This window comes from Maylandia zebra, linkage group LG9 (genome assembly GCF_041146795.1).
Source record: "Maylandia zebra isolate NMK-2024a linkage group LG9, Mzebra_GT3a, whole genome shotgun sequence".
In the NCBI taxonomy this organism is placed as follows: Eukaryota; Metazoa; Chordata; class Actinopteri; order Cichliformes; family Cichlidae; genus Maylandia; species Maylandia zebra.
The window spans coordinates 28,943,967-29,016,055 of NC_135175.1; the positions used below are offsets into that span (position 1 = coordinate 28,943,967).

The window sequence follows — 72,089 nt, forward strand, 5'->3', positions numbered from 1 at the left end:
AAACACAAAGTGAAAACAGCCTTCCCAGAGAGTCCCACATTTGGGATTTAAACCTTTCAGTATACTTTTTTTATAGCCATGTAGACAACTAATGTTATTTAACTGGATGCGTAGGGACACTTGTGACTGAGTAATGTAAACCTATCCCTAAAAAATAATAACCAGCATGGTAGAATAAACAAGTGACTTACCATTTACAGGAGTGGTGGCTGGCCCAATGCGATTCTGGGCGCTGGCTCCTCCAGACAGGGTTCGGTTTAGTCCCGACACAGTCCAGCTAAAATCCCTAAATCCTCTGCGTGACAAATCTCCACCCAAAGGGTGATGAGATAGCGTCCGTGGTCTGAAGTGCCTCCAGCGGCAAGATTTAATGTTCAAAAGAATCTGGCTGAGGTCCTTCGGTTTTAATGACGACAGGGGTGATGAAGATGGGGGAAGGTGGAAGGAGCTGGCTGGGTCCGAGGTATTGGTTTCTGAGGTACTGGCGTTGGAGATGTGGAGCGGAGAGCTTGGAAGTGGTGAGGCGAGTGGTTCGGGCTCTGGGTCAGAGTCCAGGCTCTGGCAGATGTTGTCTACATCTGTGTGCGCTCTGTCCAACAAGATCCTAAAACATCAACATGTTACGTGAGCTTTTTACTACCAGTCATTAAAGGTCTGTTTACATGAAAAACATGCTTTAGTCATTAACAGCACAACATCAAGGTCCTACGATAATGACTGCACTGAGTGAAGCATTTCCCTGTGAAACAATAAAAATGTTCACTGGAGAGGACCTCATATAGTGGGCTATTTCATGAGAAAAACAGAATACTTTTGTAATGACATAAGTCTAGCTTATTACTTCATAGGTTCAGCTGGGTAATATTTAGCAAAAAATGAGACAACTGCTGTTAGAAGTACAGCCTTATCACTCAAACTGCAAGGCCATGTTCTAGCCCTAGTAAAAAACATACAGAGACATTTTAAGATGTTATAATATTTAAAATTGTGCTTGAAATGTCAGAAAACAACCCAAAACATAATGCACTGAAGCACAGTACTACAATTTATACGTATGTCTTACAGGTTTTAGTTAAGAGTTTATTTTTTTAAATAACACTTTATTTGAAGTTTAAGACCAACTTGCAGTTAAAATACACATTAAAACTGAACATAATCAAATCAGTTCTTTGTGTTTTTAATGTATAGTTAAAAAGTGAATGAAAACATTTGAGACCATTCCAACTTTAAAACAATTTAACACCTTTAAAGAGTGTTTGTTACAAAATATCTTCTTAAAAAAAACAAAACTTTATCAACCTACACACATCCTCTTAAACAAAACAAGGCAAACAACTGAACCGTCACTGACATTACAAACCCCACAGCCACACTATTGTTAACCCACTTTCCATGCTTCCTAACACGATCAAGTATTACCATAGTACATTATACTGAAAAGATGTTTCAATTCAGAGCTAGAGGAATCCTTCAATCTCCCTTGGGGAAGTTGATAAGGTCACTGCAGACACAAACAGAACATTGCTTATCTCATGTGTGCCCGGGGAGCAGATACTGTGTGACCCTCGTTTGGTCTCTTTCACACCTGGCACTGAGGAAGCTGCTACCCAGCTCGGTGTATTTAACTGTCTGTGTAAATACTGAGGAGATATCAGAAAAGGCTGCAGGGCACATTTAAGTTTTGTTTTTTAAACTAAACACATGCTACAGTGACAGGTAAATCCTAAAATGGGACTGTCATGTTCATTTCACCTGCCAGCTTGATATTTATAATAAAATGTGCCTGCCAAACGGTCGCTGGTAACCTGCCAAAGAGTTGGAATGGTAAACAACCTTGGCAGTGACAGCTAACACTTGGCTCAATTTCCTCTGCTCCATTTGATACTGGCAACATTCCTAAACACATTTCATATTTAATTTCTCCAGAATTTGGAGAAGTTGGTACATCATGAAAACCATGAATAGTAATACCTTCGTGTCACCCTTATTGTTCTTCATGTCAGCAACAAGGGATGAAGTGCTTCGCAAAAATAATTAAAGAAATAACACTGTTTTTTCTTTTTTGTTAGAGTGGGGTGGGGCGGGTTGATTTACCCAAATGATCAACACATGCATGACCCTCAAAGGCTCTGTAACAAACAGCCAGACTGAACTCACCTGCCGCCTCTGGCCACACGGCGCCTTGACAAACCTATGCAGCGCCTTGGGATGTTCAGCGAGGTCAGACAGTAGCGGAAGCGTGGATCGCCGAGCCCACCATCTGATGGGCTTACCCAGGGCCAGCTGCCACTCTCGTCTGGACGATACTGAGGGAAGATAAAGGGGAAAAAAAACAAAAAACGATTAGATCTGAGAACAAACAGAAGTTGAAAATAAAACAGGTGATTTCATTATTGCATTGTTCTGTCCAGTAGAGTGTGGAAGAAAGAGCAGCCAGACTGGCCAGCCTGCTGTTGGCACTATAAATAGAAGCACGGGAGTCACAGGAGGGCACTCACAGCGTAGTACTGACAGCCGGCCTTCCTCCTGAACGCATAGCAGCCATCTGGGTCATTCTCTTCTTCTGCCTCTGAGGAACCTGAATGAATCTACACGACACAAAAAATGTAAGTAAAGGAAAAGCTAGGAACTTCAATTCATGCCCTCCTAAAGGGAAAATAAGAAATGTATTCCTAGCCAAACATGGTTTTTACAGATGGAGCACACAATATCACTGCTTTCAACTTCTGTTCCATGTTTGTTCATGTATAATATTAGTCTCTGTAAAAATCCCACTGAAATTGCATCACAACCGAAGGGCTGGAACCAAATGTTACCTGTGAGAATGGTTCTTCATCTGAGCTGGGGAAATCATACTGGTTAAGGTCCTTGGGATTGAACACAGGGGGCCCTGAATGTTGAGGCGCTGACATAGGCAGGATTTTGGGTTTCTTTTCATATTTCCTTTTGGTTCGAACTGCCTCCGTCTTCTCAGGCTGTGAAGAAGGAAAGGAAAGGAAAACATGTTTATACTGCAGTCTGTGTAATCAAGAACACTTTTTCATACGCGACACAATACTGCTGGCGGCAATTGAGTGTTGGTGGTCTATGCACAGGCACCTAGAGTGTGTGCAGAAACAACAGCAAGTAAAGAGAGGCATTGATATGCAGATGGTGGCACGTGCCAGATGCCGCTGCCTAGCCAGATGGCTGTCCTCCCCCTCCCTCCTAAATCTACCCCGTGCCACCTTTCACCCCCAAACTTCCCCAGTGGGACAACCCCTCCCTGTCTGAACACGATCCAACTTCTGCTAGGATTAGTAGGATTTCATTCAGTCCTTACACTCTGGGGACAAAGCAAACAGAGAGGCAGGGAGGCTACAGTGAAGAACGGCTGTGCCTAATCACTGTAAAAAATAAGGGTTGGAGTGACGAGGGAGGAGGGGTAGAGTTAAACTGAAAATGAACGTGTGTAAATAAAAGCAAAAGGTCAGCCAGCTGGTAAAGGGGAAGAGGAGGAGGCAGAAGATAAAAGAAGGGGAAATGGGTGTCTCATTGCAGGGCAAGGGGAGAGCTGGTGGACACTGGAGCTAATGAAGTTCCGATGACACCGAGGTCACAACTGTGCAAAGTAATTAAGTGCTATAATATGTAAACAAAGGGACGTTTAGCTTTATATCATTACATTTAACGGATAAACAGGATATTTATTGTGGTAAAACACTGTCCAACATTTGCTCCTGTGTGTTGTTAAGAACTGTTATACTATAATAAACTTAAGTACAAATTTGCAGTTTCTTATCCATAAGGGAAATTATTTTTAATAATTTAGACCTAGTTGTCATTTCAAACCATGCACCCTTTCAGAATGAAAATGCCAAGGTCTGATATGACTCAGTGTGCCAATACAGAGTACAGCATTAAGCAGCTTGAGTGAATTGACTCAACTAAAGGACGAATTCAAAGTCAATACAATTTCCCGTAGTTTGCTCATCATTCTGTATCCACACACACACACACACACACGATGAACATGTCCTTACTTTCTTGTAGTCCTTCATGTCCAAGTGGTCCTGATGTCTGTACTGGTTACTGCTGGACAGGGGAATGATGGGGATGGTGTAAACAGGCTTCACCAGAGCCCGCTGTGCCAGTGCTTCTGCCATCACCTCACTACCAAAGTCTGGCAACACATTCCTGGTGGACACAGAGAGAAAGGCAAAATATGAGGAAAATCAAAGCAAAGAAGTTAACATTTTTAGTAGGGGTGCAACGATACACTAAATTCACGGTTCGGTTCGATACTTTGGTGTCACGGTTCGATATTTTTTCGATACAAAAAATGTTGATGCCTTTTTAATTTGTAATTTATTAAAATTATAAATATATATTTTAACTCAAAAGTACAGTTTTTTAATTTAATGTTACTGAAACAACAATAATAAAAAAATTAATCTGATCGAGAAAAAAATCGCTAGCTCCGGGACGTCGGGCTAGCGATATTGCAAGCCCTGTATCTGATTGAGGAATCACTCATCTTTGGAAAAGAGAGTTTATTACAGAGAAATGGCTCTTTCCAAAATAAAAACTATACTATACGCTTCTTCTGGGCTATATTCTCAGCAGCATATTAAACCTATCAGGTCCCCATAAGGAGAATCAGCCTAGGCAGAGTAGTCGAACGCAGATCCACTGAGCTCTCAACACAGACAGCATCATCAGAAGAAAAGTTGATAAAATAAATAAAAACAATTTGTATTGTTCGATACATATGCATACCGAACCAAAAGCACTGTATCAAACGGTTCAATATCGATACGAGTATTGTTGCACCCCTAATTTTTAGTATTACAACTGCACTCCTGCCAACTTCAGCTTTATCAGCTCACACAGTAAGTATGAACAATTATTGGTAAAACAAAGCTCAATCGGATATTTGACAAAAGCCCAGCTATAGCTGATCCAGTTTACTACACAATAAATCAGCAGCAGTGTATGAGTTGCCAGAAGGAGATAATGCATCAATAAAAAAGCTGGAAGTGTACAGGATACAAAGTAATAGTGCACTCAACTCCAGATCTGTGAAGATGGACAGAGTGCCCGGTTTTTACTGGCGATGACTTCTCTTTTTTTGCTGCATATTTGTTATAGAGGACGTTAACAGAAAAGTAATGGAGGGTTGGCTGCCTTAGAAATATAGAATGCTTCCGAGTTTCACAGTGAGGAGCAGAGTTTGTTTACTTAAGACTGGTATCGGATCAGAAATGAATAGTTGAATCAGTGCATCCCAACATGTCAGTTCAACAATAACATTAGACATAATAATACGAAATATTACACACTTAGGTTCAAGTTGTTTTTATTCGCTTCAGTTTTAAATATTGTAGATGACATACTGTCATGAAAACCGCTCGGGCTCTAACAGATGCATCTCCCACATAGTTTTAGTTGACTATATTAAGCTTGGAAATTTGTGTAAACTACTTCAATTTATCACTAACATTACCATGAATAATGTATAACTGCTAACATCATGCAACCACAGTTGAAACACAAAAGAACCTAAACTTCAATGCACAGTAAGGGCTTGAGACACACAAATGACAGACTGCACCCACCAGACATTACACCTGAGCCCCTCTACAGCAGCATAGCATCATAAAGTGACCGGGAAAAACTACCTACTGGGAACAGAGTGGTCCAGTCTGAGAGTGAGCACTAGCTGTGATGCGCAGGCAGAAACCAGGCCGGGATAACAAGAGGAAATTGAAATGTCACTACAAATCAAAAGCACTTCAAGGAGAAGGGTCCAATTTAAGCTCACGCTGACAGCTACTTTCAGAGTAAATTCATTCCATTCGGATGTCATGTTTAGATGGATTGCAAAGGCTCCACTGGGGGGTGGAGGGAGGACAATCCAAAATGGAGTTTGGAAAACACAAAGTTTATATTTTATAATACAGAGATACCCTGCCTCTCGCCCTATGACAGCTGGGATAGGCTCCAGCGCCCCCCGCGACCCTGAAAAGGATAAGCGGAAGCGAATGGATGGATGGAATACAGAGATAGAGTCCACTATACTGCTTAAAAGACTGGGGAAAGCAAAGCCTTGACCAGGACCCAGACATCACTGAGCTAATGTGGTCCAAACACTACTGAATAAACAAGGTGAACTTTGCATGGAAAAGTGCATTTAACTGTGACCCCAATTAACAGGAGCAGTGAAGCCTGGCCTTACAGAAAATATGTGGTTGACTTTTGTATGATCAGTCATGCAGACAAGCATTGTGCTGAATTTCAGACTTGGCAAGTAAACAACAGGCTAATCAAATATGAAGGTTCACCACATACACTGTCCAAAACACCACGCTGTTATCATCTCAGCTTCTTAAGATGTTATCAGAAAGCATTCCCAAAACAGGACAAGGGCACAGCCGTTAGCTATTACCCTGAATGACCCGCTTTTGAAAATGTCATCCAATCAGATAAGTGGGGCATGTGGTTTGAGAGTACAAGTGAAAAGGTCTCCTTTATAGCAACTACTTGTCTGACAAGGTGCAGTTTAGTCAACTTTCTTACCTCTTTTCCACAATTTCCAGTGTGAGGTGCAACAGTTCCCTCTTGCTCTTCTCTCTTCTTTTGATCATCTCTAAGATGGTGACAGCTCGACTCAAGTCCCTGCGCAGCTTCAGCATCTTCTCATATGAGGCCTCATCATTCTTTCGATTCTGAAAACAGAGCAGTGATGATTCAGTGTCAGAAATCTCAATTCCAATATTTTGCTTGTGAATACTGTATCAATACAGAAGCGTAGCTGCAATAGACAAAAGGTGATTAATCACAATGTTACTGCAATAGTCAGCAAATCACACAATCTAAAAAAAATCTTTTTTAAACAGCAAAATAATGTCATATTGTGAGTTAAATATTGTGATAATCTCATTCCGTGAGGTGTCTGGTGGATGTCACCTTAAATTAGTTTCCATTTTAACTGAAAATCTTTAAAAAGGTTAAGGTATGGAAATATTCAACTGCTCATCTTTCATCTTAGGGGAACACTACTGTAGGGACAAAATATTTATCTGCCTCATCTGAACCACTTTAAAGCCAATATGTTTGGACTAGGGGTGCAACGATATTCGTATCGATATTGAACCGTTCGATACAGTGCTTTCGGTTCGGTACGCATATGTATCGAACAATACAACATTTGTAATTTATTTTATCAATTTTCCTTCTGACGATGCTGTCTGTGTTGAGCGCTCAGTGAATCTGTGTTCGACTACTCTGCCTAGGCTGCACTGTCGAGCGCAGATCCACTGAGCGCTCAACACAGACAGCATAGTCAGAAGGAAGAGCGCAGGGCAAGCTAGCGAGACAGAAGTTAAGCTCTCCTTGCAACAGGCAAATTGAACGTCATTCAGATCTGGCGTTTGGAATTATTTTGGTTTTCATGTGACGTATGACCCTGAAGGTAAGCGAGTCATGGACTAAAGTAAAACAGTATGTTGAATGTGCCATGCAATGCTCAATTACATTGGTGTGAACTAGTGTGTTAGCGCAGTTAGCTCGTTAACGTGTTGGCCGTCTAGCCCCATGCACGGAGTGATCGGCGGTAGCTCGTTAACGGAGATTTGCCGTGTTGTGGCGTTAAGGTCATTTCAACGAGATTAACCTGAAAGCACTAGCGGGAACACAACGAATATGACTGCACATTTACGCTGACATCATCCTAGTGCAAAGACAAGTGGAAGCAGACAAAAAAAAGCAAGCATGCTACTAACTTTAGCCGAGTCATTTAGACAGCTGTTAGCACATGATTCTCCTTATGCTGCTGAGAATATAGCCCAGAAGAAGCGGATAGTATAGCTTTTATTTTGGAAAGAGCCATTTCTCTGTAATAAACTCTCTTTTCCAAAGATGAGTGATTCCTCAATCAGATACAGGGCTTGCAATATCGCTAGCCCGACGTCCCGGAGCTAGCGATTTTTTCAGTCGGGCTACCAAAATCTATCTCTTCCCTGCCCGTCGGGCTATTGTAGGAAAAATATATGTCAATGCTTTTGCATTCTTTCGGAAATGTAGCTGGGTAATTATGTCATTGGCATCGGTGAGCCACTGTCAATATGTGACATATTGAAGTCGCGTTTGAATTTGCGCTTGTTTTTTTGCTTTCACTTTGCAATCGCGTGAACTGTGTATAGAGAGCGACAGCACTGATCTGTGAGTGATGATAATTTGTGCACCAATTCCTCTGACATCGTCTTATTAATCGTTAGCTTACTACGCAAACATGACAAGTGAAATCTCCCGCAGCAAGCTTAAACATGTGAGAGGTTGATCGCGCAGAGAATCGCTGAGCTTATGTGAGTACGTGTGTAAAAGCAGCAGGATATATATTTTAGTTCTGCTGAGCCAAATAAGACAGGTCAGGGTGAAGAAGTGACAGCCAAAGAAAAGCTTACCACAAAACGGAGAAGTTATGACAAATCAGACTATAAGGCAAAAAGAAAGTGCAGCTTTATGGTTTCATGGACAAAAGAATTTCTGTGGCTGCAATATGACGAGCTAAATAACCAGGGCTGCACATAAGTGGTCCGCAGGTGCGCATTCGCTGTCAAAATAAAAAACACGCACAAGGGTTAGGGTTAAATTTAAAAACTGTACTTTTGAGTTAAAATATATATTTATAATTTTAATAAATGACAAATTAAAAATGCATGAACATTTTTTTTGTATCGAAAAAATATCGAACCGTGACACCAAAGTATCGAACCGAACCGAACCGTGAATTTTGTGTATCGTTGCACCCCTAGTTTGGACCATACCAAAACCCATGGAAACTGCTTATATAATTACGTTGGTAAAAAGATAATACAAGGGTTCTAGGTTTTTATCTTCAAAAGTTGGATTGGTGAAGCCCCAGTAGAAATGTAGGTCAGCATAATTTATGTCCTTTAATTTGCCTTTATCTTACTCATTTTTGGCTAGAAAGTCCTACCTTCCTAGTTTGCATCTTCTCTGTCCGTCGGCGAAAGGCCACATAAGGGTCGCAGGTGCTAGAGCCATCCCTCTTCTCCTGCTTGACGCTGGGGATGAGGCAGCCACCCTTGCTGGTTTTCCTCTTCCGGCTCCAGTAGTCAAAGACCTCCTTGATCAGTTCATCGTCCTCCTTCAGCAGCAGTTTGGCTTCCTGTAGACTGACAAGCTACAGAGCAACACAGGCCAGACCAAGTTAGTGTAATGGCCTGAGCCACATCATTCTGGAAATAATTATTACACATAGCTGAGCACTTAAGTCCAGCTGGTTTAAACAAGCAGTCACTATGAACACACCAAGACACAACAAAACAAAGGCTTTAGATTTTAAGCAGTCACGCTGCCTTCAGGCACATCACATAAACTCATATTTTGTCTTTTTCAATGTCATGTGAAGTGCTTATTCGTCAATAAATAGTAACTTTTAAAGAAACCACTGACAAAGAGAATAACAGGCCTCTCAAATGACTAAAATACAAGTTAAACATAATGGAGTAATGCAAAAAGTGACTCAGAGTGTACATTTTATTCAGTGTAAAGTGAATAAAAAGACTGTGTGCATGCAAAGCAATACTTTCCCCACACAGCATATACCTGCTGTCCACTGCCTTTTTCCAGCCGGTCTATCATTTCTTCAAACTGCAGAGCAGTGATTTCCATTTTCTTCTTCAGCTTATTCACAAACGTCTCATCCTCTGAATCTAGGTCATAGTCTGGCTGCTCTGTATCCAAACTAAAAGCTGTGGGAAAAAAAGAAAAAGAAAAAAAAGAGCTGGTTACTGGAGAGACAGATGCAGCCAAGAAAATATTTCAAAGACATTGCAGGAATGAGGCTGCTGAACTAAACAAAACATCACTTTTCTGAACAATACCAGCAGAGGCTGCAGTGTGTATCAAATTGATGAATCAATATTGGATAACTATGACACATTTCAGTCAGCAAAGCCTGGGCTTACAATACAGAGACTTTATAATTCACCATCATTTTGTATTTAGCAACAGTGCCTTTCAAGCAATGTCAATAACACAACCCATAGGATATGAACTGCTGAAGCCTTTATCTTCAGCCAACTGCAGCCGAACTATGCTCAAAAAATAAACAGCATTTTATCATAACAAAGCGCTGTGCTTCAGTTTAGTTGTGTGCTTTCACCCATTCAATAAGGCAACACTTTAGAACAAATATGAGATGTGAATGTAATCTACCATTTGAACATAAATATTGCCCCTGGCTTTGTATTTTTTTGGCCCTGCCAATCTGACATTGAGATTCTGCAGAAAATAAATTCAAAGTGGCTGTCACTACTGTGGCCCTCGGGTGAAAAAATAAGATGTTTACTGAACAGCCACTATCAGAGCCACTGTAATCAACACATTAACCTGTCAAAGCCAGTGGCATTTGGAAAAGCTTGCAGTGTTACCCTCACCGCCCCTACATTTAAAATGTTAAGATGACTGCCAAATTATGGTGAAAGTATCTGCAACAGCAGTCTCAAAGTTTGACATTTCACTAATGCGAACACAGGACATTTCATGGCTACAGTAAATGCCAAACAACAAGACTTAATCTTAAAGTTTTCTTAAGGAAAAAAAGTAACAACTATGTGTGTCAATATTATGTCCACATGAAAAAGCACTAACTTTCAGAAAACCGTCCAGAAAACAAAACATACAATATAAATACACATCTCTTAGAAAAGCGCTTCTAATTACTCACAGGTTTCTCATCAAAACCACAAACACTAAAATCTCTCAATCAGCAGGATAAACACCCTGAAGCCATCCGGTGCAGCCAAACGGCAACATCACCACATGCTCACAGACCACTAACACAGCTAAGAAGATAATCCACTTGCACGCAGCCTGCTACTCACGCTGTATGTGAATAAGCTGCTTTGGCATTTTGAACTCCCCGGGGTAGAGGGACTCGTAGTGCGTGATGTTGCACTCCGCCTCGGGGACGGGGATAACCATGTTGTCCCGCTTCTCGCCATATACCTGCTGCGCTGAGATGGCCCGCTGGAGATGGTGCTCCTGAAAGAGAGAAAGAAGCTGCTGTTTAGAAAAATATGCAAAGACTTCTGCAGTGATCAGTATCTTGATTTGTCAAGAGACATTTGTACACAAAGAATTATTAAAAAAAAGAAGGAAAAAAAAGACTCCTGATCGTTTCTTAAACCATCTTGTTTACAAGTTGACAAACTAAAAAAATCTTTTAATTACTTCAATACTCATTTTACACATCACCCCCCCCCCCCCCATTTCATTCTGTTGTGCATCTGCATGTACGTACAACAGTGTGTAATGGAAACAATGACAATGAGTGATTTAGTTAAGACCAAAAGTTGTTTCATTATGAGGTGCATGATATCGTTTCGCTGTGCTTGCACAGGACTAATAACCATAAGCAGTCCAGATGTTAAAGAACGCCAAGTGCTTAAAGTATTGTACTTAACAGGATAATAAATGTGATCTGTGGCGTCAGACCTCTCACATTAAAGAGATTACAGCCTAAACCTCTCACTGGACGAGCTCCAGAGGAAGGTCTGCGAGGACAGAGCTGTGAAATGTTTCATGTACATAACATCGAGAATCCGTATGTAAAACCAAAGGATGCACGTCAGGAGTGGCTGATATTAGCCTTTTTCTGCAAATGTCTTAGGCTGGCCAATGTTTATGGTCTGGCTGGCTTTCATCAGTATATTGGCAAATAAGATGGCAGCGGCTGATGTTTATCTATTGTGTTGGCTCAATTTTGCGCTGCCTAAATGTTGTTTTCATTCTGGAGATTTCTTTAGTTCCCTGGCACAGAAGAAATAATACAAAAAACACTGGCATTGCTTATTGCTCCGACTGATTGGTTTAAAACATCTGTCACACTGTGAAATACAGAATTATGAAATTCTGAGCCAATGCAGATGTTTGAAATATTTTGGCTGATAGTAGACTGAGGTACTGTTTACATCTTGTGCCAGAAAAAAAAATCTATACTCAAATTTACACCCAAAATTAACCAGGATTTAGTTTAGTTTTTGTCTTCCTTGAAATCAACACCAGGATAGTAATGTTTTCTTAGTTGGGCTTCATTTAGTGAAGCATAAACGCCATTGTTGGTTATCAAACAGCAATAGATACCACAAGAACAATCACAGACTTCTGTTAAATAAGGAACCCCAGACTCAGCTTTGTAAATCCAGCCTTTCGTATACCTGTTTAAGAGGCAGGAAACCCCCTGCAAACCAGTTTAAAGTCTACAATCCTTTTATCACACTAACCTTTGAATGAAATAAACAAAGAAACAAAACAGAAATTTACACTTAACATATAAACATCAGCTACTGCAATCTTATTTGTCAGTGCAAAGGATGATGGCAGTTGTTCAAATACAAAATGTTCCAAAACAGGAAAGGCCTGCTACATGAATTGTCATCTCTCCATCCCTTGTGAAACCCTCACTGGCTTCATATGGTGCTGCCAACATTTCCTCTTCCTCTAGGGTGTATTCATCATCAAAGTCAGGGACAAACATGTCAGCCGCTGGGTCAAAATAAAAATCGCACTCGTTTGAACATCCTGCACCTCCTGGGTGTGAATCCTCTCCAGTTCCCTTCGCTCATTATCTTTCAGTGTTTGTGTGGCATTTCTTAGCTGTCATTTTAAACCTAATCTCAATTCATTTGTCTAGGCTTGTCTGACAGGCAAAGCATAATATTTATCATAGTTTGTTATGTCTATATAATGTATGCCAACACAGTAATGATGTCTCAGAGAAATGAGTCATCAGCAGGAGAACAGCGTAGGAGTATCAGCAAGTGCACTGCCATGTCAATGAGTTTGGAAAGGTGAGCTTCACAGTCAGCCGAGTTGGACTTTGTAGCATGTGCTTTGTGGCAAACACCTCTTTTTGAGCACCCCTCAGGTAACCCCACTATCACTCACAACAATGACTCATTATTATTTACTGCATCTCTCAGGTGGAACAAATGGAGAGAGAAGAAAAAAGTTTACAGATATTCTGTTGCCTATGTTGAGCCAGTGGATCATATTAAAATACCTGCAAAGTTTCTTCAGCAGCAAATCTGGTACTCCAACTTGGCAGCAGAAGCATAAACGTGGGCAAATGACTCAGACTGTTTGACTCTTGAACTCAGCAAGTACAAAATGTTTTCATATTACACAACTGATAGTTACCTGAAATATATGTTGTTTGGAAGAATCCCACAAAAACATGAATCTTTTTCCCCCTGTATAAAACAGTGTCTTAATTTTCCAAACAGCATACTGCTCCTCGTAGGGCTGTGCGATATGACCAAAATCTCATATCCCGATATAAGAATTCTATCATCCCGATAACGATATAAATCACAAAAATGTAACATTTTCTGTAAATTCTGTGAATCTCTGGCAGCTCGACTTGCAGGAAGTGTTTCCAGCTGCGCGTCATGTAGCTGGAGTCGAGTGTTTTAACCGATGCATGAAACGATACATTTTTAGAAATAAGTTGTAACGGCTGCCGTTTTCTTTGTGAGTATTTATTACACGGCGTGCTGCGGGGAAAAGCCTGTTCTAACGTTTGAGTCTAAGGTTTATTTTTTAGCACCTGACGGCTCTTTTTTAATTCTCATCCGTAAATTATCTTCAAAATAAACTGAATCACATGAAAGAGCAAAGTCTCAACAGGATCTTGAGCTTTATTGTGAAAGGTTTATGTGGAAACAAGCAGACACACGGTGGTTTTACCGTTGTTGTTGCTAACCACAACGCATAAAAACAGGCGCTTGTCCGTCCGTAGTGTGGTTATTAAAATATAAGAGAAAGAAAGAACTGTAATAAATTAATATAGCCACTACAGTGACCATTAAAACGATGAAAAAAATATTGCCGTAAACAGTTTATTTTGCGACACCCCGAAACAAACGATAGCGTAAAATGAAACGATAAGACGTTTTTATATCGTCATCCGATATATATCGTTGTATCGAACGGCCCTAGCTCCTCGGAGTTCAGAATCAGTGTTATTACTAAATGACAGGAGTTTAAGCAAAGCTCTCGCTTATGCACTGGCATTAAGATCTGCATGAAAGACACTGCAACTTACTAGCACTGCACGCTCACTCTGTAGCACACAATATCTGTAGGCCTTTTATTTGTGGTTGATGCAACAGACGGCCAATCAAGTCAAACCAACTCAAGATCCGTCTTGCTCTAACAAGTATTTTAACAGAGCTCCTACTCATTTTACACTTCACACACACGTTTTCTCAACTACAGTTTATTGGCTAGAATCTGAAATGTGGGTCAATGTTAAGAGATACCAACTGCGCCTGGCAAATATGACCACAAACAAGCATTCCCTGACAACGACTCAGTTTTATACACTTCCACACTTGCATGGGTGTCTGAACTGCCTTAAATAAAAATTCAAAGCCACGAGGAGCTCTGCATGGAGTAACAGGGGAACCATATCAGAGCTGTGAACTGGCATCAAAGGACACAGCATGTGCCCAGAGCTGAACCATCTGCCCCTTGTAAACCCATCAAGCACAGTCTACGCCAAGAAAAACATCTTATTGTGTCAACTGCGAAAGTGTTCACCACTGAGGATTTTAGACATCATCCACAACATCCTAAATCCCAGCATTTCCTGCTTGCCGCAGGCTCTAAAAGAGCACAAGAGAGAAATACACAACTTTTTACCAAGCACTAACTTAACCACAATCTAAAGCTTGAATAGCACTCTCAACCAAGACTCAATTTGGCACGGTTACACAAATTGAAGGGTCAGGACAAAAACAAAGAACCAGATTTGGCTGCGACTGCGAGCGTGAGCAGGCTGGGCAGGCACACTTATTAAAAATTTCACACAGCCATGTTCACTGCCCACAAACACAACTTCCTGCAAATTAGCCAACAGCTCTGTGTCATTGTACATTTAACAAGTCCTTCCTGGGTTAAACCCAAACTGCAGAAGCTGTGGTTCTCTGAGCTCAGAGACTTAAAACGTTAAAAGTTACGCTTTGCACGCACATTTACATCAGACTTCTCATATCTAAATTAAAAGCATAGTTTAAGTCTTTGAAACACCAGCCTGTATTGATAATTACAAGCAAAAATTGAAGCACAATGATGCAAGAAATCAAACCACTCCAAACTAGTATTCAACTGAAATACATTTCTTACAAAATGTACTTAACTGTTGTCTGCACTGTTACTCAGCAACTGTTACAGCTCAGAGAGTACTGCTTATCAAAGCGTTGTCTACTGACATGACATGAGCTTATGTAAACTACATGTTTGACTGGCACAGTGAAGGATGCGTTTGCTCATAAAACCGCCACAAAGACACTGCCCTCTCTGAACCCTACCGTCTGACATGCTGATGAACCCAGGAGCTTTGTGAGATAAGGAACCTGCATAAAGCGTGCACGTAAGGTGCCAATTAAACCTGAGCCTGGCCCAGACCTGCCTTTGCGAGCTTCTATAAAGGATATTGGTTCGGCAGGTTGCAGCAGGCAGCCCTGAGCCTTCTCTGACCTAAAGATATCCTGATCTTTCACAGCTGTGATCCTCACAAGCATGGTTCACAGCCTGGGATTTCCTCTGCAGAGGAGTTGAGAGTGCCGGATAAAAGGATTTTGTGAATGGCACATGAGAACAAGTGAACCAGGTTATTACGGGACCCACAGCAAAAGCCTGTGTTAGCCAAACTTTCAAGTTGATGTGCCATTATGCTGTTTGAACTTTCAACAGTTTTTGGATGCTGAAAATTACTTGTCCCTATGGTCTTGCTTCCAAAAAAGTAAAAATAAGAAACTGGGACTTTAAGTAAATTAAATTTTATGCTTTTTCTTATATCCTGCTTTGTACAATCAAGTTACAATGATGAAATGAGCATATTACAAAAAGCTAAAGGTTCAAATGATGAGTTTAGCATATTTACCAGTATCATACAAGGCCTGAAGCTCAGCCTTCACACTTATCTGAACACAATTTCTTTTCTGGCTCTGCATGATGTCAGTGAAAGCAGATCTCTCTCATATGGTCAAATCAGGGAACCAGCTTAGGGTGAGCACAGCGGCCACTCCCAACTTCAGGTCAATTCTTTTGTTTGTAAGATGCAGCCAATAAGAAGAAAGCTGGCTTAAATTTAGAGGAGCTTGCACAGTTTGCATCACACAAAGGACGAACTGAGGGGCTGCAAAGAATTAGTTTGAGCAGTGGATCATGCAAAGCTACTCTAATAGCTAATTAGTAGGCTTACTGTTCATTTTATAAGAATATGATGATTCATGATCATGTATTAGCACACTATGCTTTGTAATGTATGCATTTGACTTATTTTGGTACAGACAACGTTTTTGGTCTTGTGACACATCTAGTGCAAAGTGGGCACAAATAGTGAAAACAACTGGATACAAAGTAGCTTCTAACGGCTTTCCACCCGAGAAAACAATCTAATATTGAACCTCAGATTCTCTTGTTCTTCCCACACAAAATGTTCTGGGACTCAGTGGCAGTTATGCTTTCTGTCACGGTCACAGATGCAGATCGAGGAGAGACAAATGAAAATCTATTTTTCACAGCACCACGCGTTCCCTCCATTAAATGTTCCCAAGAAAAAAATAGATGACTCCAATAAAAGTTGCCATGGCAACAAAAGTGTGGCCTCCAGCAGGTGTTTTCAGCTCAACATGCCCAGAGGAAGGCGAGGAAGTGAGGGTGGTGCATTTCAGCAAATCCAAGAACACATATTGTGTAAAATCCACAAGTACTGCTAGTTTTCCACAGATGAGAAAAAGTGATTTATGTTGAACAACACTCAAAATTCAGTGGAGAAACAATGTCGCTCAATATCAACCCTCACAAAACATCACGCAGGTGCATAAGTACTATATGATTAGTATGGGAGAGGGGGACGTCCTTTCAATTTAAAGCTAAAGTGGTCACGAATGCAAGCCCCCTCTAAAGTATTAACATTTTAAATTTAATAAAGGTTAACTTGACACATGCCCATACCTAATACTTGTTAAATGACCCTGTAGTCGAGCTGTAATATGGTAGCTTTATGGACGTAGTGTGCACCAGACATCATTTTTGTCCATTTGGTTTTTTTGAAGGAGATCCACACGGAGCATTTTGGTGGCTGTGTTTTGTTTGGCTTTACATGTTTCTCCTGTTTGCACAGAAGCATCCAATTTCACTGTGCCACACATTTTAGTAACACTACCAGAAATCAGTGACAATTCTAGAAATCACTCAATTTAAGACCGTTAGTCGATTAAACAAACTGTTCAATACTTTGTGTGTTAATAAATACACACAAAGAGAAATCATGACTGCAAACAGTGTGAAGGATAGATGTAGCTTCCAGGACTGAAAAGCGTATACCTGACAGCCAGCAGGGGGCGACTTCTCTAGGTGAATAAGGACATTACTGTTACAGATGGGAAAACTAGCCTCAACTCCCTTCCCCTCCATCAGTAAACCATTTCCTGCTGACTTAGCATCATACTAAATAAAACATTGAGACAATTCTGTAAATTATAATTAAAGACAGGAGGATTTACTGGCTGACGTATTGTGAATCATAAATTGTGGCGTCGCAGGGACAAAGTCCACCTCTAAAGCATTTTAATTTTGTAGTCAAAAACGTGGTTTACAGATTTACCTTTTAACTTCCCCAGACGTTATGGAACAATTCAATGTGAGTGTAAAGGTAACAGCCACTGGAACACACAAACTATTTACACTATGCAGGACATGGTGCAAGCAAAGATGTCCTGTTGCATTGCAAAAATAGATTGTGTCAGAAGTTAATTGTTTGCCAGAGGTTTGAAGGTTTAAATGCTGATGAAATTAGTCCCTTGATTATATTATAACAACAACACCAACAAAAACTTCCACCTGATTTAGATTCTGGTTACACTTGCAAGCTAAAATTATGAATTAAAGAGACAAAGTGATGCACATGCATTGTGACGCAACAAACACTCACAAACTGTGCCTGCTGGTAAGTTAGAACAACATAACTCTCAGCCAACATTTGGGTATTTAGTCAATGCAACAACACCCCACTGTTCCTGGACAGGATGTGGGTCAGGGAGCTAAGCCACGCACAGGCTTGGAGTAAAACTGTCCTCTTTATCTCTTCTGTCACACTGTTATGCAATTTCTGCTGTGTATGTGCACAGCAGGTTGAGGAGGGTATGAAAGCAGGATTTCAACTTGCTTTACATCCCATCTGTGGATCATGTTTGTGTCTGCTGAGGCATCTCAGGTGGTGTATAAAAGTGAATTAGAAAAAGTCAGTGGGGCCGACCAGATGAGCAGGTAATGCATGAGCAACTTAAACTTTGTGTACTATCAGAAAAACAGCTTTCATTTCAGGTATAAACTCTAAATGAAAGGCTTTGTGGTCAAAACATATAGACCAATCTGTCTACAGGCAAATGCAAATTTGTGTATTTGGATATAATTTGAATATGTGTAATCTCAAAACACGTGAGTAAAAGCAGAACAATATACTATAGTGTTAAAAAACAAAAATCCGACTAATACCACAATACAGACATCTCAGTGGGCCAAACTCATGCAATTATGAAGGATTCAAGTAATAAATAAGTAGTTGCAATAAGACACTTTCATAAGAGTAATTTAAGCCCAATTTTCAGAAACATAACTGAAATTCTCTATCGTCACCGTTTTCTTGCCATCGACGCTTCTAACCAATAAGATACTTGGAATATGGCTCCAGAAAAGAAGACTACATCCACGTGCTGCACTACACGAATGAAACTTCCCCATGAATGGCACCGTCATGGCTACACCATGCATGTCGTAACACAGTTTACAGGAACTGAACCACGTATATGTGAAGAGGAGTGCCGTTATTAATCATAAAGCAGAGCTCTGGGACATATTTTTAAACTCCGCGTTCTCCGCGAAACAGGCAGCACACATGGCAGGGCTGTGGCTGTCAACACGAGGCGCCTAGCTGTCAACCGGGGCTGAAGGCTCAGTGTCTCCCCCTGGCATTCGCTAACGAAAAGTACACCACGTCCAAGGCCTATCCCGCTCGCCTTTACCAACGAGAAAGTCAACAAAATGGTGGAACAGATAGAGGTCACGTGACTTCTTTGTGCATTCAGGTACTGCTTAAAAGGAAATAAACGGACACAACACGGCTTACCAATAAAATATCACAATATTGCAACCTTACACAGCCACTCGTGGTGAAACGGGTTAGTAGAATTCAGTTTTCATCGAGCTCTATCGTGCGCACGAAAGAGAAAATATGGCGGCCATTTTGCACAAGCTTGCGCAGGCAACATAGCGGCGCCTCGCGCTATGAAAATGCCGCCAAAGATCCACCGCCAGTCGGGCAGCAATAAAATAACATACCGATTCCTCCTCTTTTTCCATCCCCGTTGGCATCTGCGGTACTGCCCGGTTGATTGAGGCATATTCGTGCAGGTCCGGCAAATCCTCGCAGCGGAAGACGGGCAGGGGCTTACTAGCATCCAGTGCCCGTGCCCGAAACGACAATTTACTCATTTTTATAATAAAAGATGCAGCATAAATCTATTCGATCTGCTAGGAATAACAGCAGGTCTGCCTCGAGTTCTCATGGATGAATCTGTGACGGTCTCTGAGAGTCAGCCGGTCGATTGAGGGCGGGCTTGGGTCCGTAGCAGCGCGAACAGAGCCGGGCAGGCCCGGGTCTCGATCGCTCTCTGTCGGTCTCTTTCTCTCGTAGGCACCGCTGTTCCTCCCTGGTTCAATACGCCATTGCCAACATGGCGGACATTACAAACTCATGCAGCTCACCGCTCGCTCCAAGCGGCCCAACCCCCTCGATCATACAAACAGCCATTCCCACGCAGTTTCGCACGCGTGCGCGCTCGCGAGACCCTTGGGGTACGAGAAAAGGGAGGAAGGAGGGGCTGAATCGACAGCGGGGAAAAAAAAAAACAACAACGCTGGATGCTGATGATGGGATGTGAACTTCCTAGGCTCGGGATGTTCTCATGCTGTTATACGACAGGCTGATGCTGACGTAAGAAAATATATATATTTTACATCTTCAAAAAAAAAAAAGTATATATAGATATTGTTTTTAAAAAATGTAAAAAGGACGTAACTCATTCATTATGCCGCCACATATAGACAGATCGTATTAAGGACTGACACACCACCCTAACTCAGAGGTTTTACGGGTGTTTTCTAACACAGCAAGGACGCAATTCTTCAAACTTGTATCGTGTGTTAAAATTATTATGAACAACCAGAACATGCTGTATCAATTAGTGAATTGTTTTGCAAATATCGCCACCCTGTGGTGCAAACACTACACTTTTAATTATAATTGGACTGACTTGTGTTCATGCGAATGCACAAAACGTATTAACATGGTCAGAGCCAGGAAGTAGTCCGATGTGTCGTCATCACAGCCGCAACGTTACGCCCAAATACTACAGAAAATGCTCTAGAAGGTGAAAGCAACAGGAACAAAACTGGTTTAGGTTGAGCAATAAACAAATATGTATTCTGGCCTTATTTGTGTTGTTGTATGTGAAGAGCAGTTCACCCTGGAAACTGAATATAAAATACACTTACTGTAAAGAAGTTAATGTCCATATATATAAAAATGACAGTATCTTTTATATATTATATTATTATACACTATTGATCTATTGACTGTAGTGGCCATTGAAATACGGTGAACTCACTATCATGTTCATGAAAAGTATGATTTAGATGATTTCAGTTTCATGACATTATGTGTGCCACCAGAAGATGGGCACATCCCAGTACATCAGCAGTTTCTGAACTACTCAGACCAGTCCATCTGGCACCAACATCCCAGGTTCAAAGCTACATAAACCATCTTTCTTTCCCCTTTCTGATGCTCAGTTTGAACTTCAGTAGGTTGCGTTGGCCATGTTTACATGCCTAAATGCATTGAGTTAGCACTAATGAAAAGGTATATCTAACAAAGTGATTACATCCCAATGTAAAAAAAACAACATCTGAATCCAGGAAGCACCCTTATTTATATCATTTTTCAAGTGCATCACTTTACTAAGTGACCTTTACTGTGTATTTCATATTTGACAATGTGCATCTTTTTGGTGCCAGGCCAGTAAGAATAAGAAGTACCCCAGAGCAATAACTCTTTCTAATCGGTACATACATGCCGTTTTAACCACAACAATGTTTCATGCCTTTTTTGGCAACAGAAACAAAAATACACTGGTGCATATAATGCTTTAATTTTTTAAGTGTCAATTTGCTGTGATTAACTGTAGCTTCATCTCGCCGAAGCTTCATCTTCTCATTGGTGGTTGCCAGTACAGGAAATGCTGCAGAAAAGTAAACCTACCACCCTGACTGGTTCTTCTGAGATGTAGTTTACATCTGACCAAATGTTAGATGACACATTTCTCACTTTCATTGGTGCATCATTATCAGCATCACAATTTCTCACTGCAGAGAGCTGAAATAAATCAGGGAAGCCACCAACTTCCAAACTTGTTCATTTCAGCAAATCTTTATCACAGCACATTTGCTGGTCCGTTTCATTTAATGGAACAATAATTAAATGCAATAGCTTCTTCATTCTTGACCATTAAGCCATTAGCTGCATGAATTCTTGTTTTCCATTTTTATAGTTGATCAAGAAAGTAGGCAGCCTGAATAAGGATATTTCTGGCTTTATGAACACAGCACTTTTTACTTTTAATATTACTGCTCCAAGATGATTTCTCGGCATGCAAACATGCACTATTATACACAAAGACTCAATACATTAAAAACTACAGCATTAATACAGATATTAGGAGGAGGCACAATAGATAGGGTTGAACGCACAGACCAGCTAGGGCCTTTTTGTGTTAAGTTTGCATCTTTTCCCTGTACATGCCTGGTCTCTCTCTACAGATACATTGGCTTGTTCCATTTCCTTGATTTCCTTGATCATTCCTGCACTGCAGCCTGTTTGTTCTTATTTTTATGCCTCACCCTCCTCCCCACTTTTCCCAGTTCTCACACCCCTCATTAGTACACAAGGATCTGTCTGACCTGGGGCCACTGCCAGTCCTCACCAAGGCCTTCAAATCCATAAATCTCAGACCTGCTACTAGCGAAATCGATGTTAGATTAAGCGGTAAGTCTAAATTCATCATAAATGTGAATCTATGTCTCTTTGTGTTAGCCCTGTGACAGATTGGCATCCTGTCCAGAGTTGTACCCCACCTCTTGCCCATTGACAACTGGAATAGAGATTGAAAATGTGACGTCATTCAGGGGTAACACCGCAAAGGATTCTGGGAAGTCGTGGCAAGAGGTACTAGCGCACACAGGCTTTCAATTGAAATCTGTTACACAGCGATAAAAGAAGCAAAAAAAAAAAAAATGGCAAGAAGCTGTTGTATTATTAACTGCAATAGCCGGTCGCATGTCAGCCACGGGAAGCCGACGGGTAAAGAGATCGGTTGTTATCGGATTACATCGTTGAAGAGAAATTGTTCAAGCCATGTTTCCGAAGTAACAAAGAGGCGACGGATGGCCTGGATTGCAGCCATTCAAAGACCAAATATAACGTCCCAGAACACTCCAGCTCACAGGTTAGTCTGCTCCAAGCATTCCCACAAAGGTTAGTGTTTTGTTGTAGTTAATACGTCATTTTTCTTAACATAATTGGTGATATAGTTTACAAGCAAGTCTGGTGCTGAACAGAAATTGTCGCGCTATGCTCCTTTGTTTATTGTGCATAAATAGTGAATTGTCCTGACACAATATTGTGTTTCGCTTCTGTTATTATGGTACATTGACAAAAACATATACTTTATTCACAGGATAAAACAGTTTTTTTGTATCACTAATTGCCCAGTACAATTACAGTATACAATATTATTGTCACTGCTGCATTTCTGTAATGCGTACCAGAAATTATTTCCACTACTAATTAATTACAGTTTAGCTCAAAGTTCCCATTAATAAACTGTTAACGAATGTGTATTTATGAAGACGATTTGTGAGACTGGTAAACTTACATTTGTTCGTACGATGGTCTTTCGTTCTACACGGTGCATTTCAAGTTCCTGTACCCATCCGTCGGTAAACTGTACCTGGGCTTGTTGCAGTGACCTGAAGTTACTAAACTTCATGAGTGTATGCACTCACTCCAAGAACCGTATAATTAGCGTGGTGAAAGTTGGGCAGCACGCGAACGTATTTTGTCCACTCTGTGTGCTCGTACGGGTCTAACCCTTTCACTCCTTTGATTTTTTTTCCTCGTATCTTTCTTTGACTTTTCATCAAGTCTGTCTTTGTACGGACCGGCATTGTTCTCCTTCGTTTTGTACATACCTTTTTTGGGGAGCAAAGACAAAGCAAGAAGGTATTGGAACCGGAGAATGAACGTTTTGCGGTGCTGCAAATGCTTGCATTTGACGCGGTACTTGGATTGTTTTGCCACGAGTTCCCAGCATGCAATGCGCAAAAGTCACATGGTCTATCAATCTCTATCCGGTCGTTAAGTCTGACGTCACTAGCCGTGTCTGGGCCTAAACTCCGCTGCAGGTCCATATATCAAACGATCACTATGGCATTACTGAGAGTTGAAAAACTGTCTAAAGTCTTTCATCTTTAATAAAATGATCAGCGTTCTGCTCTACCAGGTGTAACAATTGAGTTTAACATCCAGGCATCCATGAAAACGGAATTTATGACATTTAACGGAGTTAGAAGTTAGCAGGGAGTTAGCTCGCTAGCTTCTATCTAAATACAATATAGCATGTCCTGACTGCGGGGTTTTGGAAACAAATTAAAACGTACAGCTCTGTTATCACTTCCAGCATAAATGAAGACAGAAAACTAAAAAGCAGTGACGTTTGTAGGGTTACTGAAGTTTGGCTAGCTGGTATATAATGATGTGCTACGTGACCGCTAGCGACACAGCTATGTTAGCATAATATAAACAAGCTAACTTTTTTCCCACTCGATAAAAGTTAACGTGAGTGTTCTCGGTGGTCAGGAACAAATGTAATCGCATGGCAGGATGGTGTAAAAGGACCAAACTTCAGCCAGGAGAACAACTGAGATAATCCATCCACAATACGAGGTTAGTCATTCATATACTGCTGCATGGGCTGGGCTGTAGTTACATCCTAAGGTTTTAAAAACTGAGCTTAAATAAATGATTAGCGGTAATAAAAGCGAGGGAGGTCAACAGTGATCACTGACTGTTTTAGGAGCTTTTTGAGATTAAATCGAAGAAAATACAAAACATTAAACATGTTAACAACATAAAAGCCATATTAAACGCAGACTACTTTAGGCCCGGAAGTAGGATTCGTCGCGTCATCACTGAACAACCGGATAGGCCCCAGCCCTACTACGATCCTGAATTGGATAAGTGGAAGAAAACCATGGAAACCAGCTACCCTCCCGTTGCAGTCTTCATCAAAATCACTGAAAATAAGAAGAAACGCAAATAACCTGAAGAGATGGGTGAAAATTTTTGTGGCGATGAATACAAGATCCAGGCGAAGATTTTGGTCACAATAATCGTCATCCATTTGGGAGACATAGGCTGACATCTGTAGACCATAATGGAGGCCTGTGAAACAAAATGAGTCAAAAAAGAAGAAGTGCTTATAAACATCATTATTACTGGAAGTTATTACTGGAAACAAATATAAATTCTAAGCCCAGAAGACATCTCGGCATCTGCTGTGAGGTTATTTTCTCTATAGGACTCTTTAACTCTGTATGCAGGTTTACAATGGAGAAAACGTCGACAATTTCTACATCTGCTATCTACGTATACACTAACGCTGCCAAGTAAATGTTTGTACGAATGAATTTTCCCATATCCATTGGCTTTGGACTGTTTTGAAGCACACACAGCAAGTTTTGCTCCTGCAATAGAGTACACAGTAGAGTAAGCCATATATGGTGGAACAGATGGGTAAACAGAACAGGACACGACAGCAAAAAAGCTGTAAGGTATCGTTTTAGCAAATGACAAGCAATTGGGCACCGCTTCGACCCCCCCAAAAATGAGTTTTCGAAGGCTTTTTAATTCGTTCAGTTCTCAAGACCAGACACAGCTGCTTGCACAAAGAAGAGCGATAGAGATGCTAGCTTAACGCTAGCTTAGCCCAGTTACCCTGACCCTGCGCCATTTACTAGCCAGCTAACAGTTTGCGGACAGCCACCAACAGTTTCATTTGAGCTCGCAAGTGACTTTAAAGCCACAACTTTCGCTTCCCAAGGATACAACACGGGGAAAACAAGCTTGAGCTTGACTCGCAACTTACCCGGTGCCAGCAAACCCACAGGGGAGGAGGAGGATGGTGATGGTGGCAGTTGTTCTTCTGGCTGTCATGCTAGCCTAATGCTAACGCTTGTTAGCTCCCTTCTAGGACGCCTCAGAGAGAAAAAAAAAAAGAAGGATATTCAGTTTCTTTTTATGTATATGCAAATGCCGTTGATGCAAAAAGAGAGGTCATTGGAAGCCAAAGCAAGGGTAAAGGAGGAGCTGTCCTGTCGCTGACGAAAAACTTGGTTAGTTAGCTCAGGTTACTTCGATCCAAAAAAAAAAACAACCCAAAAACGATCCAAAGTGACCACCAAACCACTTTACAGGCGGATTGTGATTGGACGGTAAAAGCCACCAATCACCTGTGGAGAACTCGGGGAGGATGAGCTCACTAGTAACCCCGCCCACCCACGAATAACAACAACATAAGTAACAATAATAATAATAATAGGAAAAATGTTGTCATGCATTAATGCGAATTTATTACGGTAGTGTGCAAATAATAGGATTTAAATAGGCTTTTAAACACAGACGGAGTCAAAGGGCAAAACTTATTAGAGCCACTTACTGAACAGCAAATAATCAGATACATTTTTTTTTCATAACATAGCTGCAGTATTTGTTACATAACTGTCTCCTGGGCTGGTCACCTCCCTCCACCGCCCTCTGCCCCTCCACTAGTTTTGTCGCAGGGCAGGGCTGCTCCTGCTTCCTTTTTCCTTCCTTTTCTGATGCTCTGGTATCTGCACTGCACATTTTTCATGATCAGACACCGTCCAAAGAGAATGCTGCATAGTATAGTGGAAGCATATGGAGTCATTTTCTGTGCTGCTTCAACACCACCACCACTGCTGCTGCTGCCGCCGCCGCTTCCCACCTCCCACTACCCCCACTAGCTGTTAAAGCTGCATGCACGCCTGCCCAGTGACTCTGGGAGTGGAGGGGAGGCATCACTTTGATGAATATTGCTTTGCTCAACTCTCCCAGCAAGGTCATCAGCAGCCATCTGTAGGCAGTGGAAAAAAAACCCTAATATCCATTTAGATCTGAACATCCCATTGTTTCTCTGCGTTTACACGATTCAGCCCAGTGCACCGGTTAAGTGGTTGGCACATACACTAGCTGCACATTTAAAGTTGTGCAGCATATCTGTCTCTATATCTGTTTAACAAATGCACAGGTCTGCTGGAGTACAAAAAAAAAAAAAAAATCCCAAGAGTCAGGATTTTGCACTGGTGTCAAAAATGTCATCTTCGATAGCTACAGTGACTCGAAGCACCTTCCATCTTTTCCTGCGTAGTGACACTTTCTTTTCCTCTCATCTAGAGGGCAGTGGAGACCTGCGCAAAGACCTGTGCTTCTGCTGGAATTGCAACGCAGAATGCAGGATGCTCACCTCACAATCTCTCGCCTCCTGAGCCCCGAGTTACACAGCTGAGCCAGCCATCAGCATAAATGGGAACACCCCCCCCCCCCCCCCCCCAAACACATATGCATGCCCCAACAAAATATTCAGCTATATGTAATTAGCCTTTGTGGAATTTCAAAATGTGAGGGCATAACTTTGCATATATCCCACGGACAGCAAGCTTGTATATAAGAAGCAGCTTATGATGGAAGGGAGATGCTCTTTGAATATGTGTGCGTGCCGTGCATGCAGTGAAGGATTGAAGACATGCAGTCCAAGGTTGCGTGTTTGAGATCAAAGGCGAGTAAGTTAGACATCAGCGTCAACATCCACCTCACCCTCAGCCCCCCCACCCCAACCCACCAACCCACACAGACAAGTTGGTCCCATCTGTTGACAACAGTTCAGGGGGAAGGATGTTGTTTCATTGTGCTTCACGACGGGGATCCTGATTGAAAAGTTGATCTCCTTCCACGGCTGCTATCAGTTCTCTTTATATTTCCAGTTGACAACTGTCATGATGGCCCTTTTGTAGATGGTGTTGTCCTTCTGCAACACAACAAAACAAGTGTCACGACATGACTGTTATTCGGTATTTGATTTACTTTCCTATTGATTGACTGGAGGTGTAGGTGAATGAATGTTTTACTTTTAATGTAGTCATACATTTCTGTTTGCTATTGCTGAATTTCCTATTGCCTTGGTATTGAATTTACCCCACTTTATTGTGTTAACTGTTGATAGGTCTCTGTACTGGTGTTCCCTAGACAAACTCCTGCATTTATTGTGCAGTCTGTGACAGACTGAAGGATTTGTTTGGGCAGGGGCTCACCCTGTTCCAGCGTCTCTGCTCCAGCGCTCTCTGAAAGCGGGCAAACTCCCTGTGGTCATGGATGCTGGTGAGTAGTTTCCATAGCAGCAACAAAGCCACACCCAGCACCACAACAGAGCCTGAAAGCACTGTGGTAATCAGGATCACATTCGGCCCCGGTGGGCACTCTTGAAAGACAAGAAGAAGCCACAGCGCTTTAGCAGCCATAGACTGCGTGTTTGTGAATTTCAGATAAAATTAATGTGCTTGTACAATCTCACTGTGGCATCATTAACCAACTTACAAAGGGCAGACTGCAGAATACAAAGTCCTAAAGAATTCTACAGACGTGATTTGCATTTATGCCACCATCAGCCAATAAGGCGCATTAAAGAGGTTTAATCTATATCTCTGTTGGTGCCCTGCCTTTCCCTTATTACTATAATAAAATGTGTTTTTGCATAAAACAATTCCCTGGAGCTGCTACAACTGACAGAATTTCTTCATCTAATGTTGATATACTGGTGTAGTCATAAAAAAATTGAGCATTTGGCTCTGCTTACCTCGTTTGCAAGCTATATAGAAAGACTTTTCTCTTCCTAGGGTCCTCACCCAAAAATGCACTATACAGCCTTCTGAGTCCACTTCCATTCACCTGCAAAGGCCTGGGGAGAAAGCCACTGTTACTAAGACACCAGTCTGACCTACCAAGGCGAGGTTCAGGTGGGCACACTTCATCTTGCACTCATTTGGACTCAAGCCCACTGAGAAGGCCCTGCATGATACACATTCTCTGTGAAAAGAACCATAATCAAAAGTGAAAATGTGTTTAGTTATAAAGGCAATTAAAGCACCCCCAACGTGCTCTCAATGTAGGGGGTAACTCTTCAGAGAACTCTGTTAGTTATGCAGTTCAAGCAATCATTTATTTAGTCACTTTTAATATAAGCAATCCATTACAGTTAAGTTACCGGTAGTGTTACCCATTCCTTTTATTGCCACAGAACCAAGCATAACAGATTAATAATGCATTTCTTTCTGTTTGTCCGCTGCTTTTTTGTATGTAGTTGTTTATTAGTATATTAGTCAGTGTGCATGTGGATCTTAGCCAGTGAGGTGAAGGAGTTTGCAACATTTTACATTTGTGGGTGAAAGGGAAAAGAACAACAAGGGAAAAGGAAACTGTGCCTGGGTGATAATAAGTGTCTGTCAGCTGTGAGGAGCTCTACTTCAAATTTGATTAAGGATGCCTGCAAACTAACTAAGCACAGCAGCTCCACAGCACTGGTGGCACATTGAGGAGGAGAATGATGGCGGTGGTGGAGCTCAGGAACAGAAGAGGTAGCTTTTAGTTTGGCCAGAGCAGTCACTCAGAGGAAAATTAACAAGCTTCTTACTTTTTATGGTGTAGTAGTAGGCTGCATACAAACCGACATGCACTTCATTTCTTGTATTGCAAAGGCAGCAACCTTGGAAAGTAGCAAGTGACTAACGTTACTCGACATATTCATGATTATGAAAATGTCAGCTTTTAAAAAAGAGTGTGGCAGAATCTTTCATTTTCATGTTTTCTTAATTGTGCCCTGAACTTTAAAGGTCGTAGTAGTGGTGCAAGTTACAGATGCTGGGACAAGAAGGGCAAAGCTCACAGGTCGGGCCCTGGAAGCGCTTGTCATGGCAAATGCAGGTGCCGCAGTGGCTGCCTCCACAAATCTGTCCATCCTGAGACAGACACTCGTAAGCTCGGCCCCTGAATGCTGGGGAACACAAACACTCCCCCCACACACACCTGCCGCGCCCTGGGACAGTAGAACAAACAATTTTAAAAAAGACATACTGGCCTCCTGTTATTTTTTTGTAGATGTGTTCCTGCTACTATACCTCCACATTGTAGTCCTCGGTACTGATCACAGCTGAAATCACTGCACTCACACAGCTCCCCATAGTACACATGGCTGGGCTTTTTGCTGCTCTTTTGACAAACACACCTCCCGCAAATGCACTTTCTGTGCCCACTGCACACTTCAGATGCATTATCACGGCGACAAAGGTGTGAGTCAACTGCTGTGCCCGACTCCTCTTGCTCACATTCAGAAAATGTCCTGGCTCTCCCTGCTTTACACCTGCAACACAGGAACACACATCAGCCTGTTTCCCCCCTTAATAACCTGGAATTAAACTTGTTAGCCAAATTGATGCCGTCAAGCCACTTCACCTACCTGCATGCGCCACACTCCAAAGTCCTGTTGCCATGGCTACATGAAGGACTGTGTGGGACCCTGTCCTTTTGACATGAACACTCACATATGGGGCTCAGCAGGACCTCAACCTCTTCACTATAGCCTTGGGGCTTAATAATAAAGCGGCATGGTCTTTGTGAAGCAGCCACACACAGAGGTGCTGTGATGCTTACATTAAAGCTCACCTAGAGGGGGGTGAGAATTCCTTGAGCACCATTATAATCCTCCACTAATGAGGTAATCATAATCAGCATTACCATCGCTTCAACCGAGGATGGCCGCATGCTAACAGAATCACTCACACAATTTACCACACACAGAGCCGCGGCTACATGCAGCTACTCACCTCGTCATCTACAGAGATGTTGGAGCATCTCCTCCCCTGTTCTCCATGCCTCGGCCTGTGGTCCTTACAGTGGGAGTATAGGAGATGTGCTAGCCCGGTGGAAACTTGCTGTGCTCCATAACAACCTCAGAGGTCAGTGCCTATAGCCAGTAAAGCAGTTAACCTCTCAAAGATGAGGTGGTGTCAGCAAGCTATACACATGAGGCTAATGACCTCTGTAGGAAGGGAGTTTGTGGTTCACTTACACTATATGCTTCAACAATTATCTGCAGGATGTTGTGGGAGTTGTTGGACAGCATTCTGAGCTCACATTTTGGGAAGATGCTTCTTCCCGAAGAAGTATCTTCTTCCCAACGGCATCTTTAATGTCAAATTAATGCTTATGCATTTATTCAAAGTCTTCCAGCTGGACAAGCAAAAAACGAACCAAATGTTTCAGAGAGATTATAAGAGTTGATAAGTAAAGACGGTGGCGTACAACCTTTGCCCTTCCACGAGCTAAACTAACATATGAGCCTGTCGTGTTGTTGCACTGATGCATGCCAGAGGTTCACGATAGTTATAACAGAGAAGCAGGCAAGTATGCATTTTTCATGACTTACTGTATTCATAATGGGAATGATCATGGCATTTGTTCAAGTGCTCTGACAGATACAAACATGTCAAATCTCTGGACTGAACTACAGCTAATTCAAATGTGTATCACATAAACTGTGTGTGGAAGGATGGCTTTAGTTATTCATTAATTTATAGAAAAAGTCAATTCTTTGACTGGTTTTGAATGAACCAGCTATGCAATTAAATTAAAGATGTGGAACCTTTCATTTAGACAGGAGGCGTGCCTGGAGCTATAACAAGGATGGCTGCCAAGCAGATGACTTACTTAAGGGCTGTGGAACGTAGTGTCAGAGCACAGGGGCTTGCATAGTTATGGTGAAAATAACCCCCTCTGATGGATCAAGGTAAAGATTAACTTTAATTCTGGATTTACCAACATATAGCATAAAGATTCAGAACAACAGTGAACTGGCAATGTAGAACAACTCATTCCTGTGTGTTATAGATGTTGACTGTGTTCTTAAGGTTAGGGTCCATTTGCAGGCAAATCATCAGTAAAGTTTTTCATAGCTTTTTGCTTTTAAGTGGAAATAGGTGGTATTGGTCCTTGATTAGGCACCAGCACTCCATGTGCAGAAAATAGAGAACTGATAGTGAAACCCTTGCAATGAGTCTCATCTATCTTCATTATAATGCACTTGAGTAGTTTGGTTTACTTTAGCAACTGAGAGTTGCAGTTAATATTTACTGGAGCACCAAATGCACAGTGGAAAACAGTTCTACAATAATGCACATTGTTTTTTTGTTGTTGTTTTTTTAGGTCTTTAATATAAAAGGTAACCAGTGAAAATGCAATGTGGTGAAGGTTTTTGGCAAAAGTGCAATGCAAGTGGTTAAAAAATTATAGATTTTCCAGAAACTGCTACATAATTTTACTCAGTTGGCATCGAAGGGAACAGGGAAGCTTAAAACGTAAACATTTTTACAGCAAATAGTAGAAATAAATAGTAAAATAGTACAATAGTTGGTTTTCCCGTTTAATACAGCTATACAAATCAAACTAAACTGAGTAAGATTTAAAGTTATGCATGGTAAAAGAGTATGTTATCTAACGTCAAGGCATTCAAAACATTCAAGACAGTTATCAGTCTTTCCAGGAGTGGGCATCCTAGCAAGTTCACCCCGTGGTCAGACATTTCAATGCTCAGAAAAACCCCTCAAGAGCTACATTTTAGACTCTACAAGCCTCCAAAAATGACTTGTTTGGAGGGGATTTCCTCTTCTCTTTAGAAAACAACATGGCAGCTTGGCTTAAGTTGCCATGTTGCTTCTGAACAAAACACAAAACTTCTGGAAAAATGTCCTTTGGATGGATGAAAAGAAGTGGAAATATTTGGCCATAATGCACACTGTCATGTTTGGAGATAATCAAACATGAAACTTCAGCACAAACACCTCATATCAACTATCAGAAGGGTGGTGGAGGGATGATAATTTGAGCTTGTTTTACAGCCACAGGACCAGGGCACCTGGCAATCATTAAAGCAACCATTAACTCCTTGGTATACCAAAGTATCCTGGAGTCAATTATGAGGCCATCTGTCTGACAGCTAAAGCTGGACTGAAACTGGGATCATGGCAGCAGGTCATGGGTCATTGGGGTCATTGCAGCAGAGCAGCAAATTTACAACAGAATGATTGAAAAAGAAAATAATCAAGGTGTTTTAATGGTCCGGTTAAAGTCCAAACCTCAACCACATTGTTATGCTGAAGTCAGACCTTAAGAGAGCTGTGCATAAAGAAATGCCAACAAACCTCAATGAAAAAGCTATGAAGAACAGTGGGCTAATATTCCTCCAAAACAATGTGAAAGACTGATAAAGTCGTACAGAAAATCATTGCTTCAGGTTATTGTTGCTAAAGGTATTGTTCCTACAAGCTACAAAACCTATTGAGTCATTTAGTTTTTCATGTGACTGCAGAATATCCTTTGAAAACTGTCATGGAGTGTTATCCAAGCTAGCTAGCATTAGCTAATCAATGCAAATATGATAATTTCTGGGTCCAATAAAACAACATGTAGACAGAAGAAATGCCACACTCGAGGCTTCCGAAATGTAGTCCATTAATCATTGGGTGATGTCATGGTGGATACTTCCATCTTTTATATGGGCTACAGTCTACAGTCAGCTTTAGATAAAAACTCAAACGGCAAAGCATCAAAATAAACACAAGCAAATAAATGATAAATTATTGCAGATAGGCCCTGCTATACCTTATACAAGGGTGCGACTTTTTCAGTGACAGCAAAGATGATCTGGACGTTCTTCTGTCTCAGTGTTTCAGCAATCTGAGCCACCGAAGGATGGTCCTGTCACAGTGGAATCAGGGCAGATGCAAATTGCAATGCATAACAGTCAGGCCAGAATATATATGTGTAATAAGTAGTTAAGCATGCTCTACCTCTTCCTTCTATTGCTGTCCTCCCTCTTTCCCTCCCATCTAACAACTCTTTCTATTGCTCATTTCATTCACTCACCGTAACAGACTTTCCATTCCCTCCAAATAGATAAATAAGTCCCATTCAAAGAGGAGTGACGCCCGTATCTTGCACATCCATTTTCAGCCTTGGGTGGCCATGCATTCAGACAGAAATAGATTAATAATGCATCCATATTCACTCCACCTGTCAAGTGTCTGGACTGGAATGAGGTCAGGACACTAACAGTCTCATGAACCTAACGAGACACCTATATGGATGTTTAATACACGCGTATAAAGAATTACACTCACAAGCACACATCCAGGCGTGCATGCTCTTTGAGCACCTGCACAGCACACACCCACCCAGCCTTCTATACACAACCCGGGTGAGATTAAGAGATGAAAGCTTTGGTTTGAATTACTCCACAAACACTCCAGCTGTTTCCCATCAGGGTGTGCCTGTCAGCATCTTCTCTACCCAGGGAACTGTGCTGTTGATTCTGACCTTTAAATCACTGTCTTTGACTTTCTCTGCAGCTGCCTGGACCTCTATTTCACTGCAGACGGGAATCAATTTAGCACGCGTTGCAATATCTGGTCCATAGGATAAACACTGTATGCTCCTTGGGACCACAGTCACCCAAGCATGCATGAAAGTAAGTGAAAACACATATACCTCTGTGATGGCTCATTCTGGCAAGGTAAAGCTTCGGTTTTTACCTGTGAGTATAACCGTGGGATTTCACAAGGCAGGATTAATCCGTTTTCTCAACAAGTGAGATGAGTTTGAAAAGAAACTGACAGACAATCCCAGTAGACAACGAGCAGCATTATTACCCTATTAAACTGTGTTGCAGAGCAATAAAAGGATAGAAATCTGATATTTACACTCCTTTTAGTTCTTGCAAGGTCTTTATTAATTCATGAAAAATATTTGTCTTTTGTTGCTGGTGTATATTTTGGGTCTATAAAAGCCTTTTTAGTGAAAATGGATCTAAAAGTAATTTGCATTGCTCTGAAATGCTATGTTTGCTAGAAGTAGCAGAAGCAGCAGAAGTAGCACTATCTATCTATCTATCTATCTATCTATCTATCTATCTATCTATCTATCTATCTATCTATCTATCTATCTATCTATCTATCTATCTATCTATCTATCTATCTATCTATCTATCTATCTATCTATCTATCTATCTATCTATCTATCTATCTATCTGTAATCTCAAAAGTATCTGCTTGTCTGCCTCTGTAACATTCAGTCCAATTCAATTTTATTTATAAAGCGCCAAATCACAACAGCAGTCACCTCGAGGTGCTAAACATCCCATTCTTAATCCACAGGGTTTAATATGGATTACCCATCGGAGATATAACAGCTTCGGCTCTTCTGGTAAGGCTTTCCACAAGGTTTACAAGTGTGTTTATGGGAATGTTTAACCATCTTCCCAGACCTGGTTTGCAGTCTCTGGTCTAATTCATCTAAAAGGTGTTTTATAAGGTTGAGGTCAGGACTCTATGCAGGCCAGTCACGTTCTTTCACACCCGCTCACTTATCTATGTCTTTATGGACCTAGCTTTGTGCACTGGTACGCGATCATGTGGGAGCACGAAGGCGCCCTCACCAAACTGTTCCCAAAAAGTTGGGAGCATGAAACAGTCCTAAATGTCTTGTTATGTTGACACATTAAAAGTTCCTTTATTTAGATCTAAGGGACTGAGCCCAACTCCTGAAATACTACAACATATAATCGCCTTTCCACCAGAGGCCATCGAAGGTATTGGAACACCTGAATTCAGTAATTTGGATTGGTGTACCTGTCTATAGAGTCCAGTGACAGAGGAGAACACACTTTTACTGTAGCACTACACATCTAACAGATCACACCATGAGAGTGCTTGTGTTTTTCATGGGCTAAAAAATATTATCCATGGTCTGCTGTAGCACACTGAAGTAACATAGACATATTGTTGATTTATGCATCCGTGGGTTTTTTTAACAGGGGGCTAGAGCCTATCCCAACTGATAATGGGTGAGTCTGTAACAGGACTAATACAGGGAGACAGACAGTCACTCAGCCCTATGGCCAATTTAGAATCACCAATTAACCTGACATGCATGTCTCTGGACTGTGAGAGGAAGCTGGAATACCTGGAGGGACCCAATGCATGCACAGGGAGAACATGCAAGTCCCATACAGCTGACAGGTTTGAACTAGGAATCCTAAAACCATTAAATAAAACATTAATTCTGCAATGATTTTCAATGTTTGGCCCATTTCAGTGTAAGTCCAACTATAATAGACCTATAATGAAAACACCATTTAAGCTTGAACTTTTTTTCTTTAGTAAAAAAAAAAAATTAAAGTTCTTCTAAAAAATGTATATATTTGTAGCAAGTGACACTTCCCATCATTTGGAAGCACAATGCAGGATAATTTTCCATCTCCAGCAACGTGGAAAACAGCATCCGTGGAGAACACCAGCAGACGGGTCACGTTTCTCCAGCCAATCTGCCGCTGCAAGTGAAGAACATTTAGTCAATAAATTACCGATTGGCAGAAAATTGAACACAGCGACCACGACCTAAGTGTTTCTGACAGACTTCTAGAAAAGAATTACCTTCCTGCTTTTCTATGTAATCAAATAACTGTGAATGAGTAATATTTTGTGCCTTCAAGTTTAGGGCTTAGATCAAAAACCTGTGAAATTCAATTATAGAAATCAAATTTTCATGTTTAAGAGCTTGTGAGTCTAAGATACACCCAAAACTGAGCGATGCAGTTTCCCAAAGGAAGCTTAGTATTCTGTAATAGCCCTTTCATCTATTGTCTGCAGTCTTTCCACTTCCTCCACATAACGCCCACTCAAACAAAAGCAACAATATCTGTATTGCAGTCGAGCTCCCTGCTGGGCTTTCTCACATTACCTCACACATGGTGGCCTGCATCAGGTCATTCAACCCAACCTCTGGTGAATCCAGGTTACTGGAGATCCGTTGCCCCCCTACCAGCTCTGTGAAGAGGCTTCCGTTGGTGGTGAGGCTTAGGATGTTGTGGTAGGTGAAGGGAGGGGTGCAGGGCCAGGGCTAAGTCCTTTTACAGGGATTTCGGAGCATGTCCTTTGCAGTGTTGATGTATAGAATCACTGTCTTTCCCACAAATGCAACAAAACCTTTTGGAAGTGGAAGTGGAAAGGAACAAAGGAAAATAAGAAGTACTGTGTGCTGTGAGAAGTGAATGAAAAAAAAAAAGGTTGGGGTGGGGGTGGGGGGGAAGTAAGATAACTAATGGTTTCCTGTCTCCCAAAAGCTACCAGTTGTCCTTGAGCAAAGCACCTAATTCCCAATCACTCCAGCAGTGCTGCTCAGTGGTCAGTAGTAAGATTATGATTATACTGGGCAGCTCCCAGGTGTATAACTATGTAAATGGGGCACAAGGGTATTAAAAAAAATAAATAAATGAATATACAGATATAAAAAGTTATAAGAAAATTGCATTGACCTAAATTTCATATGATAAGGAAACTGAGGCAAACAGACCCAATCTGAAGTCACTGGTGATATTCTTCATTTCTTTCATGAGGTCAGCCCCCAACTTTTTAACATTCATCAGGTCATCCTCCATGGAAAAAGACAGATCCATCAGGTAGTACAGGTCTATGAGGTAGTCCCTCACCTGTTTGAACTTCACCTCAAAGCTCCGGGGTTCTCCTATAGATGCGAAATGTGGAAATTCTACTGCAAAACATACCACAGCTATAAAAGTAGCTCGGTACTATTTGGAAGCGTGCACACATCACACACTGTTTCAGGCTGATTCTGATATTTGTGGAAGGTTTCTACTTTTACATTTGATATTTTATGCAGTTGATACAAAAAGATTTTGTGGTTCATGGTTTCTTTTGTGTGTGGGTGTCGCTGGGTGTTTTTGGTCTCCTCATTACTCAGCCAAGGTTGTGCACAAAACCCTGTAAACCTGATTTGGTCATTGCTTCTAAAGGTATTTTTTTTTATTTTGACTGACTTACGATGGCTTACACCTTGACTTGTCTTCAAACACTTGTTAATTGCTAGCTGAGTGATATTAAAAACTTGAGAAGGAGTAACACAGACTAGAAATGGAGAGAGTTCAGTTTCAAAATGCAACTTATGCGTCAGTGCTGAAGCCAACACATTTCACCAGGTGGAACTTTAAAAGCAATGCATTTTATGTCTCACTGTTCAGAGTTTCAGTACTGCTTATAAAAAGTATTTTTAGACAAGTAAGCAAACTAGTAATCTGCTAGTGACTCAAGCAATTGCAATTTTTTGGCCAATACACATTTTTCCCTAGCAAATATCAATCCACTCTGATCCAACATCCATTATTTCCGCTTATCCTCTCTGCTACCAGGCTGGAGCCTAACCCAGCTACCATAGCGCAAGAGGGTGAGAGGCAGGGCTAACACATAAAGACACTCACATTAACACCTATGGGCAATTTAGAATTACTAGTTAATCTAATCAAATGTCTTTGGACTGTGGCAGGAAGCTGGAGTACTCAGAGAGAACAACAGTCCTAATCACCGCACCACCTTGCTGCCACCCCAGCAACCAGTGGTTGCAAATTGGCTGCAGACTGGTCTTTAGGGCTGTGTGGCTCGGGCCTTATTCACTTGACTTTGCATTGTCACCATGATACAATACATGTAGTGTCCTTTCCTTCCCGTGATGTTATCACGATTAAGGCTAAGTGCTTAAAAAATTGCATTACACAAACTAATGACATTGGCTACATCCCTCTTTTATGTGCAGTTTGCTAAAGCTAATAAGTGACATTACTAATGTAATTAAAAATGCATTAATTATACTGGTAATTTATACCCACCTGGTCTGAGGTGCAGCAGGACAGTCTGAGGCTGGAGCTGGGTCACTACTCTGTGCAAGCGTTTATGTCTTTGTTCTTTAGGATGAAAGGTGATCTTCCAGTTTTTCAGAAGGACAGTGGAACCTCTAGGGTCCTCCAGGTGATCAAAAGGACAGCCCCTCTTTAGCAGGGCTCCAGCTGTGTCGCAGCGCTCCCATATGTGCTGACCCACTTCTAGAAAATTCTTTACACAGGTTTAAGTTAAGTTCAACGCCTTACATCAACACTGACTGCAAAAAGGGCAAAGTCAGTGCTGCAGTTAATGGAAGCAGTACAGAAAGGATGTGAATGTGTGTGTGTGTCTCTGTGTGTTTCTTTTAACTCAAAAAACAAAGCCCGTCATCTTTCAACAACATCATTAAAATGGAACACATATGATGTTCCATATTCAAAATTTGCTTACAGGGTTTACTGTTGTTATAAAACACACACTTACATCACTGTTTGATACAACACAACATGCACACGACAACATATGATGTACTAAATATACAGTACTGTGCAAAAGTTTTGAACCACCCTCGAATAGTTTATATTTTTGCTTCCAAGGAGTCAGACATTCATGCAGTTTTTTTTAAAAGGCGTCTTGAGCTATAATTTTTCAGACTTTCTGAAGGTCTTGCTAAGTTTTCCTTTGGACAGTGGCTCCTTTTTCACTCATTTTCAGTTCAGTCCTTGTATCTGACCATTTTTAGAGGGATCTTTTTTAGTTGTTAAACCATTAAACACTGAGAGAAAGAGAGATAGGAAGAGATAACACAATTTAATAGACATAAAATAGTACTTTTGAACCAACAAGCTGATTCTATGAGCTGAAAAGATGCGATATTTTGGCATCGTGTGCAGTCTGCCCATAAAAAATCAAAGAAACTGGAGAACTGGACAAATAGAGGACAGAAGAAGTGGCAGGCCTAAAAAAGCCATAGCTTCATCAGCTATCGTTATAGCTATAGCAAAATGAAGATTATATGAAAGTTGTGTTCTTCCGAAATAGGAAAAAGTGCAGCAAATACCTGACATAGCACCTGTGAGAGGCGCTTGAGTTTAATCTTGATCAGAAATGTTCTCAGTTGAAGGGTGGCTGTCGTGAAGCCATTTTTAAAAAAAATATTCACCTTCAAGTTCCTTAGATTGCACAGACTCTGTTTTTGCCTTCTATATTTTGCACCTATTTCCCAAGCAGCATATGAAGATATAAGGTGTGGCTTGAGACTTTTACACAGTACTGTAATTTAAGTTATTAAATATGTAATTACTTAATTTTATTAGGATTAATCAGTAATAGCATTCAATCTTAATACAAAATGCAAACTAGGACTTAACCCATCCACTGCTAACTTTTCAAGGTCTCCACTCAAATAAATTGGAGATTTCTATATCCACTAAGCATCTCTCTGTTAAAGGAACAGATCTGGAGTACTGAAAAACTTTTTGTGGACCAAAAATATACTTGGTGTTCAGTTAACAGTGAACCCGTCAAAAAAGAAGTCACAGCGTATTTCCGAGGCCATTCACCTCCTAAGTACACCAGGCACAATGTGGCCCTGCTGCCAGGCACTCTCCACAGCTCCTGACCCCTTGACTTTCACATTTGTGATGTGAATGGTCTGCAAGAGAACAGAAACTAGCAAGAGGCTCCAATATTCCATCATGTGAATGCACCGTACGCAGAAGAAAAGCAAACTTAGATTTTTATGCTCTGTACTGGATACATTTTGGAAGTCAAGGGATTAGCCGATCAGATTTTTCCTCTCTCTGTTTCTCATAGCACAAAATCACAAATTGTCAATGCACATTTTTCCTTGTCAGTCACCTAGCAACGCTTTTCTTACAACTTAAAAAACATTCTATAGTTTGTACTTGACCCATGTTAAAAATGCAGGCTTTGTGAATTACATTTCAAGTCAATATATGATCAGAATCACACTGCTGGCTGTTTGTCATCAGTTTAGTCACACTAAAAATCTGTATGCATCAATACCTCCTAAATTGTAGTCCATAAATAGATTATTTTTTTTAAAACTACAGAGGTATCTTAACTGTTTAAGCTAACTGAATCTCTATAAACTGATATCTGCTTATGAATACGCAGATAACTGTAGTCTAGCAAACAGGTGTTTTGTAGCACTTTCTGTTGATCAGTCACACCTGAGAACATTTTGTTGTGTGGATACAGGATGTCATGCCACTGACATATTCCCACCATGTAATAATAATTCAAAAGTTGAAAAACTAAAACCGAAACCAATAAAAACTAAACTAAAACAAGAAAATCCACTCTGGAAACTAACTGAAATGGAACTGAAATAAACCCCCCAAACAAACAAACAAGTCAGAATGCAATTTTAAAAAAAATTCAAACTCCCCTGCAGCCCTGAATTTGATATGCATAATGAAATGGGTGGATAGATGGAAACAATGGCTGGTGGACAGAACAGGAAGTTTTGAAGCACACATATGTTTTTTTTAACTGGATACCCTGCTTATATGTTCAAGTATAGATGGTAAATAAAAGATGGACGCAAGCTTTAGGGTCAGAAAAGTGCCATAAACCTGGCTCCCGGATATTTGTCTGACCTCTTGCAGACTTATACCCCCCTCAGATCTCTTAGATCAAGTGATCTTTTGCTTTTAGCCGTACCAAGGTCGAGGCTGGTTCATAGAGGCGATCGAGCATTTGCAGTCGTAGCACCTAAGCTGTGGAATAATTTACCCCCATACATCAGACAGGCTCCTACTGTCAATCTTTTTAAATCTTATCTTAAAACACATTTTTGTTTACTGGCTTTTAATACAGCATGAGAGTTATTTGTTAATTCATATTTGGTGTTTGCTATCAATACTACAAGTTATTTTATTAGGTATGTTGTATTCTTGTACAGCACTTTGGTCAACGCTCCTGTTGTAATTAAATGTGCTATATAAATAAATAAACTAAAAACTTTAAACTATAACCTGCATTTTTGGCAATGGCCAGCAGGGCAGATACATTTGGTTGCAGAAAGGAAAAGGAAAATGACCTCTGAGTATTTTCCTGTTGAGTGTGTGGTCTTAATTATGAAAGTGAAAAAAAAAAAAGAGATAAAGGAAGGTATGCTTTAGGGTTACTTTTTTATTTAGAGCCACAACTATTTGGAAACAGTTGGACTTCACATGGTGGGCATACTGGTGGCTAGTAGAGTTTATGAGCCAAACAAAAAATACTGTTGCCCCCAAAGGATAAATCGGCTAACTAGCCGATTGGTTCCCTCATCCGTAGTGAGCTAATGCAGCGGTCCCCAACCACCGGTCCATGAGTCTTTTGGTACCGGACTGCGAGAGTGGAGGCTCAGGTGTGAAATGTATGTTTTTTATTGGTTTTTATCGTTATTTTGTTATTGTTTTTATCGTTAACTAGGTTTCCCTGGGTCTTTTCCCATGTGTTATGAATAAATCTTCTTTTTTTTGGTAGTGGTACTGGTTTTATTTTGTTGTATTTAGCCGCGACACTTTAAAGGACGACCCCTGAAAATACTGTCGGACATAAACCGGTTGGACCGCTGAGCTAATGTACCTGACTGTTTGCTGCAGCTTCATATTTAGCATTCAGACACACTAGAGGGGAGTCCATCCTCTCACAACTGTCTGCGAATGAGTAGTGATTACACAGACGAGAGAAATCCCGGATATCTTTCTGTGAAGGCAACTAACATAAGTGTATTTCCTAAAATTTGATTCAAACCCATTTGCTTTTATCATTGTGACACACTGCAAAAAAAAGGAGAAAAGAATAAAAATTGCCCCACAGAAGTGAACGCACGTCCACCTGCTGTCCCATCGCGTCTGGAGCTGCGCTGCATATAAAAGAGAGAGCGGCTCAGCCTGCAGCAGATGACAAGAGCAAATTTTGACTGGCAAACAACTGGTGGGATCCGGGCTACAATCTAAATGAGAATTTCTGAGCGGCAAGAATAATGAGACAGTTTACTTTCATTGCATCCTCAATGAGAAAAGTATTGACCCACCTTGTGTTCCTGTGGCTTTGCATCTGCAGTACAATAACAGGACAACAGCAAATAGGATGCTCATCTGGAAGAGAAAAAAAAAGTAATTTACTGGCTAAAATGTTGACCATTCTTTCCTCTCAAATCATTAAGGCAGAGTGGAGTTGTAATTGCTGTTTAAGGAAAATAATCTCTGCACTGAGCAGCTTACAAAAGACTATGAATTTGACCTGTGGGTGTTTGGTTTATACAATAGAAATAAAAGGCACTTACCTTGACTGATTCTACTGTGTGTAGACAAACGTGAAGGAGAGTAGGGGTGCCTTCCCTCTGGGGGTGGGACCAGATGGTTTCTTTATACACATCCTGTGCAAAACACGAGCTGTGGGACTTTGCCACCTCTCCCTCCCTCTGTTATCCTCTTTCCTGTAGCAGCCACAAGTGGATCAACTGGCTTATGTTTCAGGGTCGTGAGCAGCAAATGATCTCTTCAAGTAAGGCCAAAGATAAAGAGAATAATTCCCCAGCTTTCTGCTGAGAAAAGCTGAAGAAAAGAAAAAGACACTTACTTGTCATACTTGTCCTCATATAGCACTGGGCCGGTGTTAGAGAGCACACGCTATCTCTTACAATCTTTGCAGAGCTCTGCTTTCTCGATTGTTTGGCCTTGCTGACCATAGCATGCGACTAAAGCCCCAAAAGATATTGACCCAGCAGCACACAAGCTAAATGAGTTTTGAGGACACAGTTCTTGCTCAAAATACAAAGGCTCAGGACTTTCCTCCACTTGCAAGAGGAGATATTTTAAACCTCAAATCCAATATGTTGAATTTGCAAGGTAGAGAAGTCAAAAAATAAGCTATGTGAACGATAACGGTAGCTTTATTTGCATGCAGCTGGTGGGAATAATGAATAATAGTATGGTTTTATCTCGCGCAGCAATAGCTGACTGATCACATAGCATCACAAGCTAAAATAATAGGGAGATTTTCTGCAGAGCTCTATTAAAGACAGCAGTAAATATGTATAGAAATTTCCTCGAGATCAAGCGGCTCTCACTGCCCACTCTAAACCTACTATAACAGCAAAAACAATGGAATTAGTCAGTGTGCAAAAATGAGCTGGCCAATACAAAGACGTGACAGTTAGTTTGCTTTCCCGTCTTAAAGATAAAGGATTAAACAAAAAGACCACTTTCCACTATTGCTGACTTCGATTTGGTTTAATTCAATTCAAATTTCTTTATCAGCCCGTGAATGGAATTTTATTTGCAGAGTTTGAAACAGAAATCCATAACAAATCAGCTCATTCTCAAGCGTGCTGTCAAACTTTGCAAACAGTTCAGGGGAAAAAAAGGCAAAGAAAATGAAGTTTTCTCATAATATATGAAGCGATATGGTTCTAAGAGCAAAAAGTTACTGACTCATTTTAAAGCAAAATATAGAAAAGGCATCAAAGGACAGAGAAAGAAGACCACGCAGTGTTGGCTCAGGTCTTTTAAGGAGATTTTCTTTGCCCACCACCATCCTACTTGTATGCTGTTCTCTGTGTTTTTTTCCCTTTTACTTCCAACCGGCAGCTCTTCTGTTCTGCCCAAAGGGACATTGATCTCGGGTCACTGAGTATGGGCAGCCTTTGAGAGGCGAGTGTTAAGTGTCTGTGCTCCCTGCTGAAGAAATAATACACAGACCTCTTCCAAATTACATCATAGTGTACATTTTTACAGCTTGGTAAAGCATCTTCTTTGCTGTATTGGTGAGAATGGAGCTGGGTGGTTTTTCCAAGTTGAACTTGTATTTCAGTGGCAACCTTAAGGTCCATTTATTAGCACTTTCTAAAGATTCCAGCTGCATCCCACGGCCATCTCTAAAGTTTCATTATCAAGAGCAAAAATGATGTGACCTTGAAGTTAATTTTGCCTGACTGGTGTTTGGCCAAGATAGTTCAAGCTGATACTAAACAGCTTGTAGTATTTGTCAGCCGAAGGCCACGAGAAGGGATTGAGAGCATAGCATGGAACATCTTAGCATTTTGTTAAAGATATTTAAAAAAGCTAACAGTGTTATGACATTTTTGACCATGTGAATAATATGAACAAATTGTGTTTTATTCTGTTACAAGAAACCACTGCCATTGGGGTGCGCCAGGGAGCCCACTGGTTGCCATTGTTTTGGCAGGGTGTGCGTGTCAAATCAAAGGATTTCACACTGAAATGATTAATGTGTTTTGCTTCACTAGTTAGTGGTTTGAGTGTTGTGGCTAATGTGTATATGTGCATCAGTGGTTTTGAAAATAATCTAGATTTTTTTTTTTTTTACAACCATGGACTTGAATATTAAACTTTAATATACAAACTGTCTCGTCTCTCTTGTGCTGTCTTTTTATTGCGCTCTCTTACACTTACAACTCTTACAATTGTCAGAAACAGTTTGAATCCATAGACAGTCCAAGCATTAGTTTTAAAAGATTTAACAACAAAAGGAAAATCCACCAATATCTGGTGGATTTTCCTTTTGTTGTTAAATCTTTTAAAACGTAATGTCTGATAAATAACACTGGATTTCACTGGCAATTATATTTGGCATCACGCTTGCATTTTAATCCAGCCTTTCCACGCCTTTCCCCTCCTGTAACATATTTGCATTTCAATTTAAAACTTCTCACTGGAAAATAACACATATTCTTAAGAAGACTCTTTGCTGTTGTTTACAGCTCACACAAAGTGTGCAGGAGAAGATGCAGCTCTTTATCCCAGGGCTTCGTTTTAACGTGATAGAGGCCTGCCACTGTATATATATGGGTTGTGCTTTCAGTGTTTCCACAGGACTGTGGGTGCTCCTATGTAGGAGGAATGAAAACAAAGGGAAAGACAAGAGCGCTGTCATACTTCCTTCTTTTTCCTCAAAATATGCTGTGTGGTGATGGGGGAGTTTAAATAATAAAAAAAAATAGATCAAAGAGGAAACAGCAATATTTTATCATCCTGGCTATGATTACCTCCCATTGCTCAAATGATAAATTTTTAGGTTTTTAGAATGAACCTCTTCACAGGCAGGTGATGTTGTGACTCATAATGATCTAAATGAGACCTTGAATCCATTAGTCTGAGCAGTGTGAATAACCAGGGGCTGGAGATTTTGTGGAGGTGGACAGCTCTGTCTCTGTATTGGCCAGAACCTCAGAATCAAAGGATATTCACCCACAAGAAACTAATGGAAGATGGAAATGAGCCTTTAGGGGAACCTGGGTTATTACTCTGGTAGAAAAACCTGACTTCAATCCAGAAAACTTTCTTGTCACAACACCTGTCCCAGGCACTTAGGCTCCCTGTGGTTCGTGAGCAGAGCTGGGGCAGCTGGTTCCATCCTTTCATTAGCCTTCTCGTGAATCTAATGCTTTAGTTGGATGATGCTGATGCTCCTTGTGCCCTCTGGCTCGAGGTTGTATGGCTCTCTGAGGCTGAATCAGTCCAGCTGCTCTTCCCTGCTGCTGCTGCTGCTTCGGCTTTGTCTCTGGTGGCATTAGCCTTCCCAGGCTGCTGGCATCAGTGGAGCTTGTGGTGCTGCTGCTGGGGCACCGGGAGGAGCTGCGTGATGCCCGCTGCCTGAGATTCTGCGAAATAGATCTATGGAGGTTCGTCATGGAGGAGTTGGCTGCCGTGGTGACCACCCAGGGGTGGCGGACGGCTTTTTCGGCAGTGAGGCGGGTGGCCGGGTCCAACACTAGCAGGCGCAGAATGAAGTCCTTAGCCAAGTTGGACACTGAAGGCCAAGGCTGTGGATAGAACAAGCAGACTATTAACACTCTCACCCAAGAAGATGACAATTCAGCCTACAAAACCCCTCACACACACACACAGACACCCACAGCGCTCTAATAGCTGGGTATCTAGAAGAGGCGCATGCACAGATTCCGAGCTGCTTCAAAGCGGGATGCAAGATTTCATTCTAACAAAGCAATAAAACTATGATCCCTGAGGTCTGCAGGCCTAACAAGCAGAACTAAACTCAAAAGAAAGCTAAATGTCACTGGGCAAAAGGAAGCAGCAGTCTTGGCTGAATGAATACAAAGACTGGGAGGTAGGACGGCTCTGCTGCATGTGTGGGATTTTTTTGGGTGCATGTTTAATCTTAGCCTGCATTAGCTTCACAATAAAGGCAGCAAAGATGAGCTTCAGTGGAATCCATTGCAAATCATCCGCCTTGTCATGACCCAAGCTGACATTAAAGAGTGCTTTGAAATCGGCAAAGCCATCTTTGCAGGGTGAGAGAAGACATCAGAATCCTTATCATAATTCAAATTCATTAAATTATTCATCACAGCCTTGGTTCTTAGTCAGGGAATCAACTTTCTAGAGGCCTGCCTCGGGAAAGTGATGACCTTTGTGCTTCCATCAAATTTTAAATAAAAATATTATTGATACAGATTTTCAACTAGATTGATCTGGAATCAAAGCAAAAAGAAAAACAGGCAACTGGTTAATGTTGAATGGTCATAATCATTATCACAATTTTACAAAAATCCTTGATTACAATTAAACTAAGAAAACATACATATAAATATATTCAAAACAATAAAAACTTGACATAATAAAGCAATACTGTAAGTAAAAATGACAACAAAAGGTCGCTGTGCTTGATGTGACCAAGAAGTTTCACATTTAAAAGAAATTAACTTCTCTAATTGTACAAATTTCAGATGGTTCCACTTGTCTGGCTTTTAGCAAATTAAATCCATTTTTTTTTTCTAATGTTGGCATTAAGAGACAGTTTTCATCTTAGAACCTGGTCCAGTGCAATACTGATTTATAGTTTCACATATATGTGAAGCCAGAGATTTGCCAAAACTCACTTATATGTTTTATTTAAAGCACAGTTTGTCATCCAGCCAAGCACATTTTTTTTATTTTTTAATGAGAGGATATTTTCAGTATGAGAGTTTTCAGTATGTGTCCTGCTGAAAGTAGTGATGTTTACTTCTAAAGGCAGCATTTAGATCTGAGTTTAAATAAATTTAGGATTGAATTGTAGGAGTACAGTACCACTTGGGCCACAAAAGGAACTATCGTCTATGAAAAAGTATTATTTAAAGATAGAGATGAATTGTAGTCCTTCTAAATTTTGACACTTTTAAAAAAATGGCAACTAAAAGAGGTCCTAAAACAGAACCCTGTGGTACACCTTTGTTAACACTTATGTAACTAGAGTAATTAGAAAACAAATTGCATGATTTTTCCATCAAATTTGGTGATTTCAATTATTACTGAGTAGTATTGAACACAATGAAAAGATCCCTTTCTTAATCTCTGTTCTCTATTTCCATATTCAGCACAGTGCGCTCAAATATTTCTCTGGCATGTTTGTCTGAGGACTGAAAAAGCTAAACGCAGTGAAATCAGAGTGTAAAACTCTTTGCTTCTTTGCTCAACCTTGCTCAGACTAAATCTCACTCTTTAGGGAGGTCTAGCTCTCAATTTTAATCCTGAAATACATTTCTCTCTCCTTTTTTTGTCTCTGGCGGAGTAATGACAATTAATCAAGCATGAAATTGACAATCGCGAGACTGTTGCCGGTGAGAGGAATTCAAAGAAGTGGGGGACTTTCTTATTCTCACAGTGTAGTGACTGGGGGTGGGGTGGGGAGTGTGAGTGTATAAGCACAGCACAGGGTGCTGAGCTGCCAGCAGAACGAGTCATAAAAAAAAGAAAAGATTCTCAGTCAAACTTTCTTCTCACACTGTTGTTATTTCACACCTGAGAGGCAGGCAGAGTGACACCGTTTGATTGAGCTCCCACGACTAACAAGTCTGACTTTCCCCTTTATCTGGCACTGGTGGTGATTTGGCGAGGCCTCTTATTACCTTGCCATGAAATACACACTTGATAGCAGCTGTGGCTAGCAGATGCCTTTTGTCCTTGATCTGAAATAACGGGAATACATACGTTTAGTGCCTGATGGCAATGTATGAGAAAAAAGCTGGAATTATGCAGTAAAAGTCTTTGATGCTGCTGTTGAGAGGTATCAAAAGTTTCCCTTCCTCCTGTACACTTAAAGAAGAAGAGACATAACTGAGTTGCCTCCTTGGAACCGAGCCTCCTTCAGGAAGTTTATCTCTCCCCCTTATTTTGAACATTTTTCACGTCAAAATACACAAAGGCTTTATTGCGTTTAGAGGAAGGGGGCGAGAGCTAGTGTTATACATCACTGCTGAGCTGAGAGCTAGCCAACGAGGGGAGAGAAAGAGAGAGGAGGGAGATGAGTGGAGTGCAGATACGGTATAAGCAGTGGAAAAACCTACAGGGCTTGGCTTATTGAGCAACATCTTGTTAGAGTGAATGAGAAGCTCCAGTGACTGTGTTTGCGCCACGCTACATCTTTACCTGACAAAGCTGTAATTGCAACAAATGAAGAAAACGCTAGAAGCTTGGATTGCGCTAATGTGATCAGGAGGATAACGCACTTTTGAGTAATGAGTGTTACCGGCTCAGCTCAGGCCCGCAACAAACAAAGGACAACCGGGTTCAATTTCCTGATCAGTTTATCTAATTGAACATGTAGTGGGGTGTGGACGTGTCAGGTGTCAGTGGTGCATGGTAAATGTTTGCAGGGTGCTGGACAGGGAGAAGCAGAAGATGCCCAGAGAGTGGACTAAAAGAGCAGGCGTTATACCCTTTGTTACTCTCACCTCTCAGGTGCAACCATCAAGGCTCCTGCTGGGAGTAAAAAGGGAGAAGCAGCAAGAGCAGATCACATGAAGCACTCCACGAGTGTCTGTCTCACAATTTACTGCAATCTGATTCACCTGGCAGCCTTCCCCGAGCAAGAAAGCCAAGGTAAATATGCTTCATCATAATAAGTCCAAATAGAGAAGGTGGCCTGTTGCTAATTCAGGTGAAAGTACCAGCTAACCCACAGTAATCAAAATATCAATACTCGGATGCAGGAGAGAGTGGGCTGTCATGTACAATATACTGTGGCCAAGTGGAGGCTGGGGCTGTTCACATGGTGCTCACTAGGGGGCAGACTGGCCTAACCATTACCCCATTTGGCCTCCTGCTTGGAGATGTAGACATTTGGGCTGGGTCAGGAAAGTGTGGCTTCCATAACACAGCGGCAGAATGCAGAGGAGGTTACCAGGCTACCTGGACAGAACTAATGCGAGGACTGCTGCTTTACATGCAAAAGACTGCCACACATTCACGCTCGCAGGCACACAAACAAAATACAGTCACACAGATGAGATGTCCCCGATTATGTGCAAAGGAAATTATTTGTCTTATACAGAGAGAAGGGACTAAGTGATAAGGCGTTCAAAGCCCTTGAGGCTACATCCGTTCCTTCTTCTGTCCTGCTTGTCCTCTGCCCCCTCCTCTTTTCCTCACTCGCATCCTCCCTCACTCCCGTGCCATCAACCCCCGGCTCCCCCTCTTCCTCACGCTCACTACTGAGCAAACACATCAGCGTGAGTTTGCACTACAGGTCCTCAGGCGAGGAGCTGCTGCACCTGTGAGTGGAGCGTGCATGGCACGTATGAATGTACCGTTTGTGTGTCTGCTGCTAGTGCAATAAAAGAAGGGGTGGGGGCTGCCGGTGAGACAAAGGGACTCAATTCGTGGGAAGGTGCCAGCGGCCTTCTGCATTTCCGATTCAGTCTCACCTTCGCCTCTCTCCTCAAACCTCCCCCATCCCACTCACATTTTCACGCAAAATTACACACATGCATGTGCCCAAAGTCCCCGTTCAGCCTGAATAAAAACAAAAGGTTGCTGATACATTTGGAAAAATGTTTGTAATTGCAGCCCCTGTGTATTAATTTACATAGTGAGGAAGAGGAGAAAAAACAGTTATGTCCATCTGTACCTGAAGTTAATCATTTTTGCTACACTGCATCATTGAATACATATTTATACATGGTCTCCGATGACTGCAGTCTGCTGTAAATGCTTAAAAAAACCCATGTGTTAATGCATGTGGTTATACAGAAATATGCTAACTTACTTAACATGGCTTTGGGCTGGGTAGAGTGAAACTTTTAGGCTTAAAAGTAATAACTCATTCCTGTAACACTGTAAATGCAAACAATACCCTCACTTATATTGAGTTATCTGCATTGAGTTTTTGCTTTAGAGTACAGCCTTGCATACTTGTTTGATTTAATAATTTGATCTGGTTTCATCGTCTGCACTGTTAATATTTAACTTTAAACCCTTAAGTTAGCAGCGCAGGGATTTTTGTTTCAGTAATTTTGCAGTCTTGTGGTGATTGAGATTCTTGTTTTGATTAGTGCTCCTGGTCAGTGGTGTTGTTAGGGTTTGTGGACCTGTTATTGCGCAGCGCATGGGGAACAGAAATGTAACAAAAGTGGGATTTTTTTAGTTCTCTTTTCTTTTTAAATGATAAAATTTGCTAAACCTAGGTTGTCCAAAGTGCATTTAATTCAAACTGAAATTCTTTTAGTTCATGTGAATTATCCTCATTAGTACTAAACACTCAAAATATTATTATTCACCCTTATTAAGCAGATACGCATATTTTACGAGGCAGCAAGTCTACATAATTTTTATGCATTTATTTATTTATTTTTTGTAAAGCCCATTAAACAAATTTGTGTTGCCGTAACACTTCATAATGCAAAAGGGGCTGATACGCTGGATAGGTAACAAAAATCTAATAAATGTACCGGGCTTGCTCTAATACAGCACTGCAGGTTTTCAATAAATTAATAGCAGCGGGTATTTGGGTTTTAAACCATATCTAGATTTACCAGATGGTTTCCACTGTTTAATATTATCACTTGTTGTGTCAAATTGTACTAATTTACTGCATCTCTGCCATCTTGTTGAAGCAGAATGTGCACTGCCAGCAAATGTCTTCAAAGGCTGTCTTGCCATGCTGACTGCATCTGTGATCATACCAACTTTATTTTTACTCCTTTTTTTCCTATTGACCACAGAAATCGAGTTAATTATGTCTTCATTCCTTTCGACTGCTTTACTTTCAGTGTCTCGCTATGGCATTTGCTTTGTTTGCACTGTTACGCCATACTGGGACACTTGATTGGAACGAGCCATTGTTCATGTTATTGGCAACACCTGCTCTCCAGTCTCTGTGGAGGTGAAAATGCACAGATTGGATTGACATCCAATCACATTCACTTGTAACATCTCAAGTCAAGAAGATATCACTCCAGGCAAACCACCCCTGTCATTCAGTAGTAGTACGCCGTAAGACACTGAGGATCCAGTCAGTCAGTGTTCCCCTTCTTGCTGCGAAAAGCACATTTTTTGGGAAGGGGGCAAAGTCCAATAGTCACTTTGTTTAATTGGTGGACATATCATTCCAACTGATGCGCTTCAAGTCAAGTTTAGTATGTGAAAGAAATTCCTGAGGCACCCAAAGAGAGGAACCCTTCTTAATGACATGAGGAGCCCTTGTGATGACAGACGTCCACGTTTTGTGGGTACTTGTCAACCTTCACTACATTATTATCACAGCGTGCGCGCTTAACTGTGTTGTCACTCTGCTGGAGAGGGTGGATACTCGCACATGACAGAGAATAAGTGCCTTGTCAACATGGAAATGTGATTGATGGCTGATCTATCAAGCCCTGGACTGTTACTCAGCCATGTATGATGTCTTTATAATACGACCATATGAATTTACAGATTGATGCCTTGACTGCATCTCACTGAGATGTGAGAGACTGAGCGTACGGTTCTATAAATGTTGCTTTTAGCTTTAATGTCAAGACTTTTTCCTCACTAGCGTGGCCTACATATGTGCTATGTCAAAAACCACCGTGAAAAACATAAAATAAGCTCTTGCATGAAGTTTAGAAGGATTTTGCATTATTGTTCAGCTGGTGGTCAGTGCAGCGGTAAACACAGGGATAATAGTCCAGGGCCTATGTAAGGGAGCCTCTTGTATGCCAGACTAAAATGTCAGACTGCATCCCTAAGAATCGAGCCAGGCTTAAAGCCCAGTGAATAATCCAGCGTTGTGTGTAATCAGCGTGAAAGAACAAGCCCGAACTCACTACTGAGCTTGACTGAATAGGCTTTTAAAAATACCCACTTCAGTTATATGATATAGGGAAGTGGGGAGAAAATCACGCAAGGCCCCATTTCCCACCATTTCAAAGCATTCTCAAAGAACCAAACCAAGCGAGGAACTCAAAGACATCACAACAAACTTTCACATTTTCTTTCATGTGCTTTGCAATATTGCAGAAGAAGACATGAAAACAAGGAGAGGTTCACCTTGTTACCACACCAGTACTGCAATGTGCTGAGCTGACTTTTTTTTCCTACTTATGTCAGGCAAGGATGGAAGGATGGTACCATTTCTGGTAGTTCTAAAAGTGCAGTGATTAAGGTATGAATTATTATTGTGTGGTGAGTAGATGTAATGACCATATGTGAAGAAATGTTTTGCATAATTTCAGAGCATGCACGTCATAAATAATGCCAGATTATACTATAGGGAGAAGACCAGATGTCAAAATGAAAATCAGGGATTTAGTTAAAACTACATTTTTTTCAATGATTATGCTGGAAGCAGATGCACTTCAGTGGGTGAGGCCACAGCTGGCCAAAGAGTTGAAAATGAACAAAGACGCATTTCTAATAGATGCTCAAGGTTACCTTGACAGTTTTCTCCAGCTTCCTTCTGTTTTCAAGATTAAGATTTAATGCCTTATGCCAAAACAAACTGGGTTTTTCCCTAACAAAAGTAAAGTTGGTATTTAAAAAGAGAGCGCAATGGCAAGATTGCTTGTAAGAGGTGGAAACTTGGAGATTTTTGCAACTGAGCCTCCTGCATATGCATTCCTGGCAGTTTCTTTCTCAAGGCATAAAATATAGAAAGAGGAATATTTAAATCAAGCATGAAAACTCATGCAGGTGCAGGATTATCATAGCCTGCACGATCAGATTTGAAGTGAAATAGCTGAAGAACTGAGAGAACAAAGGGATGACGACATGGACTTTGAACCCTATCTTGAAAACAATCGTGCCTCAGATAGAGATCAAACACAGTTTTCCCTAATAAAGTTTTATTACAGTCAAATTAAACTGTTAAAATTTCAGGACCATGGACAGCGCTCACAGTTTTCACCATAATCTCATGAGTTGTCCTCTAACACGACCTGCACGGATTGTCAGACACACACACACACACACACACACACACACACACACACACACACACACACACACACACACACACACACACACACACAAGATTCCCCATGAAATCTGCAAAAAAATGCGTTGCACATGTTGACGGTAAAGAAATAAACTTTTGTTAATCAGGCATTTCCTGAAGTGATCTAAGTTGTTTTAATAGAAGAGCGCAACAGAACCAATGTCAAAAAATATTTGCACGGTTTGCAGTCCCACATTAGAGCCTGTCAGTTACTGAAGAATGTTTTCATTATAATGATTCTCTGCCACATTAGGCCTAGATTTAACATATACATGTATGACCTAAATTTAAATGCTTTTCTGGTTGCAATTAACAAGCTGTGCCTGTCCTGTTAGGAAATTACCTGCAGCTGAATCTCATCACTCAGTTTGCGATCATGGTCCAAACTGAATGGCTCCTGGGAGATTGGGCATGTTATATTGAAATAAACCGACTGTTTAGAAACCAGTGCAACATGTAGATCACAAATAAAAGTTACCACAGCACTATTTGGGAAGTATAAAAGAAGTATAAAACTTGATCATAATTTTGCATTCCATAAACCAAGCAATCACTGTGCTAGCAACAAGCTACAGCACGTTAACAGTTACTTTAAACAGACAGTTTCGCTGAGTGTTGCTAGAGTTCAGCATATGAATACCACTCTCAGTGGGGGAAAAGTCACTTCACAATATAAAATGCAAAGAAAACACATTTAACTGTATAAAAATATGATTTCAGTATGGAATTATTTTAGCACTCTACCTAGTTAGCTGCTAAAAGGCTAATATTAGCTATGTGTTAGCAACCTATACTGGCTTGACCTAAGGCACTTCGAAACATATTGATGTTAATAATACTTTAGCTTTTAAATCATCCACATTCTACACCAACACAAGTGACATGGTTTAGGTTAATTTGGATACTTATCAGTAAGTCGGCCTACAGATTTTCAGGATCCTACTGTGTTAGGTTTTGTATTGTTGATTGTCATTTATGCTTAGAAATATTTAACCATATATGCTTAGAGGTGTATAATCATTTGTAGATTGAAAGAATGTCTCATCCTAGGAGGTCTGTAACAACTCTGAGTAGCATGAAGGGGGAGGGCGTTCACTCCTCTACAGAGTGTTCTGGCATAGATCACACACCTCCTAGGAGAGGTCGTATTTTCTCTTTGTTGATATATGTCATAGCAAACATATGTATATCTCTTTAAGTATAAGAGCCTTTTGTTCAGATGGACCCGCTAGACTCCTGGCACCAGCGTTTGGGGAGTCTTCACAGGGTCACATCTTGACCTCACACACACACACACACATACACACACACACACACACACACACATACACACACACACACACACACACATACACAGTATTCTTTGTTCACATGTATACCTATGTAAGATGTTATATGTTAATGACCCTATGCATATTCATGTAACCACAATAAAAGGAGTGCTATGGGGAACCTGGCTGAGAGTCTGACGGAGGTCAAGTGGGGGAACGACGCTTGACCCCAGGCAGGTCTCCCTCATGCATGAGTAACATGAAGAACTTTGCCTACTTCGGGTCTTGCTTGCTGTGTAATTATATTGTCCTCAACGTTCCAGCGAATAGGTTCAAGCTACAAACCTATCATACTGTTTTCCATTTTCACCTGGTCCTTATGGCTGATATCCACTTGTTTGTCATTAAAGGGTATGTTTTTCAGTTCAGCCTGTAAATTACATCTGTGGGCTACTTTTCCTGCTCATAGTGTCTCTAACAACATTTTGTGTATTTTTCATTTCATGATTAGCAGAAAAACATCAACAAACAGGCACATTTACCCACCAAAAAATTAATAAAAAGACAAAAATTCTTCTTGAATCTGCTGTGGGTCGCACTTAAATCCAATCTGTCTTCATATTTCCTTTATTCTGGTCAAAGAGTTTTAGCAGTAGCACAACGTGCTTATGGTGCAAAATTTTCTCATTTAGTTTATTAAATCCTCTAGAACCTCTATTTGCTATCCAAAATTACTTACTAAACATAACTGAACAAAAAGTCCAGTAAACTTACATTTCCACGGAAGCTATATTTTCCTCTCACAATGGATCTGTAGAGCCGTGTGCGGCTGTCATCCTCAAACGGCACAGTTCCACTCAGCAAAATGTAGGCAATTACCCCTAAAGCCCACATGTCCACTGCACAGGAATAGGGTCTCCTCAGCAACATTTCAGGAGCCATGTACTCAGGGGTTCCACAAGTGGTCCTCAAAGACCACGACTCTCCAGTTTCCTCGTTGCCTCGTTCAGAAATCTCACACCTGGTGAGTGTGCTGGCAAAAGCAGACAATCCAAAGTCGGTCACCAACAATCTGGAGTCTGCTCCGGGGTGGTAGTACAGAAGATTCTCAGGCTTCAAGTCTCTGTGGGTGATTCCCAGGCTGTGCAGGTATACCAATGCAGCCAGTATCATCTGGATGGCCTGGGTAGCATCTCGCTCAGTGAAGTGGCCCCTGCTGACAACACGGTCCAAAAGTTCCCCTCCTGTCGCCAGTTCCAGTACCATGTAAACACGCTGTGGAAACTGGAACACCTCAACCAGCTGAATGACATTAGCATGGCTCACCCTCTGCAGCACTGCTAGTTCAGAATCACACACCACACGACCCTCTGGGGCCTCTACCTCCATCATTTTTATGGCAAAGGGCTGGCGAGTTGCCCTGTGCTCCACACGCACAACACGACTGAAACTTCCACGACCAATCAGGGCTTTGATGTCATACCTGACAGGGCAGAAGGGGAATGGTGACTCATTACAGCATAACTATCTCATGATACACTGCTGCAAAGCACTAAATGTCTCTCCCTGCAGCTGCAGTCCTGATGTATGGGAATATATGTTTTGCACTATGCTATACAGCATGCAAAGTCGATCAAACCAATATGTATGATCCTGATTTAGATCGCCAATAAACAAGGCAATACTTTATGCAAGCTTTGAATTATGGGATGATGAGCAATACACATGTTTCCCCTTAAAAAGGAATCAGTTTTGTTCCTTTAATTGTTTCTAGGCCTTTATCTGACAAGTACAGGAAGGCGGTGTTTCCGGCATTAAAACCCCCAAGGATCTCAAATGACTGTCTACCATTATTGCAGGATGTTGGGTTGGAAAGAATGAGAAAGACGAATGTTAAAAGGCTCCTATGAGCACTGCAAATGCAGGCTTTTCCACTTATGTTTGGCTGTAAATTGCTATTGCCAAATAATGTACTGGCCTCAAGATTAGTGGATAAAAGCCAATCTATCAGTTGCCACTTTCCTGGATTTTGAGGGGCCTAAATTTCAACCATCCACCATGTTATATTTGATTCTTGATTTTTTTTTTTCCAGTACAAGATTGGCAGATTTAAATATCATGGATGTACAAAATACAATTTCCAGCAAGCATAGCATGAAAAATACTGTCTGCTTTAAAAACTCTGAAGAAATAATTATTCAAACTGTGAACACTTACCGTGCTGTGACGCGTGGCTCAAACTTGTCCTTATACCTGGGAACCTTGTTCCATTCTTGTCTTTGTTTGATTTGCTGTTTGCTGCTTGGTCCTAGGTGAGGATTATCAACACTGGCAGAAAACCATGGATTTTTTTGCTTCTTCTTTTGTTTCTTTGGCTCATCATCATCCTCATGTCCTTTACTGAAAGCTACTAGTGACTGCACCACACTTACATAGCTTTTCTTAGATGCCTCAGGCAGCACCTTACTGTTCCCACAACCCATTTCTAAGACCAACATTTACTATGGAGCGAGCCGAGATTCCCCTTCATCTGCTGTGAACTGAAAGTGGCCTGAAAAAATGAAAAAGAAAACCCAAACAAACCCAACTACCTGCTTGAGGTGTGTACACAGCAACAGTAAAGCTCCACCTTCCCACTAAGTTTGAATTTGTCAGGTGTGTGAAGTGATCCTTTCAGTCACTTGTGGTAAAAATGTCACGTAAACAGCAGTTGTTTTGAAGCTATTGTCACTCCTTGCAGATTGTTGCTATACTGCCACAGTAGCAGGAAAAGGAGTCAGGACTCCTGTCACTAGGCAACATAACACTGTAACCAAGAAAAAACAAAAAAGTGGAAAAAAAGAGAACAAATTCTTCTCCAAATTAAACATATAACTAAATAAATAGTCTTTCTACATGCAGATATGTGAGTGCCGGGAGTCAAATATTGCTGATGAGGCATTTCTTTTGATTTAAAATAAATTTAGCATGGGAGTCTAAGGAGATCCAGCCTCAGGTGGCAGATGTGGCAAGCAGGTTTCTCCTTGCTTGTTGGTCACAATAGTTGTGACTAACAAGTCCTAAATCATGCCTTGATTTGCAACATGTTTTACTCTGTGGGATCATTTAAAAGCTATCTTTTGAACATAGACATCTAAAGAACTGAAAGTCCTTTTAAAGCAAAGGAGTCGCCTCCTGCTGGATTAACTTTGGGGTTATTTCCATTTAAAAGAATATCTTATATGTATGTATATATGTATGTATGTCCAGTCTTTACATTGTAGATGTATGATTCCTGTCTGGATTAAAAACTGGATGGTGAATTTTGCTCTATTTCTATGTGCCCCCACATTTGTATATACATACATTTCAGAGGCCTGCAGTAACTGTGGTTCTCACACAGTGAAAAAAGTGGTGGATTTTAAAGCACCAGAGGCCAGCATATTTGTGAGTACCAGAGTGCCAAAAATACTGGACTCCCAAAATGCAGCTCAATAGCACCCTGATGACATCATCAGGTTTATTCTTTCCAGCTCTGAAAAGCTCACTTCAGAGCTACAGGAAACATTATCCAAAATCCTGGGCCCCATTGAACTTCATGCATAAAAATCAACGGTGGCATGGTGGTGCATTGGTTAGCACAGCAAGAATTTCATGGGCTCAGATCTTCCTGGGGGCTTTCTGTGAGCAGTTGGCATGTTCTTCCTGTTTCTGTATATTTATTAATTTTTTTGTCTCTGGGTGCACTGATTTCCTTTCACAGCCAAAAGATATCTAAGGTTAACTGGTGAGTCTGAAATGTCTATAGGTATAGATTTGAGAAGGTGACGTGTTGTATGAATGTGGTCTGTGGTGTAAAAGCACTGTGAGCGGTCAGTAAACGCTGAAACTGCTACATAAATACCAGTCTATTTTTTTTAAAGGGGGTTTACAATACACAGATGCAATACAGGATTCCAGGATTCCTGCTACATTTCTCTCTCCTACTTTTGTGTCTTTTTGTGTTAGAAACCAATGCAAAATGTATGTTCACTGTATTGTTTGATTGTTAAGCACAGTCTGTCTTTCAGTGTCCCTGTCAAGCCTGTGAGAAGCGCTAAGCTACTTTTTTCTATTTTCTGCATTATGTTGTGCTGCTGTCATCATATGTTCATAATCTTCAGAGAATGGAACGAGGAAGGCGGGGGGAAAACAAAAAGACATACAGCCTCCTCCATGCCCGCCTTTGCCCAGGACATTGTTTCGAGGAGCTAAACCTTGAAGAAACTGAAGACGACAGGAGGACATGCATTTATTTATTTATTCATGCAAGGCTGCTGAGCAGAGCCAAGACATCACAAATAGGGGGAGAAGCTCCCTTTTACCACAAGCACGCTGTACATCGAGTTTAAATTATTCTTTTTCACTTGAGCAGCACAGAAATAATGTGCTTATGAGGCCTGTATAATGAGTTCATGTTTATGAATAAATTGTGCATGAAGTTTGCATGCTCATGAACATTTGGAGCTCACAGAGGAAAGTAAAACATATTTATAGAAAGATATCCATAACTTCTAGACACTTCTTTTATGATACTTGAAAAGGTTATTTTGGGTTCTGTGACATTTCTATGGCAGCATTATTTTAATCAGTTGTTTGTGGTATTGTCAGATATATATTTTTCATAACTTTTCTGTAGGTAGTGCTTTGCAACTCGAATTTTTTTTTTTTTTTTTTTTTTTTTACAATTGTCTTTTTAAGTCAGTTAAGTGGATCTGTGTTACTCTGGGTAGACGGAGTAAACTTAAACACCATCCTTTTGGTGCATTTTTTCCCCTGGACACTGGATGATGGATGTGGTTGAATAGTCAATTTTGCTCTGAAATTCTCCCAGCTGAGAATATTGAGCAAGAATGATCTGAGTGGCTGTCATAACAACAACTGTCCAAGTTCTCAAAGTCTAAGGAAAGGTGCTTCAGTGCTTCCCTTATTACCTCCTTTAGTAAAAGATTTGCTTGTTCCTCCTTTATGAAAGGAAAGACAATAATTCATCTGTTCTCGGAATCAACTGACACAACCCATACATGGCGCACATCATGTAGATGGTAATTGGAAGTGCATTTTCCATTTCATATCAGTGATTGCTGATCCAGGTGCTAAAAACACAGCTGAACTGTGAACAATTTGCTGCTGTAATACAATCTTCTTGTCACGGTGTTGCTCCTTTAAATCAAGATTACGAGTTCCATTAACTATATCAAAGTGTGGTTAAGGTTTGCATTAAAAAAAGGTGAAATCAATTTTTACTTTGTCTTAGATTCAGTCTCAGAAACTCTCTCCAGCAGAAAAACCAATATTTTTTTCTCTTCATTTTATAGGTGGTATATTGCCTTTTCTTTAAAAGATGTATTTTTTTCTCAGGGCTTCTCATTAATATAACACTTTGAGGGAACGTAAGATGCACATTTTGTAGTCGATTTTTGTTGTCGAAGTTGTTTGAATGATGCACAGTTTGTATGTTTTCCAAGAAAATATCCGCCACATCATTACACCACCAGAAATATCCTGAACAAGTGACACAAGGCAGGATGGATCCATGCGTTCGTGTTGTCGACGCGACGTTATGACCCTGTCATCTGAAATGTTTTCCAATCTCCTACTGTCCAATTTTAATGAGGCTGTATGAATTGTTTCCTGTGTTTCCTGTTCCTGTGTGGTCTTCTGCTGCTGCAGCCCATCGCATGTTGTGCGTTTAGACAATCTTTCCTGCATGCATTGGCTGTAATAAGAGGTGTAATGATACCATTCAGATATTCAGTTGGAGCCAGGTCTACATGCCTAAATGTTAACGGATAAATCAGATATTTTCATCAAGAGGTTTACCTAACAAACTGGCTAATCAGTGTATATAACTGGTTGTTTTAATTTGTTTCCACTCTATAACAATATTAAGACATTCTCTGTATATATTTTACAGTGATGCTGATGAAGACCCTCAAGCTGAAATGTTTTTCTGTAGCCCTCTGTGCTCTCTTTCTACAGCTTTGTAAAGAATTTTACCCTCTTGCCACTTTCTCTGTCTTTCATTTCTTTTATTTTCTTGTATTTATTAAAAATGTGCGTCACTCTTGCTTTGTGAGAAAAAAAATCATTTCCTGTGGGCCACCAAGCTTATTCCCATAAAAAGGTCTACAGCATGGCACGTATGTACATATATATATATTTATAAAATCAAATCAAAGAAAAACAGTAAATGGAAATGCTTTCAGGATATGAGCAGAGGTTTAGCCCCTATTGCGTAATATTTGTTTTGCATTATGAGGGATGGAAATGTTTATTTATATGAAAATGTCAAAGACGCTATTATGCATCGATGTGTCTTTTCAGAGGTGTAAATTGTGTTGTCACTGGACAGAATATAAGGCTGCATCATCAGATGCTTGTCTGCTGCTATTTTTTTTTCCAGAGGAGCCAAAGGGGATTCTGGGCCTATCAGTCTGTTCTTCTGTCACACACTGTCTATCCCTTCTCAAAGGACTGTACACACACATATACCCCACGCCTCCTCCATATACAGACACACAGAGCCAGCAGAGGGTAGACATCACATCAGCACTGAGGTGGTAAATCGCCCTTCAGAAGCCTTCCTCGAGGGAGTCAGCAGTTCAGCGTTTATCGAACCTCTATCTGATTACTAAAAGGCTGTCCTTGGTTATAAATGAACCCGCAACATGTGTGTGGTATTGGTAATACTGGAGCGTTGGGAATAAAAAAACCATTATGGGTTGAAGTGAATCGGTTTAAGTCAGAGGAGCGGTCAGAGCACAGCTGCCACTTGCCAGTCAGTTCATTACTGTTGTTATTGTAGTGGCAGGATGCGATACCTGTGTGTGAGAGGAGTGGACTGATGCTAGAACAAACTAATGGCTGTGGACTGAAGAGCAGGTGTTCCTAGGCTGAGAGTGGGAAAAAATGGGTTTGAAAAAACCCCCCCAAAACTAGAGAATAGTTCAATGAATACTTGAACTTTGAAAATGTATGCTAAGGTGGGCGAGACAGCATGGAGCCTATTCTGGTGTGCACTTGAAATGACAACTAGCAAGGATGATTGGAAGCAGCATGTTTAAAAAAAGCTGGACCTCCCAGAGGTTGCATAATTCTTTCTTTCCTTACGTTGCCTCGACTATTATTCAGTATGAAAACTACACTCAAATGCATGTGGTCTGAGCATGTTTTCCATGGTTTGGTTAGGCCCCTCGGCTCTAATTAGGAGAAATTTTAATGCTTCAGCATTCAGTGATATTATAGAGAAGAGTGTGCTTCCAGCAGTAGTTTGTGCTCGACCCTTTCCTTTTTCACCTTGGCAATCCCCCCACCCCATCCCACCTGACAAATTGGCACAAAGCCAGGTCTATAAAGAAAAACTTCTCCCAGTTTGATTTAGAAGATCCTAACTGGCCTACACAGAGCCCTGACCTAAAACACCATCCAACAGCTTTGGGATAAATTGGAACTCAGACTGCGAGTCAGACCTTATCACCATCAGTGGCCAGCTTCAGTAATGCCTTTGTGCTGAATAGGAGCCAGTCTTTAAAGCCAGGTTTCAGTATTTTATAGGCCACTGGAGTGGCATACAAATCTATGATTCACAATTTTCTAAGAGTAAATATCACTTTTTAGGTTTTGTTTTTTTTAAGTTTTAAATTAAAAGTACTTTCACGAGTTTTATGTTCTGCTTTGCACACATGTGCTTGCTCATTTTTGGTTCTGTCACCTGTTTTGGTTCAGTTCCTATATATGATGCATGTTTTTGATGTTGTGCTTTGCACTGCTTCAAATCACGCACACAGATTGGGAGCTTTTGAGGAGCAGTGTGGTTTGTCTTTTATTTTGAAAAATGACTGGATTCTTTATACCATTCCCATCTGACTTCCTGCCCTCTGTACGCTTGATGTAGCTTTTGGGGGGGGGGAGGCCCAGTGCTATTTTAAGTGACACAGAGTGTAGAGCTGCTTCTGGGACCCTGTTCCTGGTTTAGTACACACACACACACACACACACACACACACACACACACACACACACACACACACACACACACACACACGCACACACACACACACACCCTTCAACATGGTGTTCAGCGATTGATTTCTGGATCACAGGCAGGAGGACAGAAGACAAAGGAGACAGGGAGATGCAAATTAGGGAAACGAAAAAAGGCCACTGGGTTTAGAGGTGCTGTTTTATTGTGGTTAGAAAGTGTAGTTGAGTAGCACAGGTTTATTTTACTTTCTTTAAAATGAGACATTTGTTCTTTTAAACTCAATCTTTTCTTGTCAGACAAAGTCTCCATTAGTTCTTCATTTGTTGCCCATAAATTATAAAATGTACCCATTAATGTCCCTATGCACACGCATGCTGATCACCCACCTTCATGTGCCAATCACAGCAGTTCCCTGAACCTCGCAGCTTGACGTTTTCTGTAAAAAATCCAATGTCTGGCACAGCAGAGGGGAAAGAGCTCGACTCTAGAAGTGGATCATCATCTGTCATTTGGAAATACTATCATGGATTTAGGACAAATGATGTTAGCCAAGAAGAAATTATATAGAGAATTATATAGAGAGTAATGTAGAGTTGTGTGTGAGCCACAGAGCAACACAACTAACCACAAACAGCAGCATAACTAATGCATGAAGGCCAAGAAAAACAATGCAGTGGTTGCTAATGTGAATCATCTGCTCAACATCAGCTCAGACGTTCATGAGAGTGAGTCTCTACAGTGTGTCATTGTATCCATCCAGCTCACACGCATTCTCTGAAATCATCAACCTAATCACGTTTGAACAAAGATACGTGTCCAGGAAACACAAAGGCTTCAGGAAAATGGTCAACTTACTGGACAAAGGATATTTTATCCCCACATGCAATTGCTTTTCTAAAATAGCAGTGTGCACAAAACATCACAAGGGAAATATAAAGGGATCTCACAGGTGCTGAGTACTTTGCTACAAGTGTTATTGATGTCCATCATGTAGATTCAATGAATGGAGTGAAAGGCCCCATCTAATTTTTTTTTATTTAGTTGTATTAACATATTTTTTTTCCGATTTCTAGGAATGTAGCACAATATAAAGTCAAGAGCAGTTCCCTCTTGATTTAATCAAACCAATTTATTAAAGCTTTAGTAACTTAGCAACTTTTGAAATTACATTTGATATTTTTCTTTAAAGAGATCCACTGAATTCAGGTGAACTAAAAGGACGTTTTATTTTGACGCAGCTGAAGATGTAAAAGCAGTGTTCTGTTTACATGAAGAGGTCATGGAAACGTTTCTCGCATAATCATCTCTGGTCCTATTGTGCACGTGCCCTAACTTGAAGAACTTTATCAGCCTGTTACATCATTTTGAAGGAAGTTTGAGCCATCCTTCTCTATAACATAGCTTCAATTAATTGAAGTTGGAAGCATGCATTTAATCACCGCTATCTTCAATCAGGCTGAGGTTTGGACTTTGACTGAGTCACTTTCTTTTTAATCCATTCTGTTGTAGATTTGCTGCTGAGCTTGTGATTATTGTCTTGTTGCTTGACTTTGCAACCGTCAGACAGACGCACTCACATTTGACTCTAAAATATACTCCTTTTTGAAATAAAGGACTACCTCTGTCTATATCTGGTCAGATATGCCTAGTTAAGATAAATGTTTTGCCAAAATTGTCTTTCCTGTTTCCGTGTGTCCCCATTTTTTTATCTCCAAATCCTTTTTCAGGAAACTTGATTTGATCTTAGGGTTTGTTTGGAATAAAACACCCTCAAGGATCAGTAAAATATTTCTACAGAGGCCTGGGAGGTTGGAGGAATGGCGCTACCAAATTTCCCTTTATTACTGGGCATCTACCCTCCATATACTGCAGTACTGGCTGCATGAGAACGATGCACCTGACATCCCAGAGTGGCTGAGAATAGCGAGTTCTTCCTGTGTACCATCATCCCTGACTGCTCTGGTCTAGACCTCTAGAGGTCCAGACATTGCAGAATACTGCAGAAATTTATCAGGGAAGAAGACCCTTAAAATCTGGAATCAATTACGTGCCACCGTGGCCTGCAAATTATGAATCAGGAATCATATTTTTAGGACTTTGCTAGGGGAAGGAGGCTTTGTTACTTTGTGTATAAAATCATTTAATAAGGATTTCATGATCTGTATACTGTGGAAGTTTTCCCTTCCTCCGAACAACTTGTAGCTAAGTATAGGATCCTGAAAAAACGACTTTTTCAGATACCTTCAAGTTCGCAATTTCAGGAGTGACCCACCATTTTCCCTCTCAACCTTTAACTCCACCCACTGACACCTTTTTACTTCCACTTCGGAATAAAAAAGGTGCAATTTCATCCAGCTACAAAAGAAACCTCTCTTCAGAGTGCCCCATTGTCAGCTATTAGTTCACTTTGGGAGCAGGACTTGGAGAAGTGTATCCTCACAAAGTCCTGGGCAATTTCCTGATCCAAGTAAACTCATTATCTATTAGTGCTAGTCCAGTTTAGGGGCTGTACTATGCAGACTAATCAAAACCCAAGCTTTCCAAAAAATCTACCCCGATGTTGACTCTGTCTGTGATAGACGTAAACAAGCTCCTGGCTCACTGATGCGCATGCTCTGGTTCTGTCCCTTTGGTCAGAAATTTTCAGTAAACTGTCAGAGGTACTTCAGGCACACCTAGATCCAACTGCCCCAGTTGCTCTGTTTGGTGTGACACCTGGCGAGATTGTTTTGCCAAAACGTGACCCTTTTAACTCTCGTCTGATTTTGCTCCAGTGGAAGTCATCCTCCTCTTCCTCACATGAGGCCTGGATCAGAGATTCGCTTCATTTTAATAAGTTGGAAAAGATCAAATATACTCTACGTGGGTCAACTGCAACATTTTTGAACACATGGAAACTCTTTTTCAACCATTTAGAAATATTACCTTACCGTGTAGCTATATCTGGGTGAAACTGGCTGCCCCAATTCTATTCTATCTTACTCTGTGTTGTTTCATTCACTTTTATTTTCATTCATTATTTTCCTCTCTTACTCATAAGGTTATCTATTTTTAGTCTGTTTATCTACCAAAGATATCCTTGAGTTACTGTGCACAACTGTAAATATCCCATTCTGTCTTATTCTCTGTTCATGAAAGAGCTTAGGTTTGTTTTACATGCATAGCCACAATGCCACTTTGACCTCCACTTTTAGGCATAGCATGTGACTGTAATGTAATTTTAACAGTTTAGAAAATAAAAAACAAACAAAAAGATGTCGATGATAATTTAATCAAAGACATTTGAATAACTGCTGCTTACCATCCCACTATCCCCTTACGTTTCTCACACTGCTTCAGCATTATAGCTTAGGTTTTTTCCTAAATAAACAATGAGACAATGCAACATGTCATCTGTTATTATATTAAAATAATGTATTTAAATAATTTTAAGACCTGCTAAGGACCAGATGTAATGTAAACCCTTAAAAGTGAAAGAGCATGTACTTTTATTTTGTTCAGATTTAATTTGGTAGTGCACACAAATTGCACGCTACTAATGTTTAGAGAGCATGCCTAAGTGTGAGATGAAACCAGAATCTCAATCTTTTTTCCATTATTTTCTTTGAGAGAGCTGTCTATTCTTCTTCAATACTCTTCTCAAAATTGAGTCATAAGTGCAAATTATTTCCTCGAGCTACAATATTTCCAAAATACAGGGCACATTCTCTTTGCCTCAGTTAGCTATTTCTAGCATAAATCCCCGAGTTCATTTGACTCTTGGTATTGGCTTTAGATTCATGGGCAAACAAGCGCCGGTTACAACAGGTTGGTAAATAAGCCTGTTACGTTACAAGAAAATATATCTGTCTGCAGACGACGAGCACGGTTTCCTTAAACCGTGGTATCATTTCCACAATCAGACATAATGCTAAATCTGGTTTTGTCCTGGTTCCATGTTCCTTAAATCCTGTGCACACCAGATAACTGCTACCAGAGAGACCACGTGTTGGCTGATAAAATAACATTCTGCTGCCGTTCATCAGTCTCCGAGATTTGCTCTCCCATCCGTGATGGGCCAAGCCCCCACATGACCTTTTTCTTCTGCACTGATCCTACATGCACCATTATCCAGCTGATTAATTAAAGTTATCCACAGATCATCAGTGGAACACTGGGCTGTAATTGTTGCAAATAAGCAGGGAGCTGGACACAAAAAGTATGTTTACTTATTACCAGCTGAGAGCAGGAGAAATCAGTGTTTGAGGAGAAAGCTTGCTTTTCATGTCAGAGCATTTAAAAGCAGCCTTGTTTAATGCAACACTGTGGAATGAGCCCTGACTGCACACAGCTATGCAGCAATAAAGTAGAGCTGCTGAGCACAATGGTAGTGAAACAAAACTAATTACAGTGACAAGTGAGGCAGGCGCCAGGTCTGTCAACAGAGGGGGAGGATGCTACATCTCCCAAAGGCAAGACCCTTTGGGACGGCTGACGGATACTCTAATTTTCTTTTCTGTGAAGAGCTCGGAGGTGGCCGAGGCGTACCAGACAAATTGTCTGTGACGTCTTGATTGAACAAATCACGAACGTCCGGCGAGTTGGCAAAATTGGATTCAGCTGACAGATACAGTCACCTGCCCGGGCAGCGCTCCGATGTCAGGCCATGAACTCATAAGTAATTAATGAACGGCCGTGCTAATTACTCTTTAGCAGACTGAGGGATAAAGCAAACAACTAAGGGTTTGGCAGTCACTGACTTTGAAGATGAAGAGCCACTGTGCCTTCTTTGTAAAAGAATACAATGAGTCATATCCTGAGAAGTCTGAAGTAATGCCTAGGTCTCCCCTTAAATTACAGATATAAATAACTGAAGTAATTATTTGTGGAACTGTGTCATCTTAATCTCTTCTGCATAGAAGCATGCATTTAAATGCAGTATTTTACTCTAACAGTACAGTACTGTGCAAAAGTCTTGAACCACCATCCCTCATTTTTAAAAAAGTTTTCCTTCCATTGAGCCAGATTTACAATGGCCTTTGGCATTTCAAAGTTTTTCTTTGGGCACTGGCTCAGTTTATTTCTTGTACGTGATAATTTTCAGAGGAATGATTTTTTATTTGTTAATCCACTTAACATTGACCCATGAATCATTCAAGCATAAAAACAGAACTCAGTGGAAGAAGCACTCTGGTGTTTGCACAGCTTAGCAAAAAGCCTATTTTAAATTATACCTTTTGGCATTTTATTACTGGCAGCTTGTTGCAAACAATAACTTGTTCCCATTTCTGTAGTTGAATCTATGAAAAATGCCAAAGATAGCACAGTTTGATAAGAATAAAATAGTATTTTTCCATCAACAAGTTGAGTCCCAAAGAATTCACAACTTTTTAACTCAGTATGTGCATGCAGAGGACAAGAGAAGAAGTGGTAGGCTTTAAAAGTATCCACAGCAGATGAACAGAATCATCAGAAGTCATGTCCCTAAGAAATAGAAAAATTGACACTGGACCTGAAAGATATATCTGGACCTTTAGTTGATCAAAACAGGACGGGGCTGACTGTCAAGAAGCCATTCTTAAGGAAGAGAAACCAGGAGAAAAGGCTGAGGTATCATACTCAAACCATATAAGCAATGGAAGTCAGGCAATAGGTATTAGGGAGTGATCAATCCAATATTTGAAATCTGAGACATACAGAAGAAGCCCAACCCATGTTGGATCAGCTTGACAGAGAAAAGTATATGCATATGGCTTGTGTACAGTGAAGACACGAGTCATATGCAAAGCTTTATTCTTAAAGAAATGCAAAGACGAATTCAGGCTGTGCTGAAGAATAAAGATGGACATATCAAAAAAGACTTTTAAGCTGGTTAAAATGATACAAACCTGCTCTTTGCTTATATTTTTTCCATGTATGTTTGCTCATATTCAAAATCCCAAGATATAAAGAAATAAGGAGTTGTTCAAGACAGTATCGTGCAACCTGGAGACCGAGGAAAGTTTACCTCTGAAGGTTCTTCAGTTGGAGCTAGAGCTCTGTCTTCATGACACAGAAGTCACTATTTGTAACCATCAGATCTGACCTTTAAAAACACCTGGCAGCAAGGACGTGAAGATAGTTAAAACACACACACACACACACACACACACACACACACACACACACACACACACACACACACACACACACACACACACACACACACACACACTAGTCAATAAAAATTATTAAAAAGCAACTAGAAAATGTTTAATTAAAACCAACAAGTTTCATGTCAACTGCACAAAATAAAACTGACACAATCTTAGAGTGCTGGCGTAAAAGTGAGTCATTTTAAGTCCTCTGCTTACAAATAGTTATGCTGCTGGGGATAGACTCATCCACCCTTTTGAAATATTGACTGATAAATTTAAGGAAGCAACATTTTTCTCACACAGATATATTGCGTTTTTTATGGGAGAAGTCTTCAATTATTTAGTCACCCAGTGGCAGAAACTTCAGAGTTTGAAGTGATGGAAATCTAATATCTGTATCACATCCATCAAGCCTTGAGGGAAGTTATTCAAATGGAGGATTTGCTTCCAAGAGATGAGCACACACACTCCTCTCACCACGAACACCAAAATTTAATTTGAAAATGGGCAGCGGGATTATTCCCATTATCCTGCTCTCAAACATTCATTTTTAAATGACAGACAGAAATATGTAAGTGGCTGTAATAATATTGTGAGCGCAGGATGGTTTTCCTTTAATTTTTCATTGTACCGGTGGTTTTTAGCTGTTATTACTGGACGTTGCACGGAAGTTTAATCAGCTGGGCATTGAGTTTCATATTAACACCTCAGAGTTACAAAAATAGAAATTTAAATAATAAATTGATGGTATGACTCATTTTATCGACAATAAGATCATTTAAATTCGTGTGACAAGGGTGTGGATGTGACACTTTTATACTTGTATGAATAAGTGCAGTATAAAAAATCTGCTGCAAGTTTTTTCTGCTTTCTGGCAGTGAAAGTAATTACACCAAAACTGACAACACCTCCTAAGTTTTCACCGTGCTCCTAATTTCTTGATATGAAGCCAGAGCCACAGCCGTGGTAACTGCTGTTTTTAGTGTAGGTAAGCTAATCATATGCACACACATACAGTACATGTGGACGCTGCACTTGTTAGGTTCAGTTCTTTCTATTTTATTTGTTTTTTTTTAATATTGTGAGGCTTTTAAAATGAAATGCCAAATCTAACAGAGAAGAATTCTTTTGGAAATTTTTGCATGAATAAATACGTTGATATCTTGAGTATGTACACTCACCGGGCAGTCTGTTAGTTCCATGTTGCTTGTACCTGGTTGGACCCCCTTCATGGCACAGATCAGCAAGTTTCTGGAAACAGTCCTCAGAGTTTTTGCTTTATGTTGACGTGACAACATTATACAGTTACTGCAGACACATCCAAGATGCTAATTCCTTGTTTTACTGCAGCCCAAAGGTGCTCTTTTGGATTGAGATTTGATGACGGTGGAGGGCATGTGAGTACAGTGTCGTGTCCAAGAAACCACTTTGAGATGTTCTGACCTTTGTGACATGGTGCATTATCCTGCTAGATGCAGCCATCAGAAGATGGGTACACTGTGATCATAAAGAGACAGTCACGGTTGGAAACAATACTCAGGTAGACTGTGGCATTTAAATGATGCTCAGTCTGTAATAAGAGCCACTTAGTACCAGCTGGAATACCCTGAAACCATGAGCTGACTTTGGATAAGTAGAAGAAAATGGATGGGTGGATGGACAGATAAAAATGCAGGGAACACAGCAGCTAACTTGCACATTTGACTGAAATGTAGCTAAAAAACTACATGAACTACATGGTTGTTCAGACAGACCTGTGTACCAACCAGGAGATAAAGGTAGAGGACACGTGTCAAAGACCCATTTTCTGGTCATTTGTGCAAAGTTGGCGCTTCTGTAAAGTGAAACTTAGAAACTGTATCTGTTGACTTAAACAATTTACCAATTAACAGGTTTCAATACAGCCAATTCAAACACATGATTGCAAAAAGTATCTAAAGAATTTAAATACTGATTTTAAAAATTACATTAAAGAAATTACTTTTACTATTTGTCAGGGACCAAGCAGTAAAGCATAAAGGACACAGGTGTTTAATTCAAAAAAGGGGTTTTATTGACCCAAAAAAATATGAAAATATATTTAACAAAGCCAAAACTTAAACAGGCAGCCCAATAAAAGAGGTCAACTAAATAGACTAAACTCAAGATAACAATTAGCAAAATCTCAAACAAACATAAGATAAACTGACCTCCTGAAATGACACAGGGGGAACTTAAATTCCTCGTTTAGCTAAACCAGATGACACACCTTTTGCCAGGCAGGAGGAGAAGCCAAACCCCAGGTAACTCAAACAAAGAAAGATATATTAATATAACATAAAACAGAACTTTGACCTTGCAGTGTTAATATGTGTGCACGCCATATAAACATTGGAAGGTGTGATAGAAAAATAAATAAATTTAATAAAGAAACAACACTGAACAATAAGTAGAATATATTAAAGTAGTGACTGCAACGTAAACTAAAGTGAATCACCTGGTGGTGAGGTGTGGAGCTTACCATGTGTGGCATGCCATCACACTATTATAATAAGATGCAGTGCTTTTATAAAAGAAAATACACACTTTTAATCACAAATAAGCATTTAGCATTTGTACTGCAGAAATCCACATGAAATTTCAGTGAGTTATGATGCTAATTGTGGATCCAGGCGCCACACATATATGAATTCAAAGAATTGGCTTCCTCTGACCAATGAGGCATCTAAATATGCATCTTTATGAGCTATTACTGGTTGATATAAGATGTGTAGATGTCATATTAGATGCAGACTCATAGGCACGCAGGGATCAAATGAAAATAAGCTTTTACTGGAAGCGAGGCAGTAGTGCGGTTGACAACAATAACAAAGTCCATGAACAAACATAGGATGCACTAGGGGTTACTCCAGGAACTCTGACACAACTTGGGAAACAGAAACAGTACGATGTGACAAGGAACTGAGACAAACAGGGGATAAATACACAGGAGGTGATGAGGGCAAAGTGGAACTGTACGGGGCCGAGCTAAATCTGAATAATGAGACACGGGAAGTAAAGTAAGAATAAGGCTCATGACTGAACAGGGTGGTGGAGACGTAACTGTACATCTTTTTACTCTGGAGGAGGCTGTAAAACTTTCTGAAAAGAGTCCGATGCGAGCTCACGTCTGTTAAATGCCAGCAATACTGAGGTGAGTTAAGGATATCCTGAATTTTTCTGTCAGTAAGTACTGCTGTTATCTGCTGTTAGCCAGTGTTAGTGAAAATTTATTTGAAGTGGAAATTGTTGGATTTAGACATGAACAAGTAAGCTTATAACCAGCTGCTGTTGTTTAGCTGGCTTTGTTGTGTAAGTACTGTAATTGCAAAAATATCTGGAATAAATAAACATTTATAAGCACTCCAAAAGTTGATTCTGGTCATCTGGATGGAG

The 72,089-nt window shown here is 40.7% G+C and overlaps 2 protein-coding genes and 1 pseudogene across 5 annotated transcripts in view; all 3 read right to left on the reverse strand.

Moving 5' to 3' along the window:
- Positions 1-25,670, reverse strand: part of LOC101478310 (enhancer of polycomb homolog 1) — a 38,035-nt gene extending 12,365 nt beyond the window's left edge. Inside the window, exons 1-11 of one of the 4 annotated variants that reach the window (XM_004551815.6) lie at positions 25,344-25,670; positions 24,520-24,640; positions 10,893-11,052; positions 9,613-9,758; positions 8,981-9,187; positions 6,559-6,707; positions 4,023-4,176; positions 2,817-2,975; positions 2,499-2,588; positions 2,158-2,306; positions 192-604 (exon numbers count right to left, since the gene is read on the reverse strand). In XM_004551815.6, the coding sequence (XP_004551872.1) occupies positions 192-604; positions 2,158-2,306; positions 2,499-2,588; positions 2,817-2,975; positions 4,023-4,176; positions 6,559-6,707; positions 8,981-9,187; positions 9,613-9,758; positions 10,893-10,992 (1,567 nt within the window). In that variant the 5' untranslated portion in view covers positions 10,993-11,052; positions 24,520-24,640; positions 25,344-25,670. Of the gene's footprint in view, positions 1-191; positions 605-2,157; positions 2,307-2,498; positions 2,589-2,816; positions 2,976-4,022; positions 4,177-6,558; positions 6,708-8,980; positions 9,188-9,612; positions 9,759-10,892; positions 11,053-19,419; positions 19,919-24,519; positions 24,641-25,343 lie in introns of those variants that run through there. The other 3 variants (XM_023155450.3, XM_004551814.6, XM_004551813.5) reach the window with 3 other exon arrangements.
- A 1,566-nt stretch (positions 25,671-27,236) lies between these two features.
- Positions 27,237-42,655, reverse strand: LOC101480099 (integrin beta-1-like; annotated as a pseudogene).
- A 2,796-nt stretch (positions 42,656-45,451) lies between these two features.
- Positions 45,452-57,037, reverse strand: LOC101479816 (serine/threonine-protein kinase H1-like). The gene is made up of 3 exons (XM_004552009.2): positions 56,772-57,037; positions 55,329-56,037; positions 45,452-45,853 (listed from the first exon to the last, which is right to left on the reverse strand). Exons 1-3 carry the CDS (start codon positions 57,035-57,037, stop codon positions 45,452-45,454), a joined length of 1,377 nt encoding a protein of 458 aa, XP_004552066.2.
- Positions 57,038-72,089: the final 15,052 nt, after the last annotated feature.

Coding starts and splice junctions, on each gene's coding strand:
- LOC101479816 (XM_004552009.2), bottom strand. CDS start 57,037: ATGGGTTGTGGGAACAGTAAGGTGCTGCCTGAGGCATCTAAGAAAAGC. Junction 56,038..56,771: donor GAGCCACGCGTCACAGCACG/GTAAGTGTTCAC, acceptor CTGCCCTGTCAG/GTATGACATCAAAGCCCTGA. Junction 45,854..55,328: donor AATATAGCTTCCGTGGAAAT/GTAAGTTTACTG, acceptor TTCTATCCACAG/CCTTGGCCTTCAGTGTCCAA.